This window comes from Myotis lucifugus, unplaced genomic scaffold, assembly GCF_000147115.1.
Source record: "Myotis lucifugus unplaced genomic scaffold, Myoluc2.0 scaffold_279, whole genome shotgun sequence".
Lineage (NCBI taxonomy): Eukaryota > Metazoa > Chordata > Mammalia > Chiroptera > Vespertilionidae > Myotis > Myotis lucifugus.
The window spans coordinates 1265568-1321328 of record NW_005871327.1 but is presented as its reverse complement, the minus strand read 5'-3'; the positions used below and the strand labels follow the sequence as shown (position 1 = coordinate 1321328).

Genomic DNA, 55761 nt, shown 5'->3' with positions numbered 1-55761 from the left:
GAGTATATGTGCAGTGTATTGTGCAGTGTGTATCGTCGTTGTGAGTTTGTGTGTGTGAGTGTATGTGCAGCATGTGTGTGTGTGTGTGTGTGTGTGTGTGTGTGTGTTGGGAGGCAGTATAGAATGCACTTATCCCCTGCAATTCCTCTGTTTAACCTGCTCAGTAACAGAACAGATGAGACCGCTCATCTGAGCCCTGACATTGATGTGAGATGTAGCTTGATGTTGTTTAACTCTTGATTCCTCTTTAATGAGCAGAGAATAAGCCACCGAAACCCAAGAGAAGGGTGTCCGGAGCACTTTCCAGTGAGCACTTGCTAATGAGTGAAATGATGAAGTCCAGGTTTTAGTGTAGTATTGTTTCCACGGAACTTGAATTTGAACTTGAATCCTATCTTTTCCATTTATCATATCAGCTCTGTCATCTCGAGCAGGGGATTCAACCCTCCACGCCACAATTTCTCTTTTATTAAAAGGCAAGTAACACCACTCTCCATAGATGGATCAGCTGTGCCAACGGGATCTACCTCTTCGAGGTGCGGGAGGACCAAACGAGATGGAGCTGCTAAGATGCTGAGCGCAGGGCCTGGCCCAAGAACAAGGGCTCAGTATAGAACGCAGAGCCCAGGGCCGGCAGCTCATCAGGTTCACACCTCTGCCTCGCTTCCTCTGAGGCACGTCAATCGTCTGCTTGTGGTGCTCGTGTGTAAGCAGCCACCACTGAGCTGTGTCGAGGGTGCTGGGGTAGGTGATAACCCTCGTGTGGTTATGGCAGCCTCTGGTAATCAAAGGGCCCCACACACAATATGCTTTGAAATAGTAAAAATACTTTAATGAGAAAAACCACTTCCTAATTCATCTGCCGAGCGAAGAGTGTTTGCTGTGTGTTCTGTCCAACCACTGAGCTTGCACAGAGAACCGGCTTTTCCACTCAGCTGAAGGGTCATGTCCTCTGCGCACCCTTTCCAGCCGCCTCTCCACCATCAGCCTGTTAGCTGGCCTCTCGCGGGCTCCCACAAGAGCACGTGGATATGCTGCCTCCTCCATGCTGTTCACTGTCTTTCCATGCCCGTCTCCCCACTGGTCTCTGAGCTCCCTCAGGCCAGGGGCAGTGTCTCCCTCATCTCTGTGTCTCCAGGTGATGGTACCAGGCAGGTCCCACAAACACCCGTAGGATGAGTGGAGGGATGCTTGGGTGGGGCTAAGTGGGCATCAATACGGCAATTCGGAGTGTGTCCTGAGAATCCGACTCCTATGTGGGTGGGCAGTTGTGAAAGTTCACACTTACTGTCTGAGACCTTTGCCCAAATGACGAATTCCCTGGCTTTTCCTTCCCTTTCAAAAACTGGAGAGCAAAGATAGAGACAAGGAAGCCCTGATCGGAACACCACAGCCCAATATAAATAGAATTTCAGCAGGAAGAGCTGGAAGTTCCCCCAGCTGGTCTCAGACACCCTCCAAAGCCCTGTGGGAGGGCGGACAGCTTGGGCCACGGAGGTCTCAGCTGCTGCGGAGGGACAGACACTTCGGGCCACGCGGCCCCAGGGCTCCTTTGCCGGGGAAGTTTTGATAAGACCCTTAAGCTGTGGGGAGGTGGGATTGATCACTCATGCCTCACCTCCATGTTGTATCTACATGTAAACATCTCCTTCTATATTGGGCTTTATTTTCAGATGTACCTTGAGCATAAACATAATTTAAAACATCAGAAAGCTTGTGATATGTTATTATTATTTTTCATTTGAATTCTTTATTGTTGAAAGCATTGCATATGTCTCCCTTTTCCCCCATTGACATCTCCCCACCTGTTCCCACCCCCATGATATGTTATTAAATGAAAAAAATCATTGTACTGAATATACAATTTTATCCCAATTGCACTGATGATGGTATTATGGGTGATTTTTTTTCTTTTTCTGTGTTTTTCTGAAAAAGTTTAAAAACAAGCATGTATTATATTAACAATAAGGGCGAAGGCTATATATATATATTTTTAAGTTCTAATGGGTCATCCTACAGAGGGACCAGCTGTGCACGCGAGCCTCCCTGAGAACTTAGCTGCCTTCTATTTGACCGGATGACAGATGGTGCCCAAAAGACACCTGGCTTGGTCTGGGTGCCCACCTCTCCAGCCTCCTGGATGCCCTCCAGCCACCAATGCCATCGGGAGGCTCCAGGCTGCTCCCCTTACTGGCCTAGAATGTTCTCTCACCAGTGAAGTGATGCTGACACTAACTAAGACTTCAGCTCTGAGGACACCGTCGGGGGCCTTCCTCAGGGCAAGTTCCCATCATGCCCTTTCCTTGAGCACACCTTTTGCTTCCTGCGTTTATTGGTAAGACTTTTCTTTAATATCTCAATGTCCACCCCTCCCCCGCTCCCCAAATAAAGCAGCCGTGAGCCCCATGATGATTTTGCTCATTCCTGAATCCTTGGTGCTAGCACCTGCCTGGAGCTTTGAGGGACTTACTAGTAAAGTATTTCCTGCCCTAACCGGTTTGGCTCAGTGGATAGAGTGTCAGCCTGCGGACTGAAGGGTCCCAGGTTCGATTCCGGTCAAGGGCATGCACCTTGGTTGCAGGCACATACCCAGTAGGGAGTGTGCAGGAGGCAGCTGAATCGATGTTTCTCTCTCATCGATGTTTCTAACTCTCTATCCCTCTCCCTTCCTCTCTGTAAAAAAAAATCAATAAAATATATATATAAAAAAGTATTTCCTGTGTCTAGACTGCACCACTGGGATAAGATAGAGGGCAGAGGGAGGCGGGGGGAGACTTACGGTGCCCCCCAGAGCCATCAGGCCTATCGAGGAACCCGCAGTGTTGGTGTCTGTTCTCTGAGAGATGTTGCCAGGGACTCGCATGGGCAGCGCCCCCGCCCTGGGGATCTGCAGTCTACTATGAAGAGAGGAGAAAACATATATGAACCAGATGAGACTTCTAATTAATTTTTTTGGAATTGTAGGTTTCGTGGCCACATAACTGGAAACCACCTAAATGCTCTATGGAGATGTTGTAGTAAAATATAGAAATGTTTAAAAAAGTTTAAAAATTTCTAAAAAATGTTAAAAAAAAGTTTTTAAAATGTTTGAGTTAACTTTCCTGAAACTTAAAGTGTGATATTAAGGACACATTCCCCACTGCCCTGAAGTGTGTGTACCCCATAGATAAGGATTTGAACTTCGATTACTGACTCAGAGTAACCACATGTAGCCCCTCGCCCTGTTTAAGATTAACATGTGTGCATTGACATAATTCATTGATAGCCACCTGAACTGCTGCGGGTACGAAACAGGCTTTAAAAATGGGTCCTGACCAGCCAACAGTGCTCGCCTGTCGAGACAGCCACAAAGGCATGTCCTTTTGCCAGTCTGGCAAGTGACGCCACTCTGCCAGAGGACAGAAGAAAGGCTAGTACCTCCCGATCGAGAAGCGACCAAGCTCTCGGGTGAGGAACGTCGGCCCCTGCACCCGGAACGGACCAGCCCAGTTGCTGGACCCCAGAGGACAGCACCACTGGGATCCCGTTTAGCTTGTACTCGCAGCATCAGGAACTTTTGTGAGTAATAAAGTGCTGTGCAATTTCATATGTTTCATGTGGTGTAATTGCTCCGGCAGTTAATTAAATCATTTTGCGTATGCTTAAAACTGAAGCCTCTTTGCTAGCAACTACTTGAATGTCCAAACACCTGCACAGTTAAAGTTTCTCTCAAAGAACGCCTTGGATAACTCCCCAGATCCTTTCCCGGGATCTACTTGGGACAGGAGATGATAACCAAATGAGCAAATGGTGTTCGGCCTGAACAGCTTTGAAACAAAGTCCAACGGTATTTTCCTCCCACTCCTATTCCTGGGATCTTTTCCTACTTCCCTGAAAACCCTTAACATTTAATATCCAACTTAAAACACGTTGAGTCCAGTTTTAGAACCTACAGCCTACCTCGCACCTTCCCTCACACCCACCTGAGAAACTAGGAAAGGGAAAAAGAGGCCATGGGAAAGGGCTGGAGTTGAGAATGAGAGCAGAGGAAGTGGAGGCGAGTGGAGCAAAAGCACAGGGAAACCGGCCTCGCCCTCAGCGCCCTCAGCGAGCCAGGGATTGTTCTGAGCACTTGATGTGCAAACCCAGTTAGTTGTCCTAACACTTCTGTTTGGTGACTGTGGGTGACTGGTTTCCTTGTTTATGAGTGCGCTCAGGGGACTGAGTCACAGGGGGTAACTGGCCCAGGTCACACAGCCGGGGGCTAGTGGAGCCCAGCCGTCTGGCTCCCGGGAGTGTGTGTGTGTGTGTGTGTGTGTGTGTGTGGCCTGAACCTGCATCGCTGCCTCCAAGTCCCCTGCCCCCTCTCTCCTTCCTCATCACCTCCTCTGTCACCAGGCTTTGTGTTTCTGCCATGAAATCATGCCCTTCCTCTCGGCCCCCACGTCCTCAGTGCAGATGCAGCTCCCAGCTCCTTCACGCCTCACGGTCTTGGGCCTCCCTCCAGAACTTTCTGTTTCCTCCAGGTTTAGTCCAGGCAGGAGATGCCCACTGACGAGCTGGAACGCTCGTGGGGGAGTGGAGGCCAGCCCGACCCCGCAAGCCAGGATTCCGAGAGGAGAAGCCGCAGTGACGGTTTTCTGACTTGACAGGAAATACTTGATATTTGCTTGTGTTGTCTGACTGCAAGTCTGAAAAGTAACAATGGCAGCTGACACTGAGCGCCCCTAGGGGTTTCACCGGGGGCTCCAGCGTAGCTGCTACGGGATGGACTCATCCTCACCCAGCAGCCCTCAGGGTAAGTCTGTCCCTGCCCTTCTGCTTCCCAGCCCAGTAAACGGAGGCCATGAAAGTTTCAGTCACTTGCCTAACGGAGAGCCACACTCAGCCAGGGGGAGGCACACCCGGCCAGGGGGCAGGCACACTCTGCCAGGGGGGATACACACTCAGCCAGGGAGGAGGCACACTCAGCCAGGGGGAGACACACTCGGCCAGGGAGGAGACACACTCGGCCAGGGAGGAGACACACTTGGCCAGGGGGGAGGCACACCCGGCCAGGGGGCAGGCACACTCAGCCAGGGAGGAGGCACACTCAGCCAGGGAGGAGGCACACTCAGCCAGGGGGAGGCACACTCAGCCAGGGGGAGGCACACTCGGCCATGGGGGAGACACACTCAGCCAGGGGGAGGCACACTCAGCCATGGGGAGGCACACTCAGACAGGGAGGAGGCACACTCAGCCAGGGAGGAGACACACTCAGCCAGGGGGGAGACACACTCAGCCAGGGGGGAGACACACTCAGCCAGGGGGAGGCACACTCAGCCAGGGGGAGGCACACTCAGCCAGGGGGGAGACACACTCAGCCAGGGAGGAGGCACACTCAGCCAGGGAGGAGGCACACTCAGCCAGGGAGGAGGCACACTCGGCCATGGAGGAGGCACACCCGGCCAGGGGGCAGGCAGAAGTTCCTTCCTAATAATGACCCATGTCTGTTTTTTTTGTTTGTTTTAAATCCTCACCAGAGGACATTTTCCCATTGACTTTTAGGGAGAGTCAGCTCCCAGCTCCTTAACGCCTCACGGTCTTGGGCCTCCCTCCAGAACTTTCTGTTTCCTCCAGGTTTAGTCCAGGCAGGAGATGCCCACTGACGAGCTGGAACGCTCGTGGGGGAGTGGAGGCCAGCCCGAAAGACAGACAGAAACATCCATGTGAGAGAGACACATCCACTGGTTGCCTCTTGCACAAGCCCCGACCAGGTCCTGGGCCAGGGAGGAGCCTGCAAGGAGGTACATGCCCTTGGCCGCCATCGAACCCGGGACCCTTCAGTCCTCAGGCCGACACTACCCACTGAGCCAAACCGGCTAGGGCCCCATGTCTGTTTCACATTTCATTTCAAAACTGTTTCCAGCAATCTCCCCTGCCCACTGTTGCCAGAATCCCTCCGTGGCCTTTTCCTCCTGCCTAATCATTGTCCTGCGATATTTGCTCCCTCCCCGAGAAGCTGCTGGGATGGAAGGCAGGCGCTGGGGCCTCGCAATGAGTGGACAATGGACACTAAGTCTTTACAGTCAAGATAAAGCTTGCTTTCCAAACAAGTGACCTTACGGTGGGGCTCGTGTCATCATCAAAGGGGACCTGACCCGGGTGAGGGTGCTCCCCCGGCCTGCTCCTCGGGGATGCCCGGCAGTGAGTCACACCTGCCCGGCTCCAGAGCATCCCCCGTGGGAGTGCGACCCCTGCCCCTCGGCCACTGCTCTGCCCGCCTCCAGCTCTGCTCCTGGGTTATCAGCTTTCATTTCGTGGGAAGGGCTGTGGTGGATTTCTGGCAAGTGAGTAGGAAGTTGCTGTTCTAAACAACTGACACTGAGGGCCAGCAGCAAGACTATAAGAACAGGAGGTGCCGGGGCTGGGCAGACGGCAGAACCAGCCGGGCGCAGAGGAGATGGTAAGTCCACGTCTCTTTCCTCCGGGCAGGGGGTGACATGAAGGGGTTTGGGGCTGACTCGGACAGGTAATAGGTCAGGAAATGAGGAATAGCAAGGCACGCGGCTCTCTGTGGACGAGCCCTCAGAGCTTGTGAGGGTTGCAAAGCCAGCCGTCGCCTGACCCACCCTCCCCGCACCCTCGGGAGCGGAGGTGATTTCCAGGGACTCTGGGCTGGGGCTGGGGTTTCACTGAAGCTGCACGGGTAGGCATGGCGCTGTCTGCCCCTGGGCTCCTGGCCTCTGGCGTCCAGGAGGGCTCACGGGGACTCCCCTGGACCCTTCTTCATCCCTGGGCCCTTCTCCAGGGATGCTCTCCTCTCTGGGTTGAACGCAAGGCTGAGCACGTGCCTGGGGCTCGCCTACGGCTGATGGGTTTCCCCTCCCCTGCCTCCTATTTCTTTCTCTGAGCCCCAGGCGTCTGCTGGGACTGGTGGGGCATGTCCACGTGGTCTCAATTTCTGCCCTAAGTCTCAGTCCTGCCAGTGACTCAGTTTCCTCCTCTGTGAAATGATTAAATAGTATTCTGCTCTATAGTGTCATTATGAGGATGAAATAAAATTACGCTAAAAGCAAGTAGCTCTGAGCCTGGCCCGTAGCTACTGGTAAGTAAAGGTTCCCCACCATGGTTCGGAGAAAGAGAAAATGCCTGGGTTTAGTGAGGCTTGGGTCCAGGGAAGATCCGAGGAGAAAGGCCTAATTCCTTAACATGAGCCGAGATGAGTACCTCCCGCAGTCCCAGGGCCACAGCCCAGGCTGCTGGGCAGGACCTGTCTCTGTGTTTGAGTCTCTTCCTCTGGGACGCCTCGTACCTGATTCCCCACCGCCCTGCTGCAACTGCAGTGCACTTTGCTAATTCCTGTAACGAGGACGCTTTGCTAATTCGCGTGCCGAGGACTCTGTCGGGAGACGGGTGGAGAACGATGAAGAGAAGAGGAAGGGGTTTCAGCCTGGCCTGAGCTTGAACCCCGATGACATAAGCATGTGGGTCACTCTTGTCTTATCTCTGGCGTATCCTAGGCTTCCTGAATTGGTCAACTTGAATGAATGAGCAGTCATCCTCTCTTCCTTCTGTTCCCTTCGGGGTCCTCCTCTGTTTTGGGGGGAGGCTAACCTATTGGGTCTTGGTGTTCTTTGAGATTCAGATGAAAGGAGTCCTCTTCCTAGATAAAATGCAAACATCCACATAAGCACCAAACTCCGTGGAAAACCAGAGGGGGGTCCCCAACTTCCATGTGGGGCCCAGGTTGAGAGCCCCACCTGTCACCAACCAGGCTTTATGCTCAGAAACTCCTCGTGGAATCCTCAGCTGAGAGGGGCTCTGCAGTGAAGTGCAGGGCGCCACGCCCTGGAATTGTTTTAAATGTCACAAAGGCAAGACCTCTTCCTTTGCTCTTTAACACATTTAACTTTCAGGGATTCAGGAACCTGAAACCATGTGTGTAATTTGGCTCAAGTTCAGAGAGTGGCTTCAATCAGCCCCTAGGACCCCTAGGTTAAGGTTTAGCAGCGGGGTGTTCTCAGTCGGGTAGGGCTCGGCGGTGGAGCTCCTGATGGAAACATACAGGAAAATGGTGCTAGTGTTAGTCAAGGTTCTAGGGGCTAAGGAGCAGAGCAGGCCTGGATTCTCTTTCATTTATTCATTCTTAAAATATATTAAATATAAAATATATTAAGTATATTAAAATATATAATTTTTTTAGAGAGAAGGGAGAGGGAAAGAGAGATAGAAACATCTCTGAGAGAGAAACATAGATCAGCTGCCTCCTGCCTCCCTCCCCCCTCTACTGAGGATGGAGCCCGAAACTGGGACATGTGTCCTGACAGGGAATTGAACTGGCGACCTCAGTGCATGAGAGAATGCTCAACGACTGAGCCACACCATCCGGGCTGGATTCTCTTCCATTTATACCTCTACCCATCTTAGATCTGTGGCATCTAGTTCTTACTCTTCCTTCCATTACTTGTTTCTCAAAATGCAACTAAATGGTTCGTATTTTCCTGGGCTGGCCACTGGCTATTAGAATATCCAGCTTCAGAGCTCTGTGAGTGGGAGCTTGTCAATCCCTCCGAGATCACAAGGGCTTGCTGTGTAACAGTCGGCACTGAGAGAAGACCCCCGAGCTCACCCTAGGGCAGGGGTGGGGAACGGCCAGCTCATGGACTCCCTTATAAAGTCCCTGAAATCATTGGGTCTGGCCTTGCCAAGGCATTCGGGGTGAGTTAATTAAATGTTTGACCAAAACTAGCAGGCTAATGTTTAAGTTGATAATTTTGTATGGCCCCTGAGAGATGTTATAAATATCCACATGGCCCTTGGCAGAGAAAAGGTTCCCCACCCCTGGCCCAGGGAGCAGGTGCAGGGTGGTTTCCTAGACGACACTCGCTCCGCTGTCTTCGAGGTGTCTAACGTCTCTGGTCAAAAGGCAAAACAGAAATTTTATAACATCGAATACAAAACAATCCTTTATACTTGTGGGGAGATAACTCAGCTATTATTCAACAGACTTTTTAAAAAGTTAGGTATTTTACTTTCCTTTTAATGGCGCCATTTCCCCCTGAGTAATGGTGACCAGCTGCCTAATTTAAATATATGCTTTAATCCTTAGTGTCGATGTCCTTGGTTTCCTCCGGTTCCTATTTCTAATTTTCTGTTCGGCTTAGAGACCTCTTTTTTCACCGTGTTTCATTTTGTATTTTTTATGTGGGGCTACTAACATCCGTGCACCAACACCACCACCCAGAACCGTAGGGAAATACTGTTCCATCGGCTGTGAAGCCTGGACGCTGCCAACAAGTTGTACAGTTCTGCCTCCTCAATGACCATCACCTGTGCTCCCCGTGCGCACTCCCGCTGGCCCAGCCCCAGCCAGGCCTCTGCACTCCCACGGGGACCGTCACAGCAGCCTGCTGCTTTCACAGCGCACCCTCCTGCTGCTCACTCACCCCCACACCATGGGCAGATGCAGAGGTTCAGGATGCTTCTCTGTCCAGAACCCTGGCCATTGGAGTCCTTCTGCGACTGTCATTTCAGAAGCACAAGACCTGGCCCCTTGCAATTTCACCAGCAATCGGACCACATCTCTATCTCTCTGAAGCCCCACCCCGCTCCACCTCCAGCTGCTCATGGCACTAGAACAAAGTCTCATCCCGCTGCTTTGCTTCCCAGGGTGAAACGTCACCAGCTTCATCGCACACCTTTCTCCCCCTTGCCCGTTCCATGCCAGCCACCCTGATGACTTCCTGTTCTCCACACTCTCCACTCTCAGCGCCCACCAGAGCCTTCACCATCGCTTTCCTTCCATCTTTAATGCGCTTCCTCCTGCTTCTGGCCGCTGGATTCTTCTGGTCACTGTGCTTTTGGCGGCACATCCCCTGCCCTGGCCTCCGTGTCTAACGTAACCACCGGGCCCTCTGTCACACGACCCCACCTGCACTCCCTCCCTGTCACTTATAACTGCCTTCTACGTCTCCTGTTTCCTCGTTTCGCACTGTTGTATATTTATTGATGTTTGTTTCATTGTCTGTCTTCCTCAATGGGACATACATTCCATTAGGACAGGAATTACGTCTGTTTTTATCATGTTAACACCAGTGCCTTGAACAAAGGCTGACACATCATCGCACGTAATAAATCAGCAGTCATTGAAGTGCTCGGTGGGAAAAGCCCAGGCGGGGAGGGAGCTCTGATCCTGGTGTGGGAGGACGGGCGTGGGGACGGGCGCTCCTCGGAGGAGGTGTGTGGACTTGCAGAGCGAGGCACACATGGGAGGAGGGGTGCTCTGGGCTCGAGGACACAGAGAACATTCAGTACATCCAGGCAACTACACGACGTTGTGTTGTGACTTCATTGTTGGGGGGTTCGATGGAGGGGTCATATTAGGAGCTGAGACTAGACCAGCGATTTTCCACCCTTTTGCCTCCTGGCACACATAGACTAATTGCTGAAATTCGGAGGCACACCAAAATATATACATATTTTTTGCCAATCTGACAAAAAATAGGTATAATTTTAAAAATGTATTTTATATATTTTTATTGATTTCAGAGAGGAAGGGAGAGGGGGAGAGAGATAGAAACATCAATGATGAGAGAGAATCACTGATCCGCTGCTTCCTGCACACCCCACATTGGTGATCAAGCCCGAAACCCAGGCATGTGCCCTTGACCAGAATCAAACCTAGGACCCTTCAGTCTGCAGGCCAACACTCTATCCACTGAGCTAAACTAGCTAGGGCAAAAATAGGTATAATTTTGAATCATGCATAGTGGACGGCTATTGTAGTGTTGGCTGTTGTCATTTTTTAAATTGACAAAATAAGAGAAAAGAGGCAGTGCCCCTGACTAAGTAGCCAGGTATTGTCTGTTTTAAAAATCCTTGCAGCACACCAGTGGAGAAATGCTGGACTAGACAAATAGGGGAGGTCCCGTCTTAAAGGACTCGGGTGTGTCATCTTGACAGTGGATGGACTGCCCAGGGAGCAGGGCCAGCTGGTAGGTTGTACGTAGTGAAGCAATGCAACCTGATGCTTGCATAGGAATATCATGCTGACTGCACACTAGAGGAAGGTGGGAGACGGGCAATCTTGAGGAGAGGCGAGGGATTAGCAGATGAGTGTGCCGGTCCCGGAGAGAAGGGGTAGCATCTAAGGCAGTGCTGTAGGGTGAAGTGGAAATCTGGAGAATGGCCGGGTATCTCGTCACAAGGTGCAGTCAATAGGATCCATGTGAAGGGTTTGGATGAGGGGGAGATCCCCGTCTTCCCTCCCTGGTCCCAAAGCCAATATTCAGGAACTCCAAGATGGAAAAGTGCCAGGCTTCTTATACAACCATAACCCACTGCCTGGGAGACTTGCCCTGATTTGAGTTATGTCTGCCCCACTATCTAGTCAGACTGTGGTCAATAGTGCGTGTGACACACACAACAGAAGGAACTCATAGAAAACAATACAGGCTACAGATCCAAGGGGAGAGCAATATATCCGAGTAGACACATGCATGTCTATGGAGCACTGGACGGTATTGTGATGCATGCTGAAATGGCCAAGCAGGAAGGCCAAACGTGGGCCTATAAGCCACAGCCCAGCCCAGCACCACGGTGCTCACAGTCCACAGTGTGGATCAGGCCCTTTTCGTGTGACTTCCCATTATCCTTGGGTGCGGCACACCAGTTCCTAAAGGGAGATTATTGCAAAATAATAATGACTGTTTTTTTTACAATCACATTACAAAACGTATTATAGAAGAAAAATATAAATAGCATGAAATAGTTACTCAATACATATGCTTCGAATGAAGGGAGAAACGACACGGCATTGGTGTGGAGTCCAGCCAGGTGGGACTCAGATGCAGAGCAGCGAGAAACAGGAAGTGGGGAGAGGGCTTGGCCACCCCCTTAGTGGAAACGGGCAGGATGGCAACCCAGCATAACGGTTCTGGACTGGAGTGCACATGCGCACTGAGAGGACGCTCTCTTTTCCCATTTCAGGCTCGCTGCCCAAGCGCCACCTGGAACTGGAGGTCTCGGGGCGTGGTCTTCATAGCCGCCCAGCTCCTTCGCCTCGGTGCCCTGCTCTCAGGTAACCTTTCTGCTAACCCTGCATGTGGCCCCGAGTGGTTAGGGTAACTTCTCCAAGTGGGAGAAATGAGGGATGGAAGCCGGTTGTGGTGAGGATGGGGAGCTGTCCTAGCCCAGATTCCTGGAAGGAAAAATGCACCCACCACCATCCCACTGCTAGACAAGGCTTCAGGAAGAACTGGAATGATCCGTCCGGGACCAAGTTCCCCATCCATCCAGCACAAGAGGCCCAGGCCCACATTACTCTGACATACCCACAATTTCTTTAAAAAATATTTCCTTCTACTAGTAGGTCAAAGAAAAAGTTTATAGGATACAATATTAATAGGTTCATCTTTATGCCAATGCAGTTGTAAAATATGGTTTTTTTGTTTTTAAAAATATATTTTTATTGATTTCAGAGAGGAAGGGAGAGGGAGAAAGAGGTAGCAACATCAATGATGAGAGAGAATCATTGATCAGCTGCCTCCTACACCACCCCCCCCCCCCCACTAGGGATCGAGCCCACAACCGGGCATGTGCCCTGACCTGGAATCAAACCGTGACCTCCTGGTTCATAGGACCATGCTCAACCTGAACCACGCCAGCTGGGCTAAAATGTAGTTTTTAATAAACATTATGGACAAAGGGGCCCACAAGGGCAGAGTTCCCTGGAGCTGGTGGAAGTCATAACGCAGCCCTGGCAATCGCAGAACAAAGTCTTGTGGCAGAACAATCAGCAAAGGTGTCAGGGAGGGAGGGCTACCAACAGCCTCACGCGGCAGCAGAGTTGGTTGAGTAGGAAGAAGACTTTATAAACAGGAAAGGGAGCCGTTTCCAGGCCTGATTGCTGATGTCCACCACTCCGCACGGGAACGGCCCCTGCTCGCTGCGCTCCGCTGGCTGTGATAACACTGCACCGTCATGCGTGCCCTTCATGCGCTCGAAGGGCACATTCTTTATTTCATTTGACATCACCAACAATTCTTTCAAAGGCCCATTTTAAACTTTCACAAGTGAGTAAGCAGAGACGGAGGAAGTAATTTATCAAAGAGAAACAGCCGCGAGCAGTGGGATGCGTGTACGACTGCAAGCCAGGCCTGACGTCTAACCCGCCGCTGCCCCAGCCTGGGGTTTCACAGCCAGTACTTACCGAGCCTGGTAAGGCCCAAGCTCTATGCTTGCGGTAAAGGAGCCAGAGCTCCAAAGAGACCACCATCCGATTCACACTCCACAGGTGTGGACCCGGTCGGAGAAACAGACACTACAGCACACAGCAACAGGGCAGCGGAGGCGGAGGGGAGGCAGTGGGGGCCGGAGGGAAGCACCAAGCCTACCTGGGCGTCACAGAAAGCCTGAGGGGGAGCCTAGCAGGCACAGGTGGGCGGCAGCCCGGGCAGCAGGAAGAGCAGGTGCCAAGGCCTGGAAGTGGGGGTTCTGTTTGGCTAAGAAATTAAATGTGGTGGGCGAGGAGTGGGGCCAGCAGGCAGGCTCCGGGGCCTGACGCATCTTAGCTTCCATGTGAGCAGCTGGGATCTGCAGATCCGAGGCTGCCACCCAGACCTTTCACGTGTCATTTAATGTGAACTTGGCAAATGACTTGCCAGGCCCCCTCCACTTACAGAAGGAGGCGATTAGATGACTTCTAAGGTCCCTTCTGATTCTGGTATCTTATGACCCCACGAGGGCATTTTTCTATTGTGGCTTCATGCGCACTTTTAAGTGAAAGATGGAAACCACTCTTTCCCTAAAACGACCAGATTAGACATAAAGAGTCATGTTTGGGGCACTGGTCCTCTGGTCAGAAACTCATCCAGCTCCACAGAGCTGTGCTCATGCTCACGCCCCTCCGGCTAGAAACGCCGACTAACCGACATTCCCTCTCCTTCCCGTAGAACTAATGAACCAGACAGAGGTGGCAGCGTGGACCTATCATATCAGCAGCAAAGCCTACTCGTGGAATGCCTCCCGGACATTCTGCCAGAAGTACTACACCGATCTCGTGGCCATCCAGAATAAAGATGAAATTGCTTACCTCAATGACGTCATTCCTTACTACAGCCATTACTACTGGATTGGGATCCGGAAGATCAATAATAAATGGACCTGGGTGGGAACCAATAAGACGCTCACCGAGGAGGCTGAGAACTGGGCCGACCACGAGCCCAACAACAAGAAGAACAACCAGGACTGCGTGGAGATTTACATCAAGAGCCCGTCGGCCCCCGGCAGGTGGAACGACGAGCCGTGCTGGAGGAAGAAGCGGCCGCTGTGCTACACAGGTAGGTCTTCTCTACTCCCAACTTGTGTGTTTAATAAAAACGCCGTCCCTGGTTTGAGACTACAGCCACTGGGTCGGTACCATGGAGTCAGAGTCAGGGACGTGAAACAGAGTAGACTGCCAATCAAGCAGCATCACTGAGCACCTGGGAGAACAGAAGACCCGGATGAGAGAGAACTGGACTTTTGAAACCAGAAGGGAGTTTGACTCTCATCCGGCCACCCTTCTCATTGAGTAGCTACTGGACCAGGCGCCCAGGAAGCTGTAGTCTCTACAACGCAGGCCCAGAGCTTTTGCACGCTGTGCCCTAGCGCTGTGGTTGGCAAACTGCGGCTCGCAAGCCACATGTGGCTCTTTGGCCCCTTGAGTGTGGCTCTTCCTAAGCCTTAGGAGTACCCTAATTAAGTTAATAACAATGTACCTACCTATATAGCTTAAGTTTAAAACATTTGGCTCTCAAAAGAAATTTCAATTGTTTTACTGTTAATATTTGGCTCTGTTGACTAATGAGTGTGCCGACCACTGGCCTAGAGGAAGAGAGTGTAAGCTGAGAGGGAACTCGGCCCTGCCCCAGAGACACCGCTGGACATCAGTATGTTCCAGGCAGAGTTACTAGGTCATGAGGCCATTTCCTGTCGGTGGCATTTAGTCCCCATGAGACTCTTCAACGCATCCTTCCATTCCTCTCATTTGCTGATGAGGAACGGCCTGGAGCCATGAAGGGACCTGCCCCGGGTTCTAAGCCCCCGATGCTGGAGCCGGCTTGACCTGTGCTGACTTCAGAGCTGTCGTTTCAGCCGCATAGGCGCCCACACTCTGCTCTGCATTCTCACGAGACAATCTGAGAACGTGACCCAGGTGATAGGCGCTTTATAGATTCCCCTCAATGATAACATATCTTCAGGTCGGTGGGCTTTGGTGGGGTGGGGGGTCAGGAAAGAGGTGACTGAAGGTGAGATCCTGTGAGCGTATTTGGTTCTCACTCTCCCAGTTCCAGACTAAGCAGACATGCACCAAAGCTTGGTCTTCCCAGATCCAGGTGCCCAGTGCCAGGACTGGCACCATCTTTCTGGGTGGCTGCCCTCTGGGGGGCCCCTCCTGCCCTGGCACCTGGGCACATGGGAGGGAGTGCCCAGGGAAGGGGCCCACCACCTGGAGCAGGAGAGCCCTGTGCATTCTGAAGCTCCTCCCTTAATAAGCCATCTTACAGATGCCACATTGTGCAGTGTATTTCTCATTTCTTTAGATTATAAACACCTCCCCCTAGAAGCCCTCAGCAATAGGAACAGCATTAACAATACTATTCCCTCCACTTTCTCCCTCTCCTCACCCAAGCCTCCTAGCTGAGGGAAAACATATGCATAAATGCATTGTCATGTAGTCAGGTCCCATTTTATAAATAATTTATTTGTTATTAACTAAATTCATTAGCTAACGAGCTAGTCTTCAAAGGCCAGGACGGACATTGCAGAATATTCCTCATGCACCTGCTCTCCCAGTCTGCTCCCTGCTGAGGGAACTTACCTGTCCCCAGAGGTCCCCGTGGCTGCCACTGGATGTTCCGATATGCCATGGTTCCCACTCCCCTCCCAACCTCCAGCACCCATGTCTGCTGGGCCGTCTTTTCCAGTAAAGGGTGCAGACAATTACAGGACTGGAAAGAGATTGAACATCCCTGGCATGAGTGTTGCCAGCCCTGTGCCCTGCAACACTGGCGAGCATCACTGACTGGCACCATTTCACCCGCGTGCAGTTGGCTTTCGTCTCCACTACCACGAGCGGGCATTTTGCCATCACAGTGAAAAGGGCGTAGGGAACCATCAGCTCCCTGTAGGCGATGGATGAGGAACAGACATGTAAACTGCAACAAGAAATTAAGTTTGAATGATTCCATAAATGTCAGGATTTGTCAGACCTCAGAACAGGCTTGCAAAAGAAGATTGAGTCATTGATTTGTCATTAATGTCTTTCCTGGAATTCCAAGGGAATAGAGACGTTGCTAACTGGATGGAGACCCTGGAGTGGACTAGATACAGAACAGTGGCTGTTTTCTCATCCCTAGAGCTCGGAGAGCCTGAGGAGCCACAGTCAGAATGAAGCTGTGTGCTCTGTGAGCACCAGGCGCAGGCATTGCTCCTGGAGGCCCTGGTGGGCCCAGGTGAGCAGGAGGGAGAGCGAGTACCACGCCTCCTCTACCAGCTACTGCTGCCTCCTTCACCTTCTCTTCACTTTGAACCCTTCCCAGTGCCTCAGTGCAGCGTCACCGAACTCTCTGGTTGTCATGGGAACTCCTGCAGAACCTTGCATGGCTCCTAGACTTAGAGCATCTGAGAGTGGAGCGGAAACATAGAGATCATCTCGCATAGTGCTCGATGTGACCTATGGGTTTCCTCTTTTTAAAAAAATATATTTTATTGATTTTTTACAGAGAGGAAGGGAGTGGGATAGAGAATTAGGAACATTGATGAGAGAGAAACATTGATCAGCTGCCTCCTGCTCCCTCCCCACTGGGGATGTGCCCGCAACCAAGGTACATGCCCTTGACCAGAATCGAATCTGAGACCCTTGAGTCCGCAGGCTGACTCTCTATCCACTGAGCCAAACCGGTTAGGGTTGGGTTTCCTCTACCAACAGACCGTGCCCGGCTCTGACCTCATCAATAAAAACAGGAATGAAAACATTCTCAGCACTCTGATGGCATCAGTTAGACCAGTAACCCTTCACCTACCATGCAGGGCACACGCCTTGCAGAGCCTCCTGCGGGAAAGCGACGCTGGCGCTTCTCCGTCCGCCACCCGGGGCACAGACTCAGTGAGGAGGCTGGCGGGTTAGCTGGCTCTGCACCGCCCATTCCCGGCTAGTTAGACCTGCGAAACAGCTGCTCATAAAACTGTCTGCCCTTGACCAGGAGCAGGGCTGGAACGACTCCCATGGCTCCTCAGCTCCTTCACCATGTGGTACTGGGCATAGATTTGAAATGGGCAAAAGATGGAAGAGATGGGCAGGTTGGGTTCCGAGCAGGAACTTGCCTGAGGTCACAGGAAGGCCACCGGTAGGCAGCAGAGCCAGGACTGAGGTCATACGTGTGACTCCATGTGGTTCCCAGCCCCGTGCCGTGACATCTGTCAGAGGTTCCGGATGAACATGGCGCTCTGAGTGCCGCTGGCTGGAAAGCCACGAGCTGTTCGGTAGCACACGGAGGAGCTTCTGCCCACCCTTCTCTCTGTGGCTTCCTTTGTCCTGCTGTGTCCACATGAAACGCAGCCTGTACTGGAGCCACGTGGCACCCTCTCCGGGAAACAGACTGCTCTCCCGGGGCCCGAGGCGCAGTGCCCTCTCGCCAAAGCAGTCTCCTCCGAGAGGCTGTGGCCTGGAGCAAGGATCCTGCTTTTCTCCACACTCTGACCCCTCTGTCCCTGCAGCCTCCTGCCAGGACACGTCCTGCAGCCAGCAAGGGGAGTGCGTGGAGACCATTGGGAACTACACCTGCTCCTGCCACCCGGGGTTCTACGGACCAGAATGTGAATACGGTGAGGCCCCGTTTTATCCACATTGTGGTCATGGGCTTGTGCTTTCTCTACCATCTGTCCCTCTGCCCGACTCAGGCTCCCCGAGACACACACTCTGGGTTAAAAATACTGTATCCGTGGGGAGAACATCCTATATAATAAAAGCCTAATATGCCAAGTGTTCAGTTGTCCAGTCGGCCATTCAACCAATCAAAGCGTAATATGCTAATGATATGCTAAGGCCGCTCAACCACTCACTCTGATGTGCACTGACCACTAAGGGGCAGACACTTTAACCTGTAGGTTAGCTTGCTGCTGGGGTCTGGCCAATCAGACTGAGCTAGAAGGGCTGGACACGCTCTAGTGCACTCCCACTGTCCCACCCAGCTGGCCAACCTCTCGTATCTCTCCCTGGCCCCGATCAGGCACCAGTGAGGTCCCTCGCTCGGCCTGGCATGTGCCCTCTAGCAATCTGGGACCCCTTGGGGGATGTCGGAGAGCTGGTTTTGGCCCGATCCCACAGGCCAGGCCAAGGGACTCCACTGGTGCATGAATTCGTGCACCAGGCCTCTAGTTTGTCATAAAATCTCAAAAGGTTAAAGGGAAGCAAAACGAAGGCGAAGAGTGAGTATTTCCCTGGATGCAGCCCACACAGGAGCACCAGGCTGGGTGGGAAGCCTGGGGGACAGGGTAGAGGGTTGTGCAAACAGAAAGCGCGGCCTTGTCGTTAGCTTGCGATGGAAACCTGGAATTTTGTCCCCACAGTGAGGGAGTGCGGGGGCCTGGAGCCCCCTCCGCGTGTGCTCATGGACTGCAGCCACCCGCTGGGCAGCTTCTCTTTCAACTCCCGGTGCAGCTTCCACTGCGCCGAAGGCTACACGCTGGACGGGCCCCGCGAGCTGGAGTGCTTGGCCTCGGGAACCTGGACGAATAAGCCCCCACAGTGTGTAGGTGCGTGGACCCCATTCCTTCCACCCTCACTGACAAGGGGAACTTCGAGGGGAGGAGGAGCTTTCTCCATCACACAGCCTGGTAAAGAACGCGGCCTGCAGTGGATGTAGGTTCTGGTTGGTGCTGTCACTCATCAACCATGATTGTCATGGTTTGTGTCTGTCCAGTGAGATAGTCAGCTTAAGTCTGGGTTCTCAGGCAAAAGCACTACACAGGGGCCTGTCTCCCGTTGTTAATTGCAAAGTGGACAGAGTACAATAAGGAGGACTTAGGGAGTGAGTATTATTAATCTGATCTTTTTTTTTTTGCTTCCCTAAAAAAAAAAAGGAAAATAAGGGTGTTTGGCTCTTTCCACACAGCTACTGAAAGTGCCCTCTAAGCCCCGAGTCCCCGAGCTGCCTGACGCTTGGGGAGACAGCTGCACACCCACCACCTGGGGAGGCAGCTGCACACCCGCCACCTGGGGAGGCAGCTGCACACCCGCCACCTGGGGAGGCAGCTGCATACCCGCCACCTGGGAAGGCAGATGCACACCTACCACCTGGGAAGGCGGATGCACACCCGCCACCTGGGGAGGCAGCTGCACACCCGCCACCTGGGGAGGCAGCTGCACACCCGCCACCTGGGGAGGCAGCTGCACACCCGCCACCTGGGGAGGCAGCTGCATACCCGCCACCTGGGAAGGCAGATGCACACCTACCACCTGGGAAGGCGGATGCACACCCGCCACCTGGGGAGGTAGATGCACACCCACCACCTGGGGAGGTTGCTTCTCTAAAAAAAAAAAAAGGGAACATAAGGGTGTCTGGCTCTTTCCACACAGCTACTGAAAGTGCTCTCTAAGCCCCAGTCCCCACCCTGCCTGCCTTTTGGGGAGACAGTTGCCCGTGACTCAGGGAGACAGATGCCCCCACCTGGGGAAGTAGGAAGCTGCTGCAGTGACCTGGGCTTCCCGCTGCTCACACGCTGCCCGTGGTTGTTTTTAGCCATCCTGTGCCCACCCCTGAAGCCTCCGGAGCGAGGACGCATGAGCTGCCTGCACGGCGCAGAGGGACCGCCGCACCAGGCCAGCTGCAGCTTCGCCTGTGAGGAGGGGTCTGTGCTGGTGGGGCCAGAGCTGGTGCGGTGCACGTCCTCGGGGGCATGGACGGCCTCGGCCCCTGTGTGCGAAGGTGAGCTCCAGGCAGCAGGCATGTTCAAGGCCCACTGCCCCCTCCTCCACGGGGCGTGCAGGTGACTGGTCAGAGGTGGAGAAGCTGCCTGCATGGCTGCAGCCTGACTCTCCTCTCCCTTCCTCTCAGCACCTGGGGCATCTGGGTAGGAAGAGAGTGTCTCTAGGAGCCTAAGAGGCCAATTTTACTAGAAAGAGAATGTGAGTCTCCCTCCCCCAGCTCCCAGCTCTCAAGCAGGTGCAGACATTTCACACAGTAGGGAGGGTGAGGCAGGTTTCTAAGGTCGAGGGAAGTGGGAGCGGACCTGGGAGGAGCCTGTAGTCCTGAGGACTGGCACTCCCAGGCTCCCGACCTTACAGCTTTGTGCCCCCAGGTCTTCAGGTGCTTCCACCATTGCCCTGCAGCTGTGAGAGTGGTCTCTCCCCATCAGATCTTCTCTCTGTCCCCGGTTGTTCTCTCTAGCGGGGCACTGTCAGCTCCCAGAACCCCCCACACATGAGCCAGCTGTGTTCCTCCCCTGCTGCCTGTGCATATGATTCCACCTGTAAATTCAAGGCTGACAGGCTGTCCATTGAGGGGCCGGCACATTTGCTGCACTGGCCCAGCCAGTGAGCCGCAGCCCTGCAGCGGGGAGGGTAGGATGCCCCTGAACTCTATGCACCAGGAAGGAGCTGTGGCACAGTGGGCACAGCCCTGCAGCAGGGAGGGTAGGAGGCCCCTGAACTCTATGCACCAGGAAGAAGCTGTGGCACAGTGGGCACAGCCTGCAGCGGGGAGGGTAGGATGCCCCTGCAGCAGCCCGTCCAGCAGGAAGGAGCTGTGGCCAGTGGGCTGATCAGGCCTCTTACCACCAGCATGGCCTCTGGGCTCCGATGCTGGGCAAGTGGTCAGCCTCTAGGAGGCAGGGTCTCGCATCTGTGGGTTGAGCTCAGATTTGCGAGGGGCTCTGTGAGGATGAAGTCTACAGAAGCAGACAGCTACATGGCGTGTGTCAGTGCCTGGGCACGCGGTCCACCTCAGTGTCTGCCTCTCTTTCCCCTCCCACCCTCTGGCCTACAGGCTGTGGGACACTGCCCCGTGCTTGACAGGGAGTCAGACTGTCAGGGCACGGAGGTGGCCTTGGACAGATGAGCAGCACTGGGCAGTAACACACAGGGCTGAATCCGTGCACCAGCCTCACCCCCGGTCGCCAGGCGGCAAGGCAGGGCAGGGTAGCAGGAAGTTAAAACTGGCTAGTGATTCCCAGGATGCCCAGAGGACGGCCGGCTCTGCTACTATCCGGACATGAGCCCATAGGACATGAGCCCATAGGGAAGTCACTTCAACTTGGTGAGCCTCACTCTTCTCATGGGTAAAGTGAAAAACATGAGAGGATCTTTGGTTCGCAAATGCTCCAATTCTGTGATGGCCAGAAGTCCAAGCCCAGGGTGAGGGTGGTCTTTAATCTGAAAAAGACCCAGACACACAGGACCAGCTGGAGATGGAACCGCCTGGGGGAGGAAGGGCGCGGGGAAGCCAGCCTCTCAGATCCGAGGTCTCCGGGCTAGACTGCGCTCAGGGACCCGGCGGGCTGCACTTGGCGGCTGAGATCCCATAGGATGGCTTCCTGTGTCTGGAGGCCCAGCCCCTCAGGACCTCTTTACGGGGCTGGATAATAGAGTCAGCAGTAAGCTTTTCCCTAAAAGTCCAGCCTGCTCTGTGCTTCCTCTTCCGCAAGTAACGCCAGCAAATACTTCAAGGGCGCCCTTGACCTACCCGACACTGCCAGGCTCTGAGCTACACTATGAAGGACAGACTCCGGCCTCAGGGGGCTGCGCTCTGAGGGGCAGAGTTACAGTCCTGCGCGAACAGCAGGACCGGGGGCTGTGGGAGCAGCTCCGACCCCTTGGTGGGCAGAGAGGTTCTTAAGGGAAGTGAGGTCTCGGCTGAGACCTGAAGGGCAGGGGAGTGGCCACGCAAGGAGGCCAGGGAGGTGTTCTGGGCAGTTTCCCTTTGGAAAGGGAGGATTGAGGTTCTGAACACCCTGACAACATGGGTAGAAAGATGCAGCGTCTCTGGAGGGCTCTTCTGAGAAGAACCTTCCATGACCAGCTGCAGACCTAACGCTCTCCCTTCAGCCATCGCGTGCCAGCCCCCGGAGCGCCCCGCCCACGGCAGCGTGGACTGCTCCCCGTCCTCGAGGGCATGGCCGTACAACGCCACCTGCCGCTTCCGCTGTGCCGAGGGGTTCGAGCTGCATGGAGCGGACACAGTCCGGTGCACCGACACGGGACAGTGGACAGCGCCGGCCCCGCTCTGTCAAGGTACGGAGACATGGCAGCATCCCTCGGGGTCCCTCAGCCTCTTAAAGGCATCAGCATCTGATTTAGCATCTGCACTGCCATTCATTTATTCATCAGACAGTCGCAAAGAACCTACTAGATGCCGAGCCCTCTGTGCTGGACCCTAGGGAGGAAATGGGAGCAAAGCCAGGCTCAGGCACAACGTGGTCATCACCGCATTTTGTACTAAAGTCGGGCTGCATGGATTGACACGTGTGGGTGGGCGGGCGTGAAGGAGACGGAGCTGGGAGGCAGGGATGGTGCCTGAGGAAGGGCATGGGATGGCAGAAGGATAAAGGACGAGGCATTCAGTCTAGTTCGGTCATTTCCTGCCAACGAGCTTTGGTCTCTCTGAGGCTCAGCGTCTTCGGTAACATGGGGGTGCTGCTCTCTGCCTGGCCTACCTGCCTTACCAGTGGTCGTGAGTTAGTGTGTGTAAAGCAAGCTTAAAGCTGCTGAGCGCTTTGCAAAGGCAGGTGCTGGGAGCTCTGGGCAATTTATGTCAATCCCTGAGTCTGACTTAGAAATAGGCAGTGGTTCGAAATCAGAATCTTGAAAAGAGGTTTGCACACCCATGTACATAGCACATTATTCATAATAGTTAAAATGGGGAAGCCACCCACGTGCCCATCAGCAGACGAATAGATAAACAAAATGTGGCATAAACATGCAATGGAATATTATTCAGTCTTCAAAAGGAGGAGATTCAGACATATGCCACACCGTGAACAAACCTCTAGGACAGCCGTGGGCAAACTATGGCCCGCGGGCCGGATCCGGCCCGTTTGAAATGAATAAAACTAAAAAAAAAAAAAAGACCGTACCCTTTTATGTAATGATGTTTACTTTGAATTTATATTAGTTCACACAAACACTCCATCCATGCTTTTGTTCCGGCCCTCCGGTCCAGTTTAAGAACCCATTGTGGCCCTCGAGTCAAAAAGTTTGCCCACCCCTGCTCTAGGACATTGTGCTGAGTGAGCGAAGCTGACCACAGGAGGACAAATGCTGCAAAGTCCCCTTGTATGAGGTCATAGCGTAGTCAGGGTCGTGGACACACGGCAGAGTGGCCGTTGCCAGGGGCGGGGAGAAGGGGCCGTGGGCAGTTGCTATGTGACGGGTGTGGAGTTTCAGTTCACGATGACGAAAATCGTTGAGGAGATGGTGGTTACGGTCAGTAGGAATGTACTCAATACCACTGAACCGCACACTTAAGAACGGTTTCGTGGTAAGTGGTAAAGTCTATTTTATGTGTATTTTACCACCATGAAAAAATTGAAAGAAAAAGAGGCCATGGGGGAGGAGATGGCCATGCACCAATATGGGGGGCGCAGGAGAGTCATGGGGTGCACAGCAGGTCCCTGCCTGAAAGACAAAGACACGGGAGCCCTGGACGCGCTCATGTCTTAGCCATCGCAGGAGCCACTCTTGTCATCCAGAAGAGACAGCTGCGTATTTATTCTCTCACGCCTCCGAGACGTGTCTCAGACCCCCGATGAGCTCCCAGTGTTTCCTGCCCTGACAGTCCGGTCTGTGTCTGGTGCAGAGCGTAATGGCATTATTACCATCTGTTACGGCTGCTGCCACTGCTATGGCTGCCACTCCCAATAGCACCCAGGTGACATTCAGGGAGCACGCTAGTCTACCTCCCTGCGGTCACTACAGTGATTATCCCAGCTATGAAGATGAGACCTAGCCTCTGTAGCGTCCACGTGTTCTCTCCATCTATGACAGGGGTGGGCAAACTTTTTGACTCGAGGGCCACAATGGGTTCTTAAACTGGACCGGAGGGCCGGAACAAAAGCATGGATGGAGTGTTTGTGTGAACTAATATAAATTCAAAGTAAACATCATTACATAAAAGGGTACGGTCTTTTTTTTTTTAGTTTTATTCATTTCAAACGGGCCGGATCCGGCCCGCGGGCAGTAGTTTGCCCATGGCTGGTCTATGACCATCTGCTTCATATGACGGAGACCACACTGCAGGAGGGCAGGCAACTTATGCTCTGCTTCTTCCCTTCACATCACACCGTTAGGCACCTCCCATCTCTGTTCAAGGGGAAATACACCCTTTGTAGTGACCCTCCACGTTCCTCCCATGGACCCACCATCATTCATTTTCAGCCTCGTTTATATTTTTGTTTTCAATATTTTGCTCTTATAGCTAATGCCATGATTAAACCATCTATGAACTGAGGTTTCGATATGCATGTTGATGGCATACTCAGCATAGATTCTTGGGTCCAAAGGTATGATATTCTGAAAAGTATGGCTACATATTGCTCAACCGGTTAACAACGGCCCTGCCTCTTCCTCAGCCCCCTCGCGATGACAGGACACTTTCTCACTCTCCAGGTTAACTGCGCCCCATTCAGAAGCCCCTGTTCTTGGCAGGAACTTGGGCCAAGGGGCAGGGAGCGATGAGAACTTGTGTGCTGCCGTTTCCTCGCTCCCTCACTCCCTCCCTTCCTCACCCTTAGCTCTGCAGTGCCAGGATCTTCCGGCTCCAAACCACGCCCGGGTGAAGTGCGTCCACCCCTTTGGCACCTCGAGGTACCAGTCCGCCTGCAGCTTCGCCTGTGCCGAAGGCTTCCTCCTGGTGGGGGCACGCGAGCTCCGGTGCTTGGCCACTGGGACCTGGAGCGCCGAACCCCCCGAGTGCCAAGGTAGGAGGCCCTTCCCACTCTTGGGCATGATCGATATTCTAGAGGGGGTAATGTCTGGCAGCAGAAAGTTGAAATCAACTTGAAGATGCATGAACCTGGTGACTCGGAGCGCAGGTGCCCTGAGGCGCTAGGCGGGCAGCACAGGGCAGGACGCTGGGCCGTGGGCGATGGGGTGGCCCTGCCTGCAGCTTACCAGGCCCTTCAGTAGGCCTTGAGGCTGGGATCCGGCACCAGGGAACTGTGCTCACTGGGCTGAACCAGCATCTGCAGAGAAGGCCACAGGCCACACGCAGCCGAGGCCGCTGTCCAGGCTGCACTGGCACCTACCCCAGGGTGCATGGAGTCTCCTGGTGGCATGGCGGAGGGGAGGGGGTGGGGGCCCAGGTCATATCAGGGTGGAGCAGGGAGGGGCAGAATATACAGGTGCTGGCTGCAATACCTTCCAGTTCTGTGTCAGATTGCAGAGATAAGCGTAGGAGAAGGTGAGAGACAGAAAGAGGAAGAAACTCGTCTATAGACGCAAGGTTATGCAACTCTCAGAATGAAAAAGTGCACACTCAGCCTCAGCAGGCCCATCTGCGTGGGACTTGATATGAGACAAAGCCATCGTGTCTGTCCCTGTGTGACACACAGCACAGTGTGATCACAGGTGTTTGGGAACTGAAGCACAGACGGATGCTTTTCACACTCCCCTGTCCTTTTCCACTTAAGGAATCGATTTTTAGTTATATTTATGGCAAGTACTGCTTTTCAAAAGCAATGTTTTCATTTATGAAAGCTACTGAAAATAAGAAAATAGAGAAACATTAAAAATCCTCTCAAATGCCCCCACCTTAAAATAGACACCGTGAGCATTCTTGTATGAATTCCTCCACACGGTCCCCATCCACTTTTCCCTCCAGGCAATTAGTATTTTTATGATGCGTCCGAAGTTTTCATAATAAAATCAAACAGGTAAAATGCTAGATAACTCTGGTTGTTGGCTTTTGCCTTTCCCTTGCACAAGCTCTCAATGTCTGAGTGAAAGCAGGCGGATCTGGTGTTAATGGAGAGGAAACCACTTGCTATTCAGGTCACACACACGTACACGTGCACACACACACACACACACACACATACACCACTGTTAGCGCAACAGTAAACAAATGAGTGAATGAATGAATGAGTGAATAAATGAATGCCCTCAGCAGCCTGGGGCCTTCACCCCCAGCACAGTGAGCACCACAAGCCCCAGAAGCCGGGCGGGTGCACAGTCTGAGCTGCGTCTGGAGAGACCCGGTGAGGCTGAGAGCTTGCGCCTCCGCTCTCGTCCTGGCCTCCTGGAAGCCTGGACGCGGCACAGAGCCCAGGCGGCTTTGGGGCAGGGGGTCATCAGATCCTTCCAGGCAGCCCCGGGCGGCCGGGGCACGGGTTGCAGCTCATTGCCCCACCGTCCCGCGTGGGCGTGGCGCAGCAAGGAGGCTGGCATGCACCGCGGCTTCCTGTGACCTCCAGTCCCTTCTGCTTTTGGTGCCTTGTTTACTCTGACCGAACTTTCTCCTCTTGAGCATCCAGTGAAATACCTACGTGTGGGCGGGGCAGGAAGGCACCCAGGCTTGCAATCTGCCAGCTGTTGCAATACTTCTTGAGAGCCTGTTATCTATTTCCCTTTTCAATGCCCGCCCACCCCCGAGCCCACCCTGGCTGCCACAGGCTCGGCCACAGAAGAGCTGGAAATGGGCTCCCTGGCACCAAGGCCTCCCTGTTTGTTCTTACAGGCTTCCCTCCCCCTTCCCCGCCACACACACACACACACACACACACACACACACACACACGCGCGCGCGCGCGCACACACACACCCTGAGTGCAAATGGGCTTTTCAAGTGGCAGAAAAGAGATAGGTTTTTTGATAAGTCCATCAGATTAGGGGGAACGTAGTTGAGAGGGGAAGGGATGAAGGGAAGAGAAAGGTGCAGAAAATGTTGTCAAAACTTTAAGCAGTTCAGGTCGGTGGCTGGAGAAGGGTCCTCTTGCAGCCGCACATCCCCTGCCTCTGCTCAATAGCGCCCCCTGCTCAGTCGGGTCAAACAGGAAAGGATGCCGGAGCATGCGGTCTCTTAGTCTTCATCTTTCCCGTCAGCACGCTCCATCTGGACTTGGTCATCTCACTAACTGGCAGAGGGATAGCCTCACCAGCTGGTGACATTCACATACAGTGTTTTCACCCTTGACCCTTGTGAAAATCCTGGGACCCATGGAATGCCATTCTCCACATTTTTAAGGTAAAGCTTTGAGGCTCAGAGAGGTTAAGTGACTTGCCCAAGCTCACAGAGCATGCTCTCCAACCCAGCAAGTCCCCAGCACCTCAAGCTCCACATGTATAAACTGTGGCAAAGCCCCAGGAAATCCTATTTACTTTCTTTTGCAAGTGAACAGGTAGAGTCGTTGGAGGCTGGCCCTGGAGGATGAGACTGGGGAGAGAGCTTCTGCAGATGGCCATTTACATGAAGTGCCCCCTGTGCGTCCATGGTTTTTAGATTCCGTTTTCATGCGTGCTTTAATGAACTTGCTTCATATAACTGCTATCCCTGCAAGGCAAGGGTTGTTACTTTCCCATTCCATAGACGGAGCAACTGAGGCTCAGAAGGTTTATTTCCCAGGGACACCTTGCTAGTGAGTAACAGCCAGGATTTGGGCCCAGAGTGTGTCCACCTCTTGGCTGGGACAGGAAGCTGGAGGGGAGGAGAGTGCTTCAGCCCATTTTCCTACTTCCGGTCGCTGTCCTTGTTTCTGGGGAAGGTCAGCAGGTCAGCTCCTGAAGAAAGTGCTCAGGAAGCAGCCGCTTCCGCTCCTGACCAGGGGCCGCCGAGATGACCACGCTGCTCTCTTCCAACAAAGCACGGCTCCCTCTCAATCACCAAACGCTGCCCTTATGTACTAAGGACACACACATACTCACACATTCACACTAATACACACTCACACTCACTCACACACTGACACTCACACTCACTCACACTCACTCACACTCACACACACCCACACACATTCACACTCATACACACACACTCACACCCACACCCACACTCACACCCACACTCATACTCACACCCACACTCACACACACACTTACACACTCACACACAATCACACACACACACTCTCACGTGCAGATTTTGGGTTGCAGAGTTCTAAAACAGCCTCTCTCCTCCCCTCTTGCCCTGGCAGCCGTCACCTGCACGCCTCTGCGAAGCCCGCAGAACGGAACGATGGCCTGCGTCGGCCCCCTGGGAGACTCCAGCTATCAGTCCACATGCCGGTTCACCTGCAACGAGGGGTTTTCTTTATCTGGACCCGAAAGGCTGGATTGCACTCCATCTGGGCGCTGGACAGGTTCCCCACCAACCTGTGAAGGTAGGATCACCAACCTGTGTTTTCTATGGCTTCTCTCTTGGGCAGAGCCATAGAATGAGATTTATGTAAAACTGTCTTAAACTAAAGGAAACACACTTTCCACAAAGCCTGTTGATCTAGACCGAAGGCAGCTTCTCTCCCTCTCTCTCTCTCTCTCTCTCTAACTTCAGTTGAACATTTAGTTTTATAAAGTATCCTCATGTCAGCATGGCATTCGATGTTTGCTGCAGTTCTATGTTCCTCCCTTACAGCCTTTCTCTATTGCACTCTTCACTCCTTCCTTCCTGCGTTCACCTTCCTGAACACAGCTGAGCCCGACGAACTGACGTCAGGGGTGGCATCGTTTCATCTCGCCCCCCGAGGAGCTCAGGGCCTGACTACCGCTCACTTCTCCCCCCCTCCTTCTCTGTGGATATACAGTCCTTGGGGCAGGCACTGCTCCTTCTTCATCTCTGTGCCCCGGCAGCAACTAGACAGAGTGAAAGTGGGGGTGGGGGTGGGGGTGACAAATTCCTGTTGAATTGAGCTGATCATTCACTGATAAAATTTATTCAAGCACCAGTCCTACTGAGAGTGAATTAGTGGAACCATCAAAGGCAGGGGCTGGATCTTGCCAGCCTTTGACTTCCCCCAAAACATCTGGCATGCAGTGTACTCTAAGGCAGAAACGTACTGACTTGTTAATTCATAGGTCACGTTACTTTCGAAAGGTACCATTGTGCCGATTGGTTGTTCAGTGAGCTCAGTGATCATGAGGCCAGAGGGGCCATTTGCCGCTGTGGACCCGGTGCCGGCTGCTTCACAGGCATTACCACAGTCAATCCACCCAACGGTCTTCACACGGCTACGTTTATGCCCATCTTAGAGATGAAGGCACTGAGGCCTGGAGAGCATAGAGGGCGGGCCAGGGGCACATCGCCAGGAAGTGTGGTGCCAGCATCTGAAGCCAGGTCCGGTCCTACCACCGGGCTGGTGTTTTCCACGCTGCACCACACTGCCCCCCAGGGGCAGGGTGTCACACCTGGGGCCGTCGCCTGTGACCTTGCTCTTTGCCACCCATCAGGCTGCAGTTATGGCTGCTGAAGTGAACTTGAGAAACAGCAGTGCCTGGTGGTCAGATGAGAGAATGTGCTGATAGAAACTCATTGTTAGCATTATATGAAAAACACTAAGATGCTATTTATTCTTTCTTGTGGAATGGGCACTAGATTAATATCCCAAGAGCCATGTCATCCTCTCTGGCATCACGTGCCATTTTAGAAGGTCCTGTCACACCCTTAGGGGCAGGTTTCTCCATTCGGAGAGGAGCGGACAAGGTCACCTCGAGGTCTCTTCCCTGGCCAAGAGTCCTGCAGGTGAAAGGACACAAAATGCTGCCACCTGCTGTTAAAAAGACACACGACAAGCGCCTGGGACGCCAGAGCATTCCTGGGTGACAATTAGGACATCACTCATTCACTTATTTCTCATTCATTAATTCCATCAACACTTACCTTGAGCTCTGTCTTCCCACATTCTGTCCTCAGACCAAACAATAAAAAAACCTTGTGAGAATTATCTCACTCGAGTTTTAAATCACATATGCAACCGACATGGTTGTCAAATCTGTAATTTCTGAAGCCTGCCCCCTCCTTCCCAACCCCCCCCCCCCCGTTCATCCACAAGAAGAGACATCTGCCTTCCACCTGCGGGCCCAGCCTGCCCGGGGCCTGGACCCAACCCCGAACTCGACAGCAGCTTCCGCTAAGGGGGGCGGGGGGGATTGGGGGAACGGCTCAGAATTATCACTATTCGCTCAGGCTTTTATAGCTGTGTTTCCACCTCATTCTCCAAATTCGCTCTGAAGACTTAGCAAACAGCCCCTCTTCTTGTCCTGCACGCCCGAGTCCATGAATTTTTAACCCTCGGCACTGACCCAGGTCCCTGGTGTCCGCATGGTGTTGGCAGCATCCAGGGCACCTCTGAGGGGCGGGGCCACCCTGCAAGCAGGAGCGGGGACAGGAGAGTCATGTCTCCCTCGCAGAGTGCGATGCGAGAGGTCATTTCCGAGTGGTTCCACAGAGACTCCTCTTTCGTTGGAGCCCTGGGCCCTCTGGGGCGTGGCTCTGCCTGCATGGCCCAGCCTCCTCCCTGCGTTTGCCCTCCAGCCCTGACTCGTTTGGATGCACCTGCTCGCATGAGAAGTCATCTTCCCTCCCCTTCTAATGAAGGTCTAACACCCACAAGCCACACCTCCCCGTGGGCCCCACAATTCACACAGCAGGGTTTCAAGTGGGGCTCAATAAGCATTGCCAAGGGGACGAATACATGAGACTTTGATTGACTAACCATTTGCTTCAGGATTGGGTTTATCAATGACGGCAGTCGCACATTTCTCTGAGTCCTGTGTCTTTCTCCCCATTAAATTCTCGCACACAAGATTATCATTGAGCAACACATGTTAGGTTCTTTCTTTAAACCCAAGGCTGTTCTGAAAGAAATGCTTTCATCAGCAAAGGCTCATTTTGCTTAGCATCTTTGCTTAAAAAGCCAGCACCCCCTCTGAAATGCTATGCCCGGCGAAGGCCTCCGGCGGCGGTGGCCGGCAGCGGCTGCCAAGAGCCTGTGTTTGGCTGGACTTCGAGGACTGGTGGGGTTTTTCAGGGGAAACAGAAGGGAACGCGGGTGGTGTGAGCGAGAGCCAGGGGCAGGAAGCTCGAGGCCCGTTCAGGGAACTCCCAGGGTTGATGGAGGTTGGCCAGGAGGCTCTGAGCTGTCGGGGCCCGGAGCTGTGGAATAAAGAAACAGCCGGGATCCCCGAGGACAGAGGTGGTCACTGCAGTGGTAGGTGCGCCGAGTGTGAACAGGTGGCAGGGTGTCTGAGAGGAAGCGGTCTTGGCAGGAGGAAGGCCAGGGGTGAGGCCCTGGACCACACCCGTGGGCAGAGGACAGTGGGACCCCGGGGGGCCCTGGGGACTCTGGAGGTGAAGGTGTACAGAGAAGAGGATGAGACTGTGCCTTCTGGAGTGGGACTGCTTCACTCTTGTGACTTCTGCCCACCCCTCGCTGTGAGCCCACCCATCTTCCTGCTGCCCCTGTGGTAGATGACCTGTCATGTTTGCTGTAGGATGCCGGCTGCCTAGCCAAACACCCCACATAGTAGGTGCTCAATAAATACCTGTTGAATGCGTGAATGAAGGAATTGGTGCAAAGCAAAGCTTCCGAATGAACGTGAAGGTTTTGACGTTCTCCATTTGCTTCTCCAGCCACCAGGTGTCCAGAATTATTCGCCCCAGAGTGGGGGAGCCTGGACTGTTCGGACACTCGCGGAGAATTCAACGTCGGCTCCACCTGCCACTTCTCCTGCCGAGGGGGCTTTAAGCTGCAGGGGTCCAGCAGTGTTCAGTGCACAGCGTCTGGGAGATGGACAGCACCTCCTCCAACCTGCCAAGGTAACACAGCGTACCTTCCGGGGACAGCCCCTCTGCACGCTTCTTCCACGATAGGAGCAAGCACATGGCTCTTCCCGGGAAACAGCCATAATTTATTATTATTATTATTATTATTATTATTATTATTAAAGCCCTACTTCTTGTTATGAAACAGGGCCCAGGGAACACAGACTGGCTTTCTAAGTGTATAAGGAGCGACAGGACCTTTTTAATATTTTGATAAAAGTCATACTGATTCGTAAGCAGAAATTGTCCTCCGTGATTTTGGCCTCTTTCTCTAAGAGCTTTATGGGGTCGGTGGGTGGGTCTCCTGCTTTGCCAGGAGAGAGTAGGGGTGGAGGAACTGAAGCGCAGAGGCCGTGTTCTGCCGCGTGCCATGTGAGCGACGAAGCCGGCGGCATCCTTCACGCCTCACGCTCCATGCTGACCTCAGGCCGAGGACCACCCACCTCCCGACGAAGCCATGCACATGTGGCTTCCTACTAAATTCCCTGTATCCCCACACCAACTCTCCTGCTTTAAATTCTTTTTATTATTGGTGACAATATTATAGATCTCCCCATTTTCCCCTACCCCCTCCTCCCAGCCCCGCCCCACCCAGGTTTGCTCAGTTAACATCAGTGACACTAACCTCCCAGTTTCTTCTAGAACAGCGGTTGTCAACCTGTGGGTCGCGACCCCTTTGGGGATCGAACGACCCTTTCACAGGGGTCGCGTAAGACCATCGGAAAACACATACATAATTACATATTGTTTTTGTGATTAATCACTATGCTTTAATTATGTTCAATTTGTAACAATGAAAATACATCCTGCATATCAGATATTTATATTACGATTCATAACAGTAGCAAAATTACAGTTATGAAGTAGCAACGAAAATAATTTTATGGTTGGGGGTCACCACAACATGAGGAACTGTATTAAAGGGTCGTGGCATTAGGAAGGTTGAGAGCCACTGTTCTAGAAGGATTCTCTCTCCAAGAGCACTTGCAAATTCTCTTCTTCCCCTGATTTTCCATACCGGTGAATACCAGCTTCCCTGAACTTGCAAATTCTCCTCTGCACCTGGTTTCCATGCCTATGGTACCGGCTTCCCTGAACTGCCTTAGGAGCTATTGCTGGGCCTCCTCTATGGAAGGAGGGAAGGCAGTAACCCCAGGACAGTCCGTCTGCGATGCTCTCTAAGTGCACACATGTCCTCCCAGGTGCAGCGCCGGCGCCCACGGCAGAGGTGCGCTGCCCAGCCCTCGTCGCCCCGGGGCAGGGAGCAATGTCCTGCCAACACCCCCTGGCAGCCTTTGGATTGAATAGCACCTGTCACTTCCGATGCAAAGCGGGATTCCAGCTCCGGGGAGAGGCTGCTGTCCGGTGCGGACGGTCGGGACGGTGGACAGCAGCCACCCCGGCTTGCAGAGGTGAGTGAGGGCCAGCCGATCCGACGCCGATTCCTCGGGCCCTGAGCCAGTCAGGGCACCCGCCTACCAAAACCCTGTCCAGCCCCAGCGGCCACTTGGAATGCCTGCTCCTCCACGAACTCACACCAATCCCAAGTGGCAGTTGCATGCGGCAAGTGCATCCCTCCCCCCGTCCTTTCGCCTCACGCTAAAGCCCTGGCGCTCAGACTCCTCATGGGGAAACGTTCGTCAACGTCCAAAAACGTGTTAGAGCAGCAAGCATGCTGAGCGTAACCAGCTCCGTGAGTGCTGCAACACAAGCTTCAGGTCTAGTGACGAGGGGACAGCTAGACGGTCCATATTCCCACGATTTGCACCTAAATCAGAAGACAGTCATGCGTGGCCCCCGGCAGGGCGGCCGCTGTGCATGAAACGTTGTCTCTCCTGCTTTGTCTTCCGCACAAAGCACAGCACAGCGGTCTGCGGCGTCGCTACGTCTCGGTGTTTATCTGCATTAAATTTAATTTCTTGAGCGCTGGCTTCCTGTCCACAAATTAAGGTGAATGACTTGAAGTTTCTGGAAAAGTAGTTTAAAGAGGGTGGCAGTCTCTACTTCTTTCACACCTGAGTCCAGCCATGCTGAACCCTTGTGAAATATTTTCATCCTGTTTGACATCTAACAGCACGTACTGACGTGCGAGCTAATTGTCAGCGGCAGTGATGATAACGTTTAGGACAATAGCATCTTTGAGAAGCGAGATTTTATAAATGGAGTTTTGTAGGCCCGGCTGCCCGATCCCTCAGCAGGAGTTTCTTGGGTGCCACTCTGTGCCCCCTAATTCATTGACTGGCCCCTCCCAGCGGGTGTCTCTGTCTGTGAGATGTTGGAAGAGCTGATGCGGGTGCCGGGAGGGGCTCGTCTCCTCCCCGACTTTCCCTATTCGCTCTCACCTTCTGGCAATGTCAGCCAGGTTACACGAAGCCACGGTCTCTCTCCCCTTCCTGCGCCATGACTGTTGTCCCCATTCCTTCCGGCAGCTGTGCCGTGCTCCGAGCTGCACACCGAGGAGCCGGTGCTGATGAACTGCTCCAGCCCTTGGGGCCATTTCAGCTATGGCGCCACCTGCACCTTCCACTGTCCGGAGGGCCAGTCGCTCAATGGCTCGGCGGCAGCAGCATGCGGACCCGACGGCCAGTGGTCAGCGGCCACGCCCACCTGCCAAGGTAGGTCTTCCTATAGTTTCAGGAGCCACGCGGACGTGGAAAATAACCAAATCCGGGCTCTTCTCTATATGTCTGGCAGTGGTCTCGCTTTCTGTCATGGGGTTTTCCCTGCATTTGATAAGCGTTTCACAATGAATCAAGCCGCACCTTCTTGCCTTCGCAGAGCAGAGGGGGTCAGAAGCAGCGCTCTGTGTGGGCAGCCGGCCCTCCTTCTGCAGAGCTCAGATTTATGAAACGACTCCTCTTGTTGCTTTATAATCTGGGGGAGGTAATACATCTTGAAGCTTCAAATTGTTTTAGACGGGGGGTGATTATATGCAGCTTCCTCACGTGTCTCAGAGGACCTTTGATTATCACACGCCTCTAAAAACTGAAGACTCCACCGACCTCCTTAATGAAGCCCCACCTGCTGTTAAGGGTTATTCCAACCACCATCTTTCTTTCTTCTTCTTTTTTTTTCTCCACAGCTTGTCATGACTTTTTCTTTCTGTAACTATATTTTTTATTGCAACAAAAATTACTCTGGTATATTTTATTTGCCCAGACTTCCATTCCTTGGGTCTACCATGTGGCCATTAATTCCTTTTTGTCCATCCTTGCCCTGCCTCCTTTGGAAATTGCGTTTGATACTAAAGCCTTGGGGGTAAAATGTGGTTTTACGAGTCCCAGGTTGCCAGTGCTGCCAGGGCCTCTGGTGATCCTCCTGGGAGGTTCCTGGGCGCCGCCGGGAGGACGGTCTTTGGCGCAGTGCACCCTAAGTCTGTGTGTGCGCTTGCTTGCAGCGGAGCCCCTGACCGTCCAGGAAGCCCTGACGTACGTGGGTGGAGCAGTGGCCTCCACAACAGGCTTGGTGATGGGCGGCACACTCCTCGCTCTGCTCCGGAGGCGTTGCCGACGGAAAGGTAACTGGGGGGCGGGGGGCTGTCCTTCGCTTCCGCTTTCCTGAGGTTTGGGGAGGGCGGGGGACCACAGCTGCAGCAGCACCTGTGTGAGAACGTCTGCATTAGAAGGAAACATGACCTTGAGAACTGACTGCCCTCAGTTCTCTTTATAAATAACATTCTAAAAGCACAGATCCTCAGGGAAGGAGACTGGACATGGGCTTGGAAATCTGAACTTTTCAACACCCACCCTCCGTTGTCACCAAAACTAAATGAAATCGTGTCTCGCTTCTCTCCTTCATCCCCTCCGCTAGTCTTTCATGCCCCCGTCATCTATTGACCAACTGTGTTAGGTGGTGGGACCCTGACTCCTGGTCCCTGGGACGGAGGGACGTGTAATCCAGGAGTGGAAATAGGCAAGTGAGATCCGTGCTCACACCGAAGGGCAGGACTGGGTTAGGCACAGTTACAGCCCGAGTGCTACAGGGACACAAAACGGAGGTGTCCCAACCAGCCGGGTAGCTCAGAACGGCTCTTTGCAGCTTAACGTTGATGAATAGGAGGGATTTGCCGGGGAAAAGCAGAAGCAGTTCCAGGAGGAAAGATCTGGGAGGACCTAGAGGTGAGGCAGCTGGGGAGGTGCTACGCTCGGCAGTGCAGGGCGTCCGGCCCCAAGAGGCCCATGGAGGAAGCGAGAAAGGAAGCTGGAGGCAGGAAGAGCCGCCCTGCTCATGCCTCGGTCTGAAAAGATGGATGTTCGCATGGACATGTGTGGAGCTAATGCCGGGTTTAAGCCGGGAAGGGACCAGAGCGGATGGAGACTCTGTAAGGGAAACGTGTTGATCAGGCTGCCCACCAAAAAGAGCTCTGGCCTGGGGATAAGAGGAGGGACCATTTCTTCAGGGTCAGAACATCCTTCCTCTGCCTGGCCCAAATGCTCAGCCTGTCCCTAAGGTCAGACACCTCTCTGGATAAGCTTATGGGGCTCCTCACCCTCCTCATGGAAAGTGACCAGGAGTGACCAGGGGCATCAGAGGGGCCGGGACTGTGCAGAGCCAGGTGAGGAAGCCAGGTGTCAAAAGCACCTGCTGGAGTCCCCCTGGAGTTAGGGAGTCCCCCTGGAGTTAGGGAGTCCCCCTGGAATTAGGGAGTCCTCCTGGAGTTAGGGAGTCCCCCTGGGATTAGGGAGTCCCGGCTCCTAATCTTCCCTGCTCAGGGCAGGACCACCTGGTCCCTGCTCTATGACCCCTCCGTCACAAAACCACCATGGCCCCGAGGCTGGCTGTGTAGTGCTCTCCTCTGGGACAGACAAGGAGTAACACTGTTTAAAAACCAAAGGTTTCCCCCCTCCCGCGTCCCAGTCTCTCCATGCAGCATCAGTGCTTGCTTAACCCAACTCAGAAGGCAGACAGACACAAGAGCTCCTGAGACCCAGACATACGCTCCATGCTACGTCGGAACCACACTCTTCCTGCATTTTCCCCAAGTTCCTCCTTAGTTTAGAGACATTTCCAGGAAAGCCTCTGGACCAGGGAGCAGGACAAGCAGGCTCATCCTCCTGTGTCTTTAATAATAAACACATGTATGTGTGAGGATGGGGGACTTTCCCTTGATGTGACCGACTGGATGTTAAACTTCCTAGGATTCTGTGGTCGATTTCAGGACAGTGCTGCCTACTCTGTCCCTCCCCTGCAAATTCGTTATCACATTAAAGGCTCAGTAATGCCGTGTAATAAATATACTTGTTCTTCACTTGACCTGATACTTTAAAGCTTTGTTAGCCACGAGATACTTCCTTTGATAGGACGGCTGCCTTGTGTTAAGTTCCCTCTATCGTGGTTCCTGGTTTAGGTTAGGACAGAAGGCCCTTGATCGCTGACGTTACCACAGAGGGAGACGGCCACTGTTATGTTGGTATTGGGTTTCTTTATGCCATTAACTTGCCCAAGTGTAGTCTGAGGGATTGTGACACAGGATGAGTGACAGAGGCCTCGAGTGCCAAAGAAATGGGTTTTTGAGAACCAGTGGTCTCAACCACAACCACAACCAACCAAGGGGCAGGCACCAGACCCAGGAGGGGAGGCTGCTACTGAAAGGGCAGAGGGGAAAGGTGAGAGGTGAGAGGACTCTGGAGTTACATGTCAGGTGTTCGATTTAGCCTAAAACAGGTAGGCCCTGCCTCTCAGGGAAACTGGTCCCTTTAATGAGTCACCTGAAAAGCAGTCTACCTACCGACTCCCCCCAGTAACTCCCATCACGGGTGACCTTTCTCCTCACCTTGTTTCCTCTTTAACCAATCACGAGTGTCTTCTTGCTTATTTCAGATGACGGGAAAGACCCTCTGAACCCTCACAGGTAAGATGGAACTGTTTTATGATTGAGTTCATTTTTCTAGTCTGACCTTTTAATTCGCCATAACATGTCAGAATGATTATACATAACACCCCTTTCTTGCAACAAAACGAAATGCACAGATAATATATCCTAACTACACATGTTTTAAAAGTCAGAAAGTGCCCTAATTATAGAATAAATAAAAATAGGAGGGAAGGTGAGTTACTGTAGAAATAAAAGGCTAAAGCCAGGGCACTGCACTGGTGGAGCCCATGAGGTCATCAGAGGCACCTTCGGGTAGAATCACTAGAAAGGCAACAGCCACAGAGGACAACTGACAGGAAGATGGTAACAGTGACTCAAAAAGCCAGAGGCGTTGCCAACCTGATGGATAAGTGATGCATGATTGGCAGAACGTCTGGAAAACCTGTTAAAATCTTCCTTCAACTCACAAGGCAGTTGCATTTTAGAAGATGTCAAAAAGCAACACACGCAAAACACCTTATTTTTATGTGAAGCAGTGAAGTTCTGGGCTCGGAGACTTTTCCACCTGCATGAATATCGCCTAGAGTAGATACTCTAAAGTCGTACGGAGCGTAGGACAGTTGTTTTGTGTCCGTGCATATTAGGGGTCCAGCATCCCTGTCCCTGCCGCCAATGTCAATAGAACTCTTGATTGTTATGAAAATTAAAAAGCGCCTGTAGGGGGCAGTACCACCACACCTCAAACACTCCTACGGGGATCTGAGGGTCAAGTATCAAGCTAGGGATTTTGTAAGGATTTCCTCTCACCAAGAACAATCTGCAGCCCTGTAGGGGGCGTAGCAGGCATTCAGCACCCAAGGCATCAACAATGGCTGCACCTGGGTATGAAAGGAGCTGTTAAGGAGCATCTAGATAGCCCTGTTGGTGTTTCTTCTTTCCCTTTTAAAGCAGAATCCCAGGGGTGGGCGGTAACCCTCCGTCTGGAGAAACTATGTCCTGGACTGTGGCCACGGGCTAAGCACCATGTGGCAGGTCATCTTTGTGTTTCTGTTCTTTAGCCACCTGGGGACATACGGAGTTTTCACAAATGCTGCATTTGACCCGAGCCCTTAAGGTAAGTTACCAATGAAGACTTATTTAATTTATTTTAAAAATATATTTTCATTGATTTCAGAGAAAGAAAGGGGGAGGGAGAAATAATGATGAGAGAGAATCATTGACTGGCTGCCTCCTGCATGCCCCCTATTGGGGATCAAACCCCCAACCCGGGCATGTGCCCTCACTAGGAATCGAACAGTGACCTCCTGGTTCATAGGTTGATGCTCAACCTCTGGGCCACACTGGCCAGGCATAAAGGAAATAGAACAGTAAGGTGAAGGGGAAGATTTTAAAGTTTGGCTTTATACAATCATGAGTTAAATTTTAAGTATGTAGTAAATTTTCAAGCCATGAAGGAAACTGTGTTGGCATAGGGGACAGGCATGACAGTAGAATGACAATAGAAAGAGCGTTCATATGAGGATTTTCACACACACACACACACACACACACACACACGGTGACACGGTGACACGGTCTAGTGACACTTATTTCAGGATGGATGGCATTCCCTTCAATAACTCGTAAGTGACATTAACACTGTGGCTTGAGAACCAGAAGTCTTGACCACTGGAAAAATTTTACAAACTCTTATGGAGACAATGCCCTCGTGGCCTGCTGGGAAAACGAAAATAGCCTGACACGCCTCTCCCAAGCAGCCCAGTGAGCAGTTGAGTCTAAGAAAAGTAGCCTCGATGGCAGAAAATCTGTCCTCCAGAAAGATTCTATGGGGCCTTGGGGAACAGATGTGAAGAGAGCTTTCTTTCTTTTATTTTTTAAAAGGGAATGTAATTAGTATCTTTTGGGTCATTTTCAGAGACCTGTTCTCTCCTGGCCACCTCACTCCACCTCAGAGGACGCTATTGTTGAACATCGGGCTTCCTGCGAGACTTGACGGACTGGAGCGCCGGCTGCAGTTTTCTGTAAATGCTTGTGAGGAAAGGACAAGGCGTTTCCTTTAGATCCGCTCTGGACCAGAGCAGAAGAAACGGACTCTCCACACATCGCCCTTCCTGCCCCCTCTCCGGGCAGCGTGCTTCTGCCGGCTGTCACTAGAATACTAATGAGCCAAAGCTCGGAGCCTCTGAGCCACCAGAAGACCAGACTGCGGAGAAAGAAGAATGGCTCCTTAGTTCTGGACTGGAGGGAGGCCTCCTGGACTTTCTGGAAGGAGCCGGCGCCTCTGCCTGGAGGGGTTTCTGTAAGGCCTCTGGGTCCCCAGGGCGGTGTTTATGACCCGCCTAGACCTCTGCTGCAGAGGCATCCAGAGCGGCCTCCAGGGGCACCAGAGGCTGCAGACGACCAACCGAGAACCGATCGAGAACCAGGACAGGACGGACATGTCACTGTAATGGTCTCTCCAAGGTCACTTTCCCCCAAAGATCCATATTCAAAGGTGTCATTAAAAGGTTTCCCCCAAAGGCCATGTTATAGTGTCTGATGTTTTGTTCAATAGGGTCTGTGTCCATCACTTTGTTTACATTAATATAATGAACAACTTCACCACTGGACCCTTCCATCAGCCGGCAATTATGTCGCACCACCTTCCCACAGGGAGGAAACCAGAAAAGCACAAAGAGTCTTCATCCCCTGAGTGTCCTCGGGTAGAATGGGTGTGTTTTACACATTCTACAAGTGTTTGATCGTCCTAGCCAGTTTGGTTCAGTGGATAGAGTGTCGGACTGAAGGGTCCCAGGTTTGATTCCTGTCAAGGGCACATGCCTGGGTTGTGGGCTTGATCCCCAGTAGGGGATGTGCAGGAAGCAACTGATCAATGATTCTCTCATCATTGATGTTTCTATCTCTTTCTCCCTTTCTCTGAAATCAGTATATATAGAAATCACAGGTTTGATAAACAGGCTGTTTAAAGTTACACAGTGTTATCTGGAACTGATCAAACATAGCTGTCTCACCTCTGTGACTGTGAGGCAATGAGCATGCCATGCAGACTGAATGACACAGACAAACATGCCAATAAAAATGGTGAAACAGTCTAACCAAAGGTCACAGGACTTTTGCAAGAATTTTGATAGGAACCTTGGGGTTGAGGGACACAGATCTTTGAAAGGTTCCCAGATATGCTGTCATTAGTGCCTCTGACTGCCAATCACTAGGCGAAGTCTGACGGGACCATGCCGATCAGCCCTGTCCCTGGAGTCAGAGCTTACACTTTCTGAAAGCTCCCCGGGGAATCTGGTTGGGTCCCCAGCTGATATTATAGATACCGGGCTGTCCTGCCCATGAAGAGCTTCTGACCTAGTTGGGGAGACAGCAGACACCCACCCGAAGTATAGAGGGGAACCAACATGACATGTATGTGAAGAGTGTTGGAGGAGTTCACAGAATGGAAAGGCCCATTCGAGCCCAGAACCAAGGCGACAGCAGAACTCTGATCGGACTTTAGAGAGTGGAGGGAGCGGGCATTCTATGTTATAGAATAATAGCAGACAAGGGGCAAAGGCAGAGGGCGGTGTGTAGGGGGTGAAGCGTTGAGGAGCTTGGCTTCATCGCGACTTCACGCAAGGTGCCCATGACAGTTCATTGAATCTGCTGAGACGAATCCTAAGGCGGGGGCTTAGGAGGCACGTAGGTTCAGGGAACGTGGGACAAGCCATCATGATGCTTCAGACAATATAACTCTCTGATTCTCTATCCATAGCAAAACAAGACCTTCAGGCAGAGTGAAAACAGACAGGCGGCAGAACCATAAGGGACTCTGGAGGCAGGAAAAACACAGCCCTGATCATGAACACGTGCTCAGTGCCTTCCCACTGCCAGGAGTTACACACGTTACCGTGTCCTTTTGTCCCCCCAACAACACTATCGGGGAACTGTTATTATCTCGCCTATTGGGCAGATGGCAAATCTGAGCTGCAAAGAGGGTGAGTAACTCAGCCAAGACAACACAGCTTGTGAGTGGGACTGAAACCTGGCCCACTGTTTCTCCCAGCCACACTCATGAGGCCCTCCTCTCTGTTGCTGCCTTCAGTGGCCACAACCAGGGTTAACACAGATCTGTGCTCGGGCAGAAGTCCGGTCAGTGGTCCAGGCCGACGGGCCCCGGTCTTGTGCTCATCCCCTTGCTTCCTCACCTGCTGAAGACACATCCCTGTGCCCAGGCACAGTGCACACGCCCTTTCCTCGGGGCAGGACAGTGCTGTGCTTAAAGGTGTTGGTCCCATTGCACTGGGAACTGCAGAGGGTCTGGAGAGAGTGAACTTCGCCCCGGGCAGTTTTGTGATGGGTCAGTGGTTCTCAACCTGTGGGTCACGACCCCTTTGGGGGTCGAACGACCCTTTCACAGGGGTCGCCTAAGACCATCGGAAAACACATATATAATTACATATTGTTTTTGTGATTCATCACTATGCTTTAATTATGTTCAATTTGTAACAATGAAAATACATCCTGCATATCAGATATTTACATTACAATTCATAACAGTAGCAAAATTACAGTTATGAAGTAGCAACGAAAATAATGTTATGGTTGGGGGTCACCACACCATGAGGAACTGTATTAAAGGGTCGCGGCACTAGGAAGGTTGAGAACCACTGTGGTGGGTGCTGAGGGCTCAGGCTGCCTGGCTTAGCGGCTGGAAGTGCAGGAATCAGTTTTGCCTGTGGCGTATGCACCCGGCACTGCCCCACCTGCTGGAGCCTCTGCGCTCTGCGCTCTCTTCACCTGTCCTGAAACAGTCAGGAACCTGGGCGTCCTCCTCTTGTCTCTTAGGGCAGTGACCTCGCCAACCCCTCTTCCTGGAAGAGCCCAGGAGGCAGGACAGCCCGAGGCTGCGGCTGAGGTGCCTGCAGAAGCTGCAGGGAGGACACTGCCACCCACAGCCTCGGAGCTCACTGCAGCAGGGACAGCGGACGGACGCCGAGCGGTGCAGCCAGAGCTTGGCTGGGGGCGCCGAGGGCAGGAGCAGGAAAGAACCATGTCCCCAGGCTGCCCGCGCCTGTGGGTCCTGCTGGTCCTGGGCTCCAGCTGGGCAGGCTGGGGGGCCCCGGGGGCCGAGGCCGCGCGGCTGAGGCAGTTCTATGTGGCTGCGCAGGGCATCAGCTGGAACTACCACCCGGAGCCCACAAACCCCAGGTAAGGCAGGGGTGGCGTCCCTGGGCTTCTGTGGGAGCTCACTGGACTCTTCTTACGCAGCGTCCCCTTTGCTGATCCTGCTCGGAGTCTGAGGATATTGAAAAGATGCAGTTTGATTGGCGAGAAGCTTCTTTCAAGTTTGCTGATAACACAGTTTAGTTAGTATGCTGGATTGTTGGTTTAATGTATTGATTGGTTCAAAAGCACCAGGCACCCACCCCCTCGCTAGCCCTCTGCAAACTCCTGTTCTAGAATTTTAGTGGTCTAGCATTGTTATGGAGCTTCTAGTTGCATTTATTCCATTCTCTACATCGCTTCATCTTCTAAAACTAAAACTTGTGCTTTATTATACACAGATTATTCAATAACGACTGCTCATTTTGTTGTTTTCTTATAAATGACTTTCAAAAGCATCATTAGTCCCTAAAAATTCAACATTTTTATTCTTTTTTCCTCACTTAATCTTGGCAATTTGAGTGGGGTCCCTATGAAAAGGCAGAGATGCAGCTAAGAGGAGGTTTAAATAATAAAACTCTATCTTTGAGTCAGAAACCACTTTTCCCAATTGAAAGGCTAAAAATAAAACTTCCCAGAAATGAGACAAATTACAGGATTTGCTCAATATTTCCAGTTGGTTATATTTTTACTTGTTTTAATGGTAAATCTCTTAGTGTGGCTCATTTTTTTAAAAAACTTAACATCAGACTTTGAAAGATTGCGAAAGACATGTTCCCCTTTTACAATTACAAAGCGATCTACCAAGAGATATTGTAATATTTTCAGTCTTTTCGTGTATAACCTTAACCCTTTTAAAATTTCCTTAGTAAGGTTTATTTTGGAGAGTATTACATATTCTCTTGGTCTTGTAATAAGAAATCCCTCTTTTTTAAAAAAAAATACAAATCATCTTAAATATATCATTTCACGGTGATAATCAGAGTCCCACGCACACTGTACGGAGCTGCCATTAACTAAAACCCCCAGGAAGATAAGTCTTTCCAACACTGATCTTTCCTGCTCTTGAGAATACTGACTTGGTTGCTGGCTTTCCTGTGGCCGCTGTGCTACGCTTGGAAACGTGGTCTTTCTTCCATAGTTAATGCTGAACGCTGGGGGCAGGACCACAGAGGTCAAAAGTCGGATTCACGTGTTGAGTCCACAGGGAGCCACGGTTGGTCGTACCATCCTCTTGCTCCGAGGCTGAGTTCCCAGGATTCTGGGAAGAGTCTTTCTTCTGGTATCAACTGTTGAATCAAAAGCACGGAAGGATAACCCAGACCAACGCTCCATATTGAACCTCAAATCATGTCATTTCCCTCTTACTTTCCTGTGGAAAATTTGTATAACTGGCTGCTTACATTAAGAACTTGCTCTAAATTGTCCTACACTGAGAACTAACTGATACTATAAGGAAATTGACACCCCTTGCCAAAGTCCATTTTAGCACAAAGCAAAGATCTTTCCCTTTAGTTCATCTAAAATTAGCAGAGCAATGCCTTTAGAGGTTAAAGATATCTATTATTCTTGCTGCAGGCCTGAAGTGACTGTTTCTAGAAATTTCCTTAAGAAAACTTGTTCAGTCATTACATATACGTAGTAACAGATATTTTTAAAATGCATATATAGCCCTAGCTGCTTTGGCTCAGTGGATAGAGCGTCGGCCTGCGGAATGAAGGGTCTCAGGTTCAATTCTGGTCAAGGGCACATGCCCGGGTTGCGGACTAGTGTGGGGTGTGCAGGAGGCAGCCAATCAATGATTCTCTCTCATCATTGATGTTTCTCTCTCTCCTTCTTCTTCCTCTCTGAAATCAATAAAAATAAAAATGCATATATATTCATCATGCATATTATTTGAATTCCTATCATCTCCAGATTATTTTCCAGGAGCCATTCAACTTTTTCAAAATCAAAACAAATATGCCTCAGTATGCTCACACAATATATACAGTCAAATATGTTAGAAAACACACATCTATCCAACTTACTCCACATAAAAGACTGAGTTTTCCTAGTAGAGCTTTTACGCCACCATCTATATTCCTGTATTTAGAGATCTGGGATGGGGAGGAGGAACAAATTTTCAATTTTACTAACAACCAAATAAATAAAAATGGAATTCCACGTTAGGGATAAAATCAACATCCTTGGGCTCTAAGAACTCTAGAGGTTGTTTAGTTCACTTTCAACTTCCCTGTCCTCACCTCTTGCTCCCCCCACACCCTGAGCACCCATATTCCTAGTGTCCAGTTCCTATTCCACTGTGAACCCACTGCTTCCTATAGCTGGTCGTTCCAAAAGCACTTATTCTGCCCCCAAACATTAACACAGTTCTTATAGCTCACAAAAAATTACAAAGATTATTACAATTACAGATTTTTCTGTTTGCTGGGAAAACCCGAAGGCTGAGCACCAACTTTTATTAACTTTTAAATTATTACTAGCTACCTCTAAGTCCTTTGCTGGTAGCAACTTATTTAATACTCATAACAATTCTGAGAGGAAGATTTTACTATTATTCCCATCTCACATTTGTAGCAATGGAAGAACAAATGGGTTTAGTAAGCTATTCAAGGTTACACAGTTAATAACCACATGGTTTAAACACAGACACTCTGACTCCCCCGTCCGTCCAGCCACTGTAACATGCAGAGGTCGGCCGCTGGGGAGGGTCTCCCACGTATGCCCTGACTATGGCTGGGCCACTGTCTCTAGGTTAGGAAGCTTGACAAAGCCAATCTGGTCAGCTGGTTTGACATTTTAAGAAATGTCCCCTAATCCTCTTCCCTTTACCTTTATCTTTGAGTTTGAGAGGAGGGTAGGAATGAAGTGTCCCAGGAATCTCCTCCCTCCCTCTGTGAATTCTTTACCAGGAACACAATGGGTCCACCTTTTCTGAATCTTGGCTCTACCCCTTATCCAGAGACAAGTTACTTAAACTCTCTGAGAGTTTGTTTCCTCATTTGTTTGTTCCCAGCGTGAATCCAGGGCTTTTACTCAATTACCATAGCCAACTTCTCAACTAGAAGTAGGATCCACCAAATCAGTTCTTCACAACGTTGCCCAGTAGCTTACCTCTGTATTTGACTGACCAGCTGAAAATAGCCCACATATTTATTCATAATAGATTTGATCATTTTTTAATCATTTAAACTCTAAACCTGAAGTTTGGGTTCACATGACCATCTTGGGTTCTTCTTCAGAAAATTGGTTCTGAGTAACAGGATCAGTTAGGTCAGGCTTAATTTGTGACAGAATGATGATCACTGCAGAATATTCTTGAAGAGACCAACAATTATTGTTATCAGTGTCATTTATTGTTCATATTTATAAAACCATGGGTTTCTGAAATATAATTAAAAATACTATTGCTCCTAGGACATGAGAGATTTCTTTCTTTCCTTTTTTTTTCCTTTGGAACGTGAGTAGATGTCAGACATACATTTTAAATTAATTTTTGTATTTTATTTCCAGTTTGAATCCTTTTGCAACAACTTTTAAGAAAATTGTCTACAGAGAGTATGAAGCATATTTTCATAAAGAAAAACCACAATCTAAAACTTCAGGTAAGCATGAAACACATATTCTCTAATTTGATATTATCTATATCTAAAAATATCCATTTAGTGGTATTTTATAGAATGTGAGTTTTTGTTGTTTTAACTAGTATAGGCTACATAACCTGTGAAGCCCAGGGCAAAATGAAAATGAAATTCACATTATTGAGAATTTCAAAGCAGTGACAGCGAAAAATGGAGGCAAGCTGGGCCCTGTGTGGTTTCACAGGCCACAAGTCACACACCCACGGAGCCAGCTGTTTTTAACCTTGACCAAGAAGCTGAAAAGGCCTTTTAAGTGTTTGAATTTTTATTCATTCATCTGACAAGCTGTGACTGTGCACGTGCTCTGGGCGGGGCCTTGCTCTGGGTGCTGTGGGTGCTGTGGGTGCCACGGGGACAAGACAGGCGGCCCAGGCTGAGGGTGCGACGAGCCTGAGCTAACGGTCCTCCCTCCCTCTGGCTCCCTGCACTCATTCAAAGGAACTGCAAGTGGCTGTTCTGGGTTCTTCTGCGTCTGCCTTTCCCGGCTCCTGTTTCATTTAGTGTGCTCTGCACAACAGCTATCATTTTTAAAGAAAAGTCTCTTCTTCCTTCCTTAGTTCTTCTTTAACCAAGGAAAGCGGGTCGCATGGGTTGGGGTCTGAAATATGGCACCATATTTTCACAGGAATGACAGAGTCAGCAAGCGAGAACTTCCTCCAGTTGGGTCCCTGGTCACTGATTCACACTGGGCCTTCCCTGACCAGTGTGGCCTGCACTGTGTCCCAGGCTCACTCTTCTGCCTCTCTCCCCTGCCTCCTCTGATCTCCCTTTATCTCCCCTCTTTCCTGGACGGGAGCCTTCCCCATTAGCAATAAAACAAAACACAGCTATGTTCAGGTTAACTTTCATCTAGAACAAAACTCCCCTCCACCCTGCTTCACTGTCCTTTCTCTCCCGCCTCCTTCACTATCAATCGCCATCTGAAGGGCCCACTTCATTCCCTATGGTGTCACTTCCTCTCCCTGCGCTCCCTCTCTAACCTGCTCTGAGGGAGCCCACTAGAATGACTCTCAGAAGAGGCCCCTATGGCTGCGGGGACGCCAGAGCCAACGGTTTCTTTCCAGGTCTTTCCCGACTTGACATTCCTAGGACAGTTAATGCTCCTCTCTGGAAACTCCATCTCCTTTCCTGGGGGGAACTCAGAGATAACGCCTTCCTGAAACTTGGCCCCACATGGGAGGAGCAACAGGGTGGTTCTGAAAGGGAATAAGGGGTTGGAGGATATTTTGGAGTTTTATAAAAAAGAACACAGTGACTTAAAATATCTAAGGGCTCAGGGAAGAATCCAATAGAAAAGGCGCAGATAAAGTCTCTGAGGGACGGAGTCAAGCTCAGAAGAAACAGGGCGTGATCAGATAGGAGACACACTGCCTTCCCTGGGGCCCGAGGTTACTCATCAAGTTAAGTTTGTAGCCCTGGGCTGGAGGGCAAGGCTCTCCCAGCCTCTGCCGCGGAGCTGACTCATGTTCATAACTCAATTCCAACCTTAACACACACCTAAGAACTTTTTAATTAAATTAAACTATAGGTGGGTAAAGGGAAAGCGAGCCAGGAAACATTAATGAGGCCTGGGGAAAAATAAATCGGGTGGGTGTTTAGAGCCCTGTCTTTTGTGGCTTTTGCCAAGTTAACTGAACTTGAGTGCCACACTGTGTGAGCCATTGGGCCGAGTGCCTTGAGTGACAGAATGGACCAGAGCCAGGCTGGAGACCATCCTTTAAGCCATAGGAGGCATTGATCGTTTGCGGGGAGGTGGGTACTGTGGTCAAAATCCTTGGAGATGATGAACTTTTGTAGTGATTTCCTGATCCAGCCTCATCAATTAGAGGTAGACCTTGATAGATGACTCATGGTTAAGCCCTGTGCACTGAAAACAGTATTTTTCTGTTTGTCTCTGTATATCTCAAACAGATTTGTTTTATATGATCTCTGAGGCATTTTAACATCCATTTTTATGCAGCCTCTTCCTAAACTCCCAAAGTTGCTGAACTATGAACCCCTGGAGGGCAGGGATGACATCTTATTCATCTTTGGATCCTGGTAGTAGTTGATACAGGAGGCAAATCTGGTGTCCAGGGAAAGCCTCAGATACTGATGAGGAGACCTGGGTTTGAACACTGCCCTTGACTCATGACCTTCCCCTCCCAGCCTAGTTCTGCCATTCGTACCTCCCCCTGTTTCCACTCGTCAGGTGGGTGTGATTCTAGCTGAGGCTGAAGGGGAACAGCCATGCACCCCACTCCATAGCAGGAGCCCAGACCCCGATGCAGTACTGGAGGTCTGAAGACCAATGCCTGCCCAGTGGACAGGGGGAGGGAGGGACTGGGGCCATTTTCAGGAATTCTGTCTTGTGCTTTTGAACAGCTAGTTTTGAGTCTTTGCACCTTTTCAAAGAAAATTATGACATGTTTGTCCCTGAAGGTTCTAAAAGAGCTGCAACGGTGGACGACATGTTTTCTGTAATGCGTTCTTCACCTGAGAGCAGGGCGTGGGTCAGCTGACCTCCCTGTGGCCATTCCCAAGGCCCCAGCTGCAGGAAGTTGGGCACAGGCTGTGCTATCTTCCTGGGCCCCCAGTTTGACTTGGGCCCGGGGGAGGGGGGTGGGAAAGGTTTCAGGGCATCTGGCCGACAGGGGAGCTCAGCAGCAGCTCAGGAACATTCGGCGACGTGTTTGCCTTCACGCATGAAGGCATTTGAATTGCCTTGATGAAAACATTCCTTTGTTTTGCCCTAATTCTGAAGAAGCAGAAGGGAGGCCAAATAAATTCACTGCCGTTGGAGGTCTCATTAGTTTAAACAACTTATAAGGCTTATTCTGGGCATCTGGTATGTGCAGCCACGAGATGCCAACAAGCAAAGCAACCAAGCAAGGCCACCATGGCAACGAAATGCAGGGACAGTGTGAGCGGAGTCCACACATGGGCCTCGTGGGCATCCTGGAGGTGGGAGCAGCCAGCGGAGCTTCGCAGGGAGCTAGGGCTGAGCGTAGCAGCCAGAAGAGAGGGGTCAGCCGGGGTCAGAGTGGTCAGGAGTCAAGACTAGTGTAGACTGTTCCAGGAAAGGGGGTCTGTACCCGCCCTGGGGAAGGTGGTAGGGAAAGCGTTGGTCCAGGAGTCCAGAGACCTGAATGTCAGCCCCAGCAATGCCACCGAACCACTGACTGGCCCTGGGCAAGCCGCCCTCCCTGCTCCCGTGGTAAGCCCCGTGAAGCCAGGGAGGGCACCTATGTTACTCAGCATTGCAAGTCCGGCCCAGGAAAACGTGGGCGCTCACTTACTATTTGTTGAATGAACAAATGAATGAATGAATGAATGAATGAGAGATGGGAGGTAGTTACAAGCTCAGGATCCAGTCAGACAGGTTTTGCTTTGCCCACAGCTCTGCTCATGGGGGGCAAGCTAGGGAAGCAGAAGCAGGAGGAACGCCCGAGGCCCAGTTTCCTGCTCTGTAAAACGAGGATCTTACCATCTACCTTAAAGACATGTCGGGAGGATTAACGTGAGGATGTACATGCGTGACTATCCTGCGGGGACGGTGGGTGGAGCCCTGCAATCAGCACCATCCCCGCTGCCAGTGGGTGCGGGTGAGCTCCATGGCGCTGCTGCCTGCTGCCCCCGTGATGCCTAAAGGCCAGAAGCCAACCCCACGAGACCTAGTGGGTGGCTTGGAAGTGGGGGCAGTCCATTCCTGCCACCTGTTGACATAAGGCTCTGGTGACGGGTTCTCCAGCTTTCAAGGACATTGGTGTCACGCAGGAGCACATGCTCAAAGGCAGGGCCCCGACTCCACCCGCAGAGACTCGTTCACTGGGGCTAAGCTGGTCCTTGGGAACCTGGGCCCAGGTGATCCTGCAGGGGACCCGGGGACTGCACCTTGGGAAGCTCTAGACTGTGATTCCTCAAGACTCGGATCAGATGTCCTGTCTCCTCACCCCCCAACACAGGGCTGGTCCTCCAGCCTCTGCCCGCAGCATTCTGCCCGTAGCTCAGCAGCAGAGCTACCTGTGTCCATCTCCAATGGGCTGTGGCTCCTTGAGGACAGGACCTGGCACAGCCCCTGGCGTGTAGGAAGGGAAACCTCTCTTAGCTCCTGCACCCGACCCACTGTCCTGCTGTGTTCCCATCGACGTAGCTGATTATTAACTCAGTTGCTCCGATTAGAAGCCTCGGGTCATCCTGGATTCTCTCTCTCTCATGCCACATCCAACACGTCAGCAGTGCTGGTGGCTCTGCCTCCAGAATTCAGAGCCCAACCTCTGCTCACCGCTTCTCTGGCCCGATGTGCTGTTGCCTCATCTCTATCGCCAAGTCCTGCTTCCACTCTCGTCACCACACAGCAGCGGGGGTGAACTTTTTGCCTGTTTTTTTTCTTTTTCTTTTTTAGGATGAACTTTTAAAATGCATCAGACCCCACCTCCCTGCTGCACAAAGCCGCCTCGACTTCCCATTTCATTTAGAAGAAAACCCAAGGTCCTTGCTGTGACCATAGAGCCTTAAGGGCCCTGCCCCCACCGTCTCTTCTCACTCTGCCCAGGCTGGGTTGTTTGTTTTGTTTTCTTTGTTTGTTTACTGTTTTTTGAAAACATCAAGCTCACTCCTGCCTCCAAGACTTTGAACTTGTCCAAGAACTGTGTGATTTGCTCCCTCACTTCACTTTGTCCCTCTAAAGTAGCCTGTCACCCTCCCTCATGTCACACTGGACAGTTGAAAATGAACATCTGCCCTAGCCTGTTTGGCTCTGTAAATAGAGGGTCGGCCCATGAACTGAAGGGTCTTGGGTTCGATTCCAGTCAAGGGCATGTGCCTCAGTTGCAGCCCAAGTCAGGAGGCAACCAATCGATGTGTTTCTCTCACATCCATGTTTCTCTCAGTCTGTCCCCCTCCCTTCCATTCTCTCTAAAAATAAGTAAATAAATAAATAATGAACATCTTTCTTTTCTTGACCAAAGACGGTAGGTCGTCTCTAAGGAATGACAGTGGGTCAGAATTGGGGGACACAGTGAGAACGACCACTCCTACTCCTCGGCTTGCTTTGAGCCAAGCCAAGCATTTCTCCCTTCCTGTCCTTAGCGGGCTGCACACAATGCTGAGCTTATGAGGCGGTAAAGCCTTACAGATGGAAGATAAGCAGGTCAACCTCAGAACCTGAGGGCTGACCGCAGTCACTCATGGGATTCTCTGCATGGTGTGTGTGTGTGTGTGCGTGTGCGTGTGTGTGTGTGCGTGTGTCAGCTCTGTCTTTTGTAATCCTGACATAGTTGTCTTTGCTTCCCTAGGACTTCTTGGGCCTACTTTATATGCTGAAGTTGGAGACATCATGAGAGTTCACTTTAAAAATAACGCAGACAAGCCCTTAAGCATCCATCCTCAAGGGATTAAGTACAGTAAATCCTCAGAAGGTAAGAGGAGTTTCCTATCCCTCTGACAGGAGAAGACGTACAACCCTTTAACACCGTGTCGAGCACTGAAAACCATTCTATTAACCACATGCCACAGAACTCCCCTCAACTGGTGAAGAGGAAAATGATGGCTGTGTAAGCGTCAGGGGAATGAAGGCATCCTGGAGTCATCTAGGCCTCAGTGCTTTGTAGGTTCTTGTACTTCACTCGTTGGGCAGGCCAATTGCCTGCTCTCTCTGAATTCCAGTATGTTCACCTGCACAGTGAGAGTGATCACATGCACATTGCAGGACGGTGTAAGGCGGGTCTGCAGACTTCTCTGTAGAGAGCAGAAAGCAAATATGTTTGGCTTTGTGGGCCAGGCAGTCTCTGCTGCAACCACTCAACTCTCCCTTTCAGCACAAAAGCAGCCAAAGGCACTATCTGTATGTAAGTGAATGAACATGGCCGCACCTCAATAAAACTTTATTGACAAGAAAAGGGAGCTGGCTGGATTTGGCCCACGAGCCATCATTTGAAATAGTGACATAGGACTAGCCTGGCACACAGATGACTCTTAAGTAGCGTTAAACTTTTGGACATAGTGAAGTAGTTGAGAACATAAGCTTTGAAGGCAGACTTAGGTTCAAATTCCACTGTATGTTTCTGGCTAAATGATCTTAGCATCCCTGAACCTCAGTTTTCTCATCTGTGAAGTGGGAATGGTTATACCTTCTCCTAAGATTGCTTTGAGGATTAGATGGGATCGTTTAGGTATTGTATAAAATAAACACGGTTCCGGGAACCTGGTAAACGCGCAGTAAAGGATGTCAACGATGATGATGATGACAGTGACAGTGAAGATCATGAGGATGATGGAGATAAAAGTGAATATCACCTGTTGTTGATATTGTTCTGATTATTTCCACTATGCTTATGTTCACACCACAATAAGCAGAATAGAGTTCTGCTAGGAACTGATATAAGAAATTGTGTCCATATTGTAATAGATGTTAGTATCATAACGCAAATATAACTTTAGACCTTTCTTGATTCACAAATCTTCTTTCTCCCATATGCTCCAACCACCATACGTTTAAAGAGAGTAATTGAGCAGGAGAGTGGTTCACAGGGCAGGGTCTGGAGCTAGACTGCCTCAGACACTAACTGAGTGATTTGGGGAAAGTTACGTAACTTCTTTGTGCCTCATCTTTCTCACCTGTAAAATGGGAATAATCAAGACTTTTTTTTTGTTGTTGTTAATCCTCACTCAGGGATATTTTCCCATTGCTTCTTCAGAGAGAGTGAAAGGGAGGAAGGAATAAGAGAGAAAGAGACACCCATCCATCCGTTGCCTCTTACACATGCCCCGACTGGGGGTGGGAGGGAACCTGCAACCCAGGTACATGCCCTTGACCAAGAATCAAACCCACGACCCTTTGGTGTGCAGGCTGACACTCTAACCACTGAGCACACTGGCCAGGGCATGACTTCATATAGGTTTGTTGTCATGAAATCTTAGCACAACACCTAGCATATAATAAACACTTGATAAATATTAGCTATGATGGTAGAGGTGATTATTCAATCAAAATTTGTTCAAATTATGTCAATATCTCAATTAAAATATTTTAAATGTGTCCAAATAATTTAACATTTAGATGACAATTTATGGATTAGAAAGTGACTTTTACATTTATTATTATAGTGTAAATTATTGTCAAACTCATTTCTACTAAGGGATACGTGACTGCTAACAGGTCAATGTACTACTCTCCCTGGGGACATGTGCGTGAGCACATACTCTTTGGTTTGAGGGAAAACAATGAAGCATGAACTGTGAAATTTCAGGCACCTTAAAGAGCCAGTTTGGCAGGACCCTGGGTGAGGTAGCATGAGGAGGAGTCTCTCCTATGTCCCCCAAATCACATGATGTCATAGAACAGCCACTTCACCTACATGTGAGGCTACCCGATGACAGTGTCAGGATTCAGCACCCTGGTGCCAGCAGGGAGAGCCCTCAGGATGTCCCATGGAGGTCCCGTTTTAGACGTGGGAGGAGGTACGTGCTGTGGACTTTGTATTCCAAGCTGGGCTGTTTGCACGGGAAACAAACCTTGCAACACTGTCCCTCTTCCTTTTCGTTTATTTGTCCCTACCACCCCCCACGGCCAGCAGTCATTCCTGAGCAGAGGTTTAACATGCGCCCACCACTTCCGCTGGTCACCTGATCATTGCCCCTGGTGCCAAGTCTCTCAGAAAGTGAAGACAGTTTGGTGGGAAAGTCACGTCTTGCCTTAGGAATGAGATGCAAATCCAGCCAATAGAGAAAGAGTGTCCTTCCTGGCAAAAGGCAAGTAGAATTTTGTTGTGTCCTCTTCCCTAAAATAAAACATCTTCCTTGCGTCTGACCCCCGTCCCTCTCCCCCGCCCCCCGTCCACACACACACCCTCCCGCTCTGGTTTGAATGATTGTTTCAGGGATTTAGATGAACTACCCGCTGAGCCAGCTCCATGAGAATCCGTGTTTCTTTATCTTAGAGGCAGATGTTTGAGAGATGGATGGTGGGAGGTTGAGACCAGTAAAAGGCTTAAGAGAGGACTCAGTCTTTGTCCTTGTGGCTGCTTGATCTAACCAGAACCAGAGCAACCTCGAGAACAATCCTCCTTATCTGGGAGCTAATCCTGGAGCCCCACCCAGGATTTGGAAACCTGCTCTCATCAGCGGGAAGGGAAGGACAGCCACGGGAAGAATGCCGGCTTTAGCGCCAGGATGGCCTCGCTTGGAACCCTAAGTAAACGTTGGCAATGTCCTTTACCACAAACCCTCAGTTTCATATCTATAAAATGTAACTTTTTCCCTCGGAGGTTGTCACAAGGATTAGTCAGAATCAAAGTAACGGCCGAGGCACGGTGAACGCACAATAAAGCTAGCTGCTGTCACGGGGCTAGTCCACGGCTATTCATACACGGGCATTGCATTTTGTTCCCAGAAGCTTAGACTGAACGAAGGCCTTGGCCTCAGATAGTGTCATCTACCCCAATGAAATAAAAGGCTCCCAGCGAATTCAGATGCCGAAATGAACTAAACTTCCCCCAAAACCTCAGCTATCCCCAGCACATTTTGAATAATTGCAGTTTCCAGGTAGTTTGAGGTTTACTTCAAGTGTCTAAACCAGCCGTGGGCAAACTACGGCCCGCGGGCCGGATCCAGCCCATTTGAAATGAATAAAACTAAAAAAAAAAAAGACCATACCCTTTTATGTAATGATGTTTACTTTGAATTTATATTAGTTCACACAAACACTCCATCCATGCTTTTGTTCCGGCCCTCCGGTCCAGTTTAAGAACCCATTGTGGCCCTCGAGTCAAAAAGTTTGCCCACCCCTGGTCTAAACAGTGGTCGGCAAACTGCAGCTCACGAGCCACATGCGGCTCTTTGGCCCCTTGAGTGTGGCTCTTCCACAAAATACCACGTGCGGGCGCACACATACAGTGCGAATGAAACTTTGTGGCCCCTGGGCAGAAATCGGTATTTTTGTGGAAAAGCCACACTCAATGAGCTAAAGAGAGGCTTGTAGCTCGTGAGCTGCAGATTGACGACCAGTGCGTTCACAGACTAGTGGGCGGACTAGTTAATCTGAGAGAGTAGTATGAGTATGATAATTTATATCTGAAAAGGAACCACGACTGTGATAGAGGCACATGATGTATCAGGAAGAAATTCAATGGAAGCTTGAAGAAGATAGTTGGTGTAGGCGATTAAAATAAGAATGTTATTATTTCCGGTAGGGGTGCGTACGGCCATCGAGGCTGAACCTAGTTGCTGAGATATGTTTGGACAAATTGCAGGATAGGAGGCAAGTCAACGCGGTGATCAGAGACATGATTAGCAGTGTATACAGGGGGTCAATGACAAATAGTTTGGAATCAAGGACAGCTAAGGTGACCGACCCTGGTTTTGACCAAAGTCATGGTCACTGTGGATTATGAGCCTAAGGTAGGTAAGCAGTTCCTTTGTGTTT

At 51.3% G+C, this 55761-nt stretch overlaps 2 protein-coding genes across 2 annotated transcripts in view; both read left to right on the top strand.

Annotated features, from left to right (window-relative positions):
* Positions 1-6315: 6315 nt before the first annotated feature.
* SELP (selectin P) lies at positions 6316-40088 on the top strand. The gene is made up of 16 exons (XM_014465106.2): positions 6316-6424; positions 11950-12040; positions 13914-14300; positions 17722-17829; positions 18574-18759; positions 19746-19931; positions 22049-22234; positions 24733-24918; positions 28129-28314; positions 31560-31745; positions 32954-33163; positions 34181-34366; positions 35149-35268; positions 37572-37602; positions 38625-38680; positions 39482-40088. The coding sequence occupies exons 1-15, from the start codon at positions 6422-6424 to the stop codon at positions 38677-38679; spliced, it is 2307 nt and encodes a 768-aa protein (XP_014320592.1). The 5' UTR covers positions 6316-6421; the 3' UTR covers position 38680; positions 39482-40088.
* A 2451-nt stretch (positions 40089-42539) lies between these two features.
* Positions 42540-55761, top strand: part of F5 (coagulation factor V) — a 61012-nt gene continuing 47790 nt past the window's right edge. The window contains exons 1-3 of the mRNA XM_006099613.3: positions 42540-42759; positions 46231-46322; positions 51635-51757. Coding sequence (XP_006099675.1) covers positions 42602-42759; positions 46231-46322; positions 51635-51757 — 373 coding nt within the window. The 5' untranslated portion in view covers positions 42540-42601. The remainder of the gene's footprint in view (positions 42760-46230; positions 46323-51634; positions 51758-55761) is intronic.

Coding starts and splice junctions, on each gene's coding strand:
- SELP (XM_014465106.2), top strand. Junction 14,301..17,721: donor GCGGCCGCTGTGCTACACAG/GTAGGTCTTCTC, acceptor CTGTCCCTGCAG/CCTCCTGCCAGGACACGTCC. Junction 19,932..22,048: donor CTCGGCCCCTGTGTGCGAAG/GTGAGCTCCAGG, acceptor CTCTCCCTTCAG/CCATCGCGTGCCAGCCCCCG.